Source organism: Sturnira hondurensis, unplaced genomic scaffold (genome assembly GCF_014824575.4).
Source record: "Sturnira hondurensis isolate 20B ecotype Veracruz unplaced genomic scaffold, ASM1482457v3 Scaffold0021143, whole genome shotgun sequence".
Lineage (NCBI taxonomy): Eukaryota > Metazoa > Chordata > Mammalia > Chiroptera > Phyllostomidae > Sturnira > Sturnira hondurensis.
Window position 1 is genome coordinate 1,379,750 of NW_028093774.1, and position 72,089 is coordinate 1,451,838.

General features: G+C 44.3%; 8 non-coding genes and 5 pseudogenes across 8 annotated transcripts; all 13 read right to left on the reverse strand.

The window, feature by feature from the left end:
• Positions 1-25,531: 25,531 nt before the first annotated feature.
• LOC118977051 (uncharacterized) lies at positions 25,532-25,601 on the reverse strand (annotated as a pseudogene).
• An 807-nt stretch (positions 25,602-26,408) lies between these two features.
• On the reverse strand, positions 26,409-26,480 carry LOC118977046 (small nucleolar RNA SNORD113/SNORD114 family). The gene has a single exon (XR_005064442.1). It is a non-coding gene; the product is annotated as a small nucleolar RNA SNORD113/SNORD114 family (small nucleolar RNA).
• Positions 26,481-27,413: 933 nt separating this feature from the next.
• Positions 27,414-27,488, reverse strand: LOC118976983 (small nucleolar RNA SNORD113/SNORD114 family). Its single transcript, XR_005064397.1, has one exon. It is a non-coding gene; the product is annotated as a small nucleolar RNA SNORD113/SNORD114 family (small nucleolar RNA).
• A 2,704-nt stretch (positions 27,489-30,192) lies between these two features.
• LOC118977047 (uncharacterized) lies at positions 30,193-30,262 on the reverse strand (annotated as a pseudogene).
• An 11,793-nt stretch (positions 30,263-42,055) lies between these two features.
• Positions 42,056-42,124, reverse strand: LOC118977054 (uncharacterized; annotated as a pseudogene).
• A 2,048-nt stretch (positions 42,125-44,172) lies between these two features.
• Positions 44,173-44,250, reverse strand: LOC118977050 (small nucleolar RNA SNORD113/SNORD114 family). Its single transcript, XR_005064445.1, has one exon. It is a non-coding gene; the product is annotated as a small nucleolar RNA SNORD113/SNORD114 family (small nucleolar RNA).
• Positions 44,251-45,102: 852 nt separating this feature from the next.
• Positions 45,103-45,177, reverse strand: LOC118977044 (small nucleolar RNA SNORD113/SNORD114 family). Its single transcript, XR_005064440.1, has one exon. It is a non-coding gene; the product is annotated as a small nucleolar RNA SNORD113/SNORD114 family (small nucleolar RNA).
• Positions 45,178-47,711: 2,534 nt separating this feature from the next.
• On the reverse strand, positions 47,712-47,786 carry LOC118977045 (small nucleolar RNA SNORD113/SNORD114 family). Its single transcript, XR_005064441.1, has one exon. It is a non-coding gene; the product is annotated as a small nucleolar RNA SNORD113/SNORD114 family (small nucleolar RNA).
• Positions 47,787-48,641: 855 nt separating this feature from the next.
• LOC118976984 (uncharacterized) lies at positions 48,642-48,711 on the reverse strand (annotated as a pseudogene).
• Positions 48,712-49,358: 647 nt separating this feature from the next.
• On the reverse strand, positions 49,359-49,427 carry LOC118977053 (uncharacterized; annotated as a pseudogene).
• Positions 49,428-52,114: 2,687 nt separating this feature from the next.
• LOC118977049 (small nucleolar RNA SNORD113/SNORD114 family) lies at positions 52,115-52,186 on the reverse strand. The gene has a single exon (XR_005064444.1). It is a non-coding gene; the product is annotated as a small nucleolar RNA SNORD113/SNORD114 family (small nucleolar RNA).
• Positions 52,187-53,243: 1,057 nt separating this feature from the next.
• LOC118977048 (small nucleolar RNA SNORD113/SNORD114 family) lies at positions 53,244-53,317 on the reverse strand. Its single transcript, XR_005064443.1, has one exon. It is a non-coding gene; the product is annotated as a small nucleolar RNA SNORD113/SNORD114 family (small nucleolar RNA).
• Positions 53,318-60,859: 7,542 nt separating this feature from the next.
• Positions 60,860-60,935, reverse strand: LOC118977052 (small nucleolar RNA SNORD113/SNORD114 family). The gene has a single exon (XR_005064446.1). It is a non-coding gene; the product is annotated as a small nucleolar RNA SNORD113/SNORD114 family (small nucleolar RNA).
• Positions 60,936-72,089: the final 11,154 nt, after the last annotated feature.

The following is a 72,089-nucleotide window of genomic DNA, read 5'->3' on the forward strand; positions in this document are numbered from 1 at the left end:
TTTGCAAAGAGGAAAATTAAAGAACATCCATGGAATGCTAGCAATTGTCTGGAAACGTGCAGAATATTGAGCTCTCGAGGAGCAGAATTCTTTGGAACATGCAAGTGTCTGTTTCGACTTTCAGAAAACACTTTGCCTTGAGAACAAACTTCCAGAAAGTGACACGGGAAAGTGAAGTTGCCTAATGCAGGAACACAAACAAGAATAAAGCAGAGGCGAGCCTGCGATTTCAAACACCCAAAAGCCAAATCATTAAGCAGGTTGATGAAAACCACCTCTCAGAAATGGAAGATACAACCACAATGATATAACAGTCACAGACATTTACATTAGGAATAAAATAGCATCCAAAAATGGGGTAAACAGATCCAAAGAGTTTCCAAAGCAATCTCAGTCCAAAGAACATCAAATGGGGAAAAAGTAAAGGACAAATATACCTCAAACCTAGAGGCAAGTCACATCATACTTAACAGAAAACAAGAAATATAGAAGGTGTTTACATCATCAATATTAGGTTACACTGTCCACAAAGCTCTAACCAATACAATAAAACAAAAGAGAGATACATTATAAACTAACAGAATGAGATTGAAATATGATTACTTATAGAGTTCTTAATTCTTTACTCAGAAAATCCAAAAAAATCAACTGAAACCCTAGTAAAACAAAATGTCTTCACATCAAAACCTATACCCTATAAACAACATGAACACCTTATTTTAAAGGCCCATGAAACATTTACAAAATTGATTGTGTAAGGCAAAAAAGACATCAATAAATTCCCCGGAGTAGAATTTTTATGTCCACATCCATAATCGACAATGAAATATAACAACAATTCAATGAAAAATATAGGCAACAACACACAACCCAAATATATTAGAAATTAATTTCAGAATAAATTCTACTTGTGCACATTTAATTCAAATAATCATTTCTTCTAAGAAAAAGAAGAAATGAAAAGCATAATTACAATACTTTAAAATATTGAAAAAACTACATATTAAAACTTAAGACATGCAGCCAAAATTGCAACCAGAGGCAAATTCATACCATGAAATGTTTTCATTGTTAAAGAAAAATAACATGAGAGATACATGGACAGATCCATAAAACAAGCTTCAGAACAGCAGAAAGAAGTAATCAATAAAGATAAAAGCAGATATTATCAAATTTGAACACATACACCAACAGTTGAATTGATAAATTGTTCCAAGAATGGATTCTTTAAAAAATTCTAAAATAGACATTCTTCTAGCTCATCTAATAAAAAAGAGATAAAGTACACATATGTAAGATTAAGAATGAAAATAGTATACAATCATATAGATAAAGTTTTATTGAAAAGTAATATTTATAACTCTATGCTAAGAATTTTTAAATCACAGAAAAATACATTATTTTCTAGGATTAATAATAGGTTATAGAAAGTCATTGAAGGCCCACTGTGCCAGACACAGTGCAAGTTACTTTATCTCCTTATTCCTCACAGTCGCCCTATTAGCTACAGACTCTCATTTCATCGTTTAACAAATCAGGAAACTGAGAATTAGGGAGAAGACACAGTTTTCCTGAGGTCACATGGAAAATGACAAAGAAAGAATTTAAACCTAAATTGTCTGATATCAATGCCTGAGCATTTAAACACCAAGCTAAGATGTAGAAAATATAAAGAATCCAACATATACAGAAGAAATAGGAAGAAATCTCTCAGGAAAGTTATATGGGTGAGTTCTTTCGAGGTTTCATGAAATAGAGCATTTAAATGATGTATATATGGTACAGAACACAGAAAAAGATGGAATATTTTCCAATTTGTTTTACAAAGCCAGCATATATTTGATACCAAAATCAACAAAAGATCATTGGAAAAGACCTACATGAAACACCAGCAGAGCAAATCAAGCAGTCTGTTGAAAGAACAGTACACCACAAATAGGTAGAATTTAATCCAAAAATGCTTCAAACTTATGAAACATTAGTATAACTCATTGCATCAGCAAGTCAACAGAGAAAAATAACAAATATCTCCACAGATATCAAAAAAAGCATTTCACAAAATTCTAAATTCATTTCTGATTTTAGTCATATATTAACTAGAAATAAATACTTCATTAGCATTATAAAAATATATAGCCTAAATTTATTCATTATCATATTTAACAGTGAACCAGAAATGAGACAAAGATTTCTATTATCAACCATGTAATGTTTTGGAAGATATAGTCAATGCTATAAGACAAGAAAGAGAAATAAAAGAGATAAAATATTGAAAAGGCAAAATTTGCATTATATAGGTATGAATGGTTCTCTTTACTTAGAAATTCCAAAACATTCAACTAAAAACTTGTAGAACAAAGGAAAGAATTCAATGAGACAACCAATAACAATGAATATATAATCTCTTGCCTACATAACAGCAATAACCAATTGGAAAATATAAGGAAAGGAAATAAATTCGCAATAGCAGCAATACTTAAGTCCTTGAAGTAAGTTAATGACAAATGATAGATTTGTCAAATTTGATAAACTGTGAATTATATACATTGAACTGCAAGATAGCATGCAAAGCCCAAGTATCAAAAATATCAATTTTCTTTAATTTATAACTTTATAAAATTCCATACAAAGTCTATGACAAATTGTTTTAACTTCACGGTGTAACTAAAATTCATCTGGAAGTATCAACAAGTGAGACTCATCAGGATAATCTTAAAAAATAAGAATGAAGGATGACTATTGCTACTGAATGACAACACACATTATAACAACACCATATATTAACACAAAGCAGTACTGGTGTAAGAATAGGCAGATTAGTGAAGTAACAGAAAGCCACAACAAGAAACAAAAACTGTGAAAATACCTAGCACGTGGTAAATGTGGAAACAGGATACACAACTTTGCTCACAATAATTTAATTAATGGATGAGAGATTCAAATATAAAAGATGAAACCATGAAAAAACTAGGAAAACAAAAGTGACTGAACTCAGGGTGGGAAAAGTCTTTCTAAATAAGAAGAAACTACAAGAAAAATTTTTGATAGATCGATAACTTCATGAATGAAATGGAACGGCAAATGAAAAGTAGGGGAAAAGATACTGGTAATATATGATTGAATAAGAGTTCCTATTCTAATGTTAAGAGTCTCACACACACACAAAAAAGATGAACACGCCAATTAGAAAAATGGGTAAATACCTTCAAGGTCATTATGGTGAACTGAATAAAAGTGCTCACCTGTCCCCGTGCCCCTTGAAACTGCCCATGTGAGCATGAAGACATTTTCGTTCTGAGCAAAGGACGCCGGGAAAAAGACAAGAAGGTCAAAGATGTACCCGATTCAGAGCTGGGAACCCTGCACTGGCCCCAAGGAAGGCAGAAAGCAGAAACAGAGCCCACTGTACTGACCGAGCCAGCTGCCCCAAGGGGGTGGGAAATCCGGGGCCTGAGTGAGATGAAGTGGCAGAAAGTCCATTTCAGAAGAAGGCCACTCCCCAAATCTTCACCCACCCTGAAGTTTTCCTTTGTCCTCAGAAAAGACTGGAACTGTGTCACGGGGAGAAAGGGGAGGGCTTTACAAGAGCGACGCATCGGTATCACCTATATTTACCCATCTAATGGTATCACCAGCGACCGAAACAACGCACCTAACATCAAAGTTGGAAATGCACGCACCTGCAAGAAAAGAAAAACTTAGAGACTCTGTAGGGAGAAGAAAATTTCAGAAAACCCACTAATATTATCAAGAACATCTAAGAAGCAACTGCATCCATTCAACAAAATGTTATAAAATCCAATTTAGCCGATAATAAGAAATCTTGAAAATCAGAGATTACAGAAATGAAAACAGGTCAAAGATGAAGACAGAAAATTTCTCAGGATGGGAACAGGTTGGGAATATAAAAATATGGGAATATTATAGTGCCAGTCAAAGAGACCCAGTATTAAAACAATATAAGTTCTAGAAAAAGAAAACGGGTGGAAGGTACTGACCTTCCAAGGAATTGTTCAAGAAAAGTTTCCGTAAGTTAAGGACACGGGTTTTCAGATCAAAAACAGCTTGGCAAAATGGGTGAGCACAGGTCCACTTCAAGACACGTACACATGAAATTTAAACCATAGGAGACGATGAGGAAATCCTATACGTATCAGAAAGGGAGGGCTGGGATCTCATGTAAGGGATGGGCGTCGTGAAGGCTTCAGACGTCTCCTCAACAACCCTGGAAGTCAGAAGACAATCATTTATGCTTTCTAAAATCCAAGAAAAAAAAAGATGACCAGCTAGAATTCAATACCCAGCCAAACTATCAATGTCCATGGAAACTAGACATTTTCCTTTTCAGATGTGAATGGTTTCCAAAAATTGACCTCCCAGGAACCCTTTCTTGCTTTACTAAAGGATGCATTCTCACAAAACAACGGAATAAACCAAAAGAGAGGGTAACTCAGGGTTACCCTCTGACATTAGGGATCCCACCACGGAGAAAGGGGCAAGAGAACCCCGGGAAAGAGAATGAAGGGGGACCCCAAGAGAAGGGTGTGGGCCAAAAGACCAACCAATCCAGACAGAGCAGGCAAGAGGCTCCCGGAAGAGGTTTCCTCAAAAGATAGAGCACCCACCAAAAAATCAAAACACCAACGTGTCTGAACGGAGTGAGAAGCTTAGACTAAATGCACAATAAGTTCATTAAACACCAAAGAAAACAGTGAGGAAAAGAAACAAACAAGCAACAACAACAACAAAAAACAAGACCATTATCAACTCCAGAGAAAACAAAAGGTCAGGAAGAAGAGGAATGCAGTCGTACATTGTGCTGTTGTGTTGTCAAGAGTGTGTACTCTGTTATAATAACGTAAACACCGAGTACTGGTCAAACCAAACCTAAGAAAACACCTTTAGAGGAAGGGGCTGCGGTGAAGCCAAGGGTGTTTGTGTGAGTTTATACCTTCTATGGGCATAAAGTCAAGATAATGCCCACGCCAAAAAAGAAAAAAATCAAGAAGAAAAATCAGAGAATACTGCTTAGAAATACAGATGGGAATGCCAAGAGAATCGGGTGAAGGAGCTCGGAGCGCTGGCTCCGGCGGAGGAGGCCCTGAAAGGCACTGGGAGGCAGAAGTACTCGGCTTTCCCCTGACGCGTGTGCATGGATGGCTCCAACTGAAATGAACTAAATGGCGATTCAGATGCAAAGAACCAATGAGATACAGGGGAAATGCTCTTATCAAAGTAATAAAAGAACAGAAAACGAAAAAGATGAAATATCCTGTTTTGGCAAACTAGCACATGTTAAAAACGTCAATAATTCCCAGAGAAACAAGGCACTTCTTCAACTCATTCTGAGAATGTAAGTTGCTACAAAGTTTAAGGAGGTCCATTTGGCCAGGAAATGCTCACGCCCCTTGACGTGGTCACTTTCCTTTCAAAGGGGCTGCAGGCAGCAGGGGCGTATGTGGGGACGAACGGAAAGACGCTCACCCTGCACACACTGAAACCAACTGGGACCTAGTCATTTGCTAGGATGCTATGTAACACTGAAAACACCACAGAACAGGAAGTCACTCAATGGCATGGGAAAGCATTGAGGATCTAGAGCGAGGTGAAAAAGTTAAGACAACAAAGATGAGCCCACTTAAAAATATGCACACACACATACGTATACAGACACACGCGTGTGCACACACACACGTTCTCTCTCTCAAGGGGTGGACAGGGGCAAATGAAGGATGAGAGGCCGGTCACCATGATGGCGGCAGTGGTCATCTTTGAGGGCAGGGACCAGACTATTCTTTCTGGCATTTTACAACAGAAATGTATTTCATTTTTTAAAATTTCTTTTTAATGAGAAAATATTATTTTTTTACATTTATGTTCAACGAATTTCAGTTATTAGCTTAGAGCCCTTGGTGGGGAACCCCACAGGACCCCGGCTTCCCGCATCTCCATGACAGTCACTAGCTCACCAAACACAGGGACCGGCCCCCCTGTGAGAAGACGTGTTTAGAGCAGGAGAATGGAGGAACCCCGAGCGCCAGCTGAAGCAGCCAGCAAGGACTCTGGTATCTGGTCAGCTGCCAAGGGCACATGGCCCCACCACTGGGGCCATGGCCAGAGACCAGGAAGGACAGCGGTCTGGGGTCCAGCCACTGCTGCCCACCCCTCCTGGCTCACGCTCTCCCTCAGCGGGACCCTAAGCAACCTCTGGCAGCCTCTCTGGCAGGCCCCGCTGCTCGCTCAGAGAAGCCGCGGCCAGAACCGGCCCTCCCCCCGGCCTGCTCCAGGTGGGCAGCGCACGCACCTGCGCCCCTCAGCGGCCTTCGCACAGGCCCTAGCCCATCTCCTCGCTTACAGTCCTTCCGCAACCCGGGCCAGCCCGGCCCTTTCTCACGGGCACAGGTGCCTCGTGGAGCCACCAGGAGACGCAGAACTCACCCAGGAGGCCAGTGCTCTGTGAAGGGCGTCCCAGGCGACCTCCGGGAAAACTCATGCTCAGGCAGCCACGCCTCCAGGTCTCCTTGCTCCATTCGGACAACCTTTCAAGGCAAGGGGTTTCGTCACCAAACCAAACCACACCAACCGTTTGAGTGCATGTGTAACCCACAGGGTACGGGGAACACGTACCCACCCCTGGACAGGGGACCCTTGGGTACAGTGAGGCCCAGTCCCAGGGAGAGGACACTGTGCCTTCGTGCAAAAGGGACGGCCGCAGGAGTTCTGCATGAGGCAGACCGGAGCGGCAGAGCTGCTGGAGGGTGTGAGATGGGGACTCCTGGGGGCGGGGGGGCGGTTGTGGGCGGAGCCCAGGGTTCCTGGAGATAAAGAACATGGGGGAGGGCATGGCCAAGGGGCGGGCAGGGCAGATCAGGGCTCCCCTGGGAGCTCCTCCCCTTGTTGCCATTACCATCACGGTCTGCAGCCACAGGGCACACGGAGCTCAGCTGCTTACAGCCATCTTTAGTTTTTGACCTCTACCCAACTTTTCAAAGACTGAGTGCCCACCCACAAACCCACCTCAGCTCGGACCCAGAGCTACAACCCCAAATGTAGCTTGCACCCCCTGTGCCAGGGGCCCCTCGTCCCCCTCCCTGCCAGCCCTGATGTGGAAGGACAAGGCCCGCCCTGGCCACAGCCCTGCCGCTGGATTAGGGAGCTGAGCTGTGGCTTTCTGCTCCCAGTTCCCATCAGAACAGTGTGAGCTACAACCGGGGGCTAAGCTCAGCCAGGCTGCAGAAAGGGGCCAGTCTGTAGAATGGACAGACAGCCGAGGGCCCACCTGAGGCTCTCCCCGAGGTCGTGGAGGCAGAGTTTGGGGGCAAGCTCGGGCAGGCCAGGGGTGGCCCTGCCCTCATGGGCCTGGTGGCCCAGCCAGGAGCATGCACTTTGAAATACGCTGGCTGGGGGACTGTGGGAAGCAGGAAGGGCGTGTCTGGAGGCTTTCCTACAGGGCTGTTATGCTGGGCTGGTCAAGTGCGGGCCATTCCTCCGTCCTGATGAGCAGACCATGAATATATGTCTCTAGGTGCTCCAGACCCCAACCCCTTGTGTGCCAGGATGCCTCTCCACTGTCACCAAGGAAGCCAAAGGCAGCCAGGGGTGGGGCGTATGGGCAGAGGGCACTGCAGGGACATGGGACACACCTGGGACTTGGGGCAGAGTGGCTCACTGTGCCCAACTGGGCCTCAGTTTTCTTGTCTGAAAGGGGCCAATGATGTGGCCCCTGCAACACTGGGGCTTTGGTGAGGGTCAAGTGCAAAGCACCCACCGGCTCTGACAGTTCTAGGGGGCAAAGAGGGGGACAGGCAGCTGCCTGGGGGCCATGCAGAGTGGGCTGGGAGCCCAAGGAGGGTCTCTCCTCCCTCACTTCTCCAGTATCTGCCCAGCACAGCACTTTCTGGCCCATAAAACCCTTTTCCTTTCTTCCACATGGCACCGCAGAGCAGGGTTCCATGGAGAGAGGTCTCCTCTGAGGAGGGACAGCCAGGGGGACCTCCCCAGGTGGCAAGTGTGGCTCCTCCAAGTCAGACCGGCAGTCCCCAGCTGCACGGGCAGATGAACAAGGGATGCGAGCTGTGGGGAGTGGGGGGAGGAGAGGGGACAATGTAGAGGGAACCCCGGAGGTTACGTGACGGAGAAGGGACAGGAACCTACCAGAGTTTCGAGGGCCCAGCAGGAGGACCCCAGGGGCAGAGGGAGTTGGACAAACAGCCCTTAAAGAGTCTGAATCCTGGACAGGGGGTCCCCAGAGATCCCACAGGAGGGCCTGGGCCCACACACTCCATGGGAGAGACCTGCGCGCTGGGGCTGTGTCCACCACAGAGTGAATGAATGAAAGTCACTTCCCTCTGACACAGAAGGGGCCTGGATCCGGGAAGTTTCTGGTGCCTTCTCCAAAGACACAAACTGCTCTCTTTCCTGGCAGAGAAAAGAAAAACAAGTCAGAAGAGGATGCAAGAGAGCAGGGCCTCCCTGGGGGGGCCAGTTCCGCCCCCAGGGCCATGGCTATGCTGCGAGCCATAGCACCAACCTCGGCACCAACCACAGCCCCGCCGGAGAGTTGGGGGCAGAGCAGTCTGGAAGGGCGCTAGGCACGAACCAGGACTGTCCAGGCTGGGCTGGGGCCCTGATGGGACCAGGGCACAGCGCTGCCTCCCCGCAGCCTCCATTTCCTGGTCTCCATGCCAAGGGACCGATGACCCCCACCTCCAAATGACACAGGAAAACTTAGTGATAGGAGGCATAATGTGACGTTATTACTCTTTCTCCTCAACGTTGGGACCCTCAACGTCTGGGACAAAGCCCCACTCCCACCTGGGGCTCCCACTGATTTCAGGACCAACTCCACCTCTACTCTGGCTTCAGGAGGGTCAAGGCCTGAAAGCTTGAAAGAGGCGCTCCTGAGGGTGACCGAGCTCACTCAGGTCTCCTCAGAGTGGCAAACAAAACCACGGAATTCTTCTGTAAACCCTCCACCTGCCCGGCGAGAGCCGTTTTCCATCTCACCTCCCTCTCAGAGGGGAGGCCCCCGAGACCCCACAAACCAGACGCCACTCTGGCCAGTGGCCCACGGCTTTCAAGCTTGGAAATGGGCCTCTTGCAGAACGTTCAATGTCAGGCCCTGGCCTGACTGCCCACATCCTGTCCACACTCCCTGGGGGGTGAGATGTATCTAAGACAGGAACGAAGCCCCAGTCCTGCATGGACTGAAAACACACCCCCTCCCAGGCAATTTCACGGAGTAAGGTTACACGACCCTCAATGAGATGCAGGTGGAGGCAAAGTGGAGCTGGCTGGATGGGGGTAGGGGAGCAGGTCTCAGTAGAGGGGGGTGCGAGGGACCCTGGTCTGTGTCAGGAACAGAACTTGTCCCCAGCATGGCCTTCTAATCACTTTTTGCGCCTTCATCCATTCTGTCATTCAACCAGGATCTTTCCAATCCAGGACCCACTCGGCACAGGTTCTGGATGGGACAGCGGATAGTCTGAGGCCCCCAACACTAAGCACCCAGTTGGGGAGCTCAAAGCTGTTTGGGAAGGCAGACACCTAAACAGGCCATGTGCAGGCCACAGGAGAAGTCCCTGAACAGAGGGCCCCTGGAGAGACGCTGAAGGGGTGGGCTGAGCTTGGAGGAAGAGTGAGGGCAGCACCAGGGCCCAGGTGTGCTGTGGACAGGACAGCCACGGCAGCCACAGGATGGCCCCTCACCTCTGAAGAGGCCCAGAATGCAGGTGGTGGGTGGAGAGGGGGGAGGAGGAATGGCCAACAGGTACCCATCCCACCCCAAGTGGGTGAGCGGGTGGCCATCTAAAAGCCATACTTGCAAGTGGGCATGCTCCACCAAGCACCAACAGAGCCCCCTTAACCAGCGTGGCGCCCAGGGGAGACTATACCGGAGCTGCACAGACCCTCCTGTCCGCTCACCTCTCTCTCCTCCAAGGATGTCTCCGCAGGCCTGACCCCAGGGCAAAATCACCCACCGGCTCTGACTGAGGTTGCCCCAGACCCAGGCGAAGACCAGCCCAAGCTCCCTGTGAGAGTCCCAACCCACCTGGCCGAGGGGTGACGCAGCCCTGGCCCTCAGGCTTCCCCGCACCGTGTCAAGCAGGCTCATGAAATTCCGCCAGAAGCATCGGTCGACCACCCGTCTCCCACCCCAGATTGGGAGTGCCGAAAGGGCAGCGCGGGACATGCCTCGTTTCTTGCCCATTTCACACCCCAGCCTCTGGCCCCGCAGAAAGGGCCCAAGGTTGTTGTTGTTGTTGTTTTTTAAATAAATGGAAGAACAAATGCTCCCATCAGCAAACACTCCTTGGTGCCGAGACCTTCCAGTGGGCCCCAATGACACAAAAAGGGGGATCTGTCTGCGAGAAGTCCAGAGAGTCCTTGGGTTGTAACCAATGATGGAACAGGGTCCGGCTGTGGGTGAGGCGGGAATGAACAGTGTGGACGAAGGGCTGTGGGAAGCCAAGGGAGGGGCAAAGGAGGGGAGCAGCCAGTGACATTCATGATGGCTTCACACAAAACTGAACAGCCAGTCAGCAGTACCGGGTGAAAGTGACCCCAAGGTGTTGTGTGTTGCATTCACCTCGGAATTCTGGGGGCATAACAACTTAGCTCCGGTCTCCCACGCCTGCACACCTGCCCGTCCAATCGTGGATTCCAGCCCAAAGGCTCCGGGGGGGACCAGCTGCCCGCCCGCCCTGAGATCAGAGGGCCCACTAGCCCCCACGGCCTGAACTCCTTGCAGGAGGGGCTGGGGCCTGCTCAGATGGAGGCAGCCGACCCAGAAGACTTAAAATGAGGGTCCCAGACACCCAGACTTTTACAAAGGGGGGTCTGCCTGACTCAGGCCAAAGCGAGAAGGCCAGGGATGGGTCTGCACCGCAATCAAGCCCTCGTGAAGGAGAGAGCTGTACTCCAAGGCAGATGGCCAAGTACCATCTCCAGGGCCAAAGGAAGGACGCAAGACTGGGAGTCGGGGTGGGCTCCAGGGTCGGGAGCCTGCAGGACGAGAGAGGAAGGGGAATGGTCAGCGGGAGGCACCGAGCAGGGGCTGCGGGGAGCGGGGAGCGGCTTGGCCAAGCACCGCCCAAAGGTGGGGCACGCTCACCTTTCTCGTTGTTTGTTGTGTTGTCTTCAGTGCGCCTGGTCTGGGGTGGCCTGTCCCACTCAAAGTGGCATCCTCGCAGAACTTAGCTGACCTCGCCATTCTTCTGGGACAGGGGCATTCAGCTATCACATCCATTTGCAGGCTTTTAAATAAATGCTGTTGAAATCATCAGTTATAGCTACTTCGGCCAAGTGTTGAAGGAGTGCTCCTTCAACACTTTCATTCAAGTGTTGAAGCGTCTGCCCCCCCCACCCACAAGATACCACAGTATGTACAGGACACAGACCCCGCAGGGGCCTCAGGGCGAGCTGTTGACAGACAAGTTCAGTCCACGCAGCGATCCAACAGGCAGGCATCACTGCCCCCACCTAACAAGTGAGCGGAGGCTGGGTCCCGGGGGGCACCATGTCCACCCCAAAGTCCCACAACTAGAAGGGGAGGCACGGAGTGGGCCTGTTCCCCGAAGGCATGAAATCAAGACCGGTCTATTTTCAAAGCTGTCCTGTGGGCAGAGGCCAGGACAGCTTTCAGGAAGCCCAGGGCTCCCATCCGCCACGCCAAGCCAATGCTGCCCAAGGATGGGCCGCTGCCCAGGGCTGGCAGGGCTGCCAGCATGCTGTCCCACTGTCTGGCACTGGACACTGAGAGCCNTGTCCAGGCTGGGCTGGGGTCCTGATGGGACCAGGGCACAGCGCTGCCTCCCCGCAGCCTCCATTTCCTGGTCTCCATGCCAAGGGACCGATGACCCCCACCTCGCAGAACTTAGCTGACCTCGCCATTCTTCTGGGACAGGGGCATTCAGCTATCACATCCATTTGCAGGCTTTTAAATAAATGCTGTTGAAATCATCAGTTATAGCTACTGCGGCCAAGTGTTGAAGCGTCTGCCCCACCCACCCACAAGATACCACAGTATGTACAGGACACAGACCCCGCAGGGGCCTCAGGGCGAGCTGTTGACAGACAAGTTCAGTCCACGCAGCGATCCAACAGGCAGGCATCACTGCCCCCACCTAACAAGTGAGCGAAGGCTGGGTCCCGGGGGGCACCATGTCCACCCCAAAGTCCCACAACTAGAAGGGGAGGCACGGAGTGGGCCTGTTCCCCGAAGGCATGAAATCAAGACCGGTCTATTTTCAAAGCTGTCCTGTGGGCAGAGGCCAGGACAGCTTTCAGGAAGCCCAGGGCTCCCATCCGCCACGCCAAGCCAATGCTGCCCAAGGATGGGCCGCTGCCCAGGGCTGGCAGGGCTGCCAGCATGCTGTCCCACTGTCTGGCACTGGACACTGAGAGCCGGACTACAGGGGGAATCCGGACGCGTGTGGGAGGCCGCCACCAACCGTCCCACATGCAGCACCCTTCCCCACAAACAGCTCCCCATCCCTTCTGAGCAGGGCCAGCCAATTCAACAAAAGCACTTGTATTCTTCATTATTCGTTCATTCATTCATTCATTCATTCATTCAGCACCTCCTAGGCTCATGGCTGAGCAGGCGCTGGGGATAGAGAGAAAAATCAGACCCAGTTCCTGGCTCTAGGAGCACATCGGATTACTGATGACACACAACAGGCACCCATGAAGGAGTCGGGTGTGAGGTCACTCACTCACCACCTTGCACACGGACCACAAACTCACCCCTTCCCTATCGACCCACTCATTCACTCATTCATTGATTTAATTTGCATATTCACTCACTCATTCGTTCATTCACAGAGCAGTTAATTTATTCTTGGATTACACACTCACTGACTCATTTACTCACCAATCCAATCTTTTGTTCTTTCACTCTAAAGTATTCATTCCTTCATCCATTTGCTGATTCATTCCCCATTGACTTGTTTCATTCATTGACTTACTCATTAGTTAAGTCATTCAATGTTTTCCTCTTTCATTGATTTACTCATTCATTCCCCTACTCATTCTTTGACTTATTAATCAATTAACTCATTTGGTTATTCAATGACTCATTGATTCGTTCACTCACTGACTCACTGGTTCATTTATTCCCTCATTAATTTTCACTTATCCATTAGTTCATAAACTCAGAGGTGCACTTATTTATTCACTTTTCCACTGCTGCACACACTGATTGAGCTACTTTCATTCATTCACACACTCATTCCCTTTTTGGAATCTGTACTTGCAGATGGACTCATCCATTCACTACTTCATCCTGCGTGCATGCATTCAATGATTGGGTTATTACCCAACTCACTGTCAATTCATTCCCTCACTGCTGTGCTCCTTCACGTGGTCATTCATTTTTTTCTTGCTCATTCCATCATGGACTCACTGCTTCATCCATTCTTTATTTCACTCATCAGTCATTCAACTACTCACTCAATGCATGTGTTACATGTGCTGTATGTGCCAGGCCCAGTGGAGGACAAGCACAGCTTCCACGTCACGGAGCTCAGAGCCCCCTGAGCTCCTCATTGAATCAAGGGTCACCTCTTCCACCAAGTGTCTGGTCCTTAAGATTAATCTGAGGGCCCACCTTCTGTGCTCTGGGCAACCCGTATGCCCACCCTACCCTATGGAACTGTGACATGTATCAGTAGCTCCCCACCTGATCCCAAAGGGCTTCCTGGTGGCTGGGACCAGGTGGGGCTCAGATCCGAAGGCCCTGCAGGACGCAGAGCCTTCCTCGTGGAACTGAAATTGCTGCCTTGGCCTCAGTTCTTGTCATTAACGCTTTCCCACAACAAAGCGCCATAATGATTTAAAATGGGGAGTGCAGGGCCTCCCGACTTTATCTCCAAATAAATCGGGTCTTGATCTATTAAGACCTTAATTGTGGCATAAGCACGCTGGGGCTTATGCCAGAGGCAGGAAAAAACAACCCACACATGAGGCATGCAAAAATATCCCAATTATTGCAGTCTAACACGCATGGTAGTGCCACACACTGCGCATGCTTAGAACAGAGATGTAAAAAGATAAATGTTTCCTATCAAACATGTCAGTGGTGCAGAACTGTAATAATCACAGCCCTTGTTTCAAAACAAATTTTTATCACTGGTCCATGATGTCGCCTTGTGTAATTTACTTTTTCATGGACTGATTTACTAAGTAACGACAGCCGCAGCCACGTCCGTGAGCCTGGAAACCCGCCAGAGCAGAAAGAGTGGATGTGTTAACATCCGGATCGATCCTTGTCGCTCACGGCGGTAACAGATCACCTCTCTCTGGTTAAATGGGTTTCGGAGAAGCAGAGTTGGGTTGGTCGGAACTCTTGTTTTGTGAAATTTTCTCATTGGAATATTCTTGGCCCTTTTAACTTTATTTGTGACTTTTTCCTTGTTTATTATGTTGGTCAGTACCTTGTTCTCTAAAGTTAAGTCAACAGCGAAGACTCTACACATCCAGACAAGTGGAAGCTATTTGACTGGTATTTAAATCTCTCCTCACACAGAATGGTAAAATAGTCAAGCCAAGTTAAACAAATCCTTGTTTCATAAATAATACAGCATTGACCATAGTGGACATTGTCATTTTACCAGGATATTTACTTTTTGTTCGTTTAGTAAAGGAAAGAAGAACATGAGTAACCCAAGAACAAGCTCTTTGACCAAGACTGGGAAGTGTCTCTGATCTTCGTAACTGAAGACAAAGCAATCTGAGCTGATTTTTCTGATGGGCCTTGGTTCCACACCAAATGAATTAACCACGACCCTTGTCCGCACAAATCCGTATTGGTCCACACAGGGTGTTCTCTGATTCGATTTTGTGATGGCACAAGGCCGGTTGTTCTTTTCAAATGATGTCAGCATAATCCATAAACAAAATGACCAAACCAAGAACACGAGCTGAATTGATTACTTACCTGATCTGCGCTCCCCTGGCCCCCAGGAGCTTCACGGTCAACGTGTTCATTGCCGAATAAGGACGGAGATAGCCGAGATGCAGCCGGCCTGGGACACAAAACAGATACAAAATGGGACATGAAGCACACTTGGCGGCGGTTCGTGCTTTGCGCTGATTCACCTAGTTAACCATTCACGTAATTTCACCATTACCCCGCCACCCCAAACACTAGGTAGTAACAACTTTAATTTTTGTTTCTCAACGGACTAAGGTATCTCAGAGCCAAATTCCCAATATCCTCAAAACTGATGTGTGCCCTGGGCTCTCTTCTTTACTTACAAATACGTTTTTGTTAGCCATTCATTTATTCACTGATGATATAAAACCAATAGCCATAAACCCTCTCCACTTAACTCAAACTTTTCTCAGGTTACCTCCCAAAGTTACACGCCACATCTCTTTCTGCAACGGACCTCAGTGGTTCGAACAAAGACTGATCATAATCTCCATTCAGATGCATTCCACCTACATCATCGGTCCCGGAGCGGTTCTTCTGCATTTAAGTTAAATACTTTGGGATGTCGCAGTAAACATCCACCAACCACTACCCTACTTGGCAACTGGAAAACCAGCTCCCAAAATGAGAAATGGCTTCGGTCTTTACCAAAAGGGGGATATTTACATACAAAAATTCATCGGCACAGGCGACAGGGCAGCGGCGAACAAAGGGGAGGAGGCGGGGAGGAAGTAGAAGAGGTAAAGGGGACAAACGTGTGCTGAGAAATGGAGGTTTAACTTTGGGTGGTCGATACACAACGCAGTGTACAGATGATGTATTGGAGAAGTGCACACCTCAAACCTACATAGTCTCATTAACCAATGTCCCTCCGATACACTTAATAAATTTTTTAAAAAATCAATGAGACAAAAACGTAAAATGAGACGTTTAAGTTTTGAAATGGGTGGGAAAAGGTAACTTTTTCTTGCACTTCATTTGTGCTGAACTGGATTAATGGTACACTTTGGTTCATAACATTCTCCTCATGAATCTGTATGTGGCATTTAAAGATTTAATCACATTTCTTCCTTTTTTTAAGGGTATAGTGGAAACCCATGGACTAAGCACTCAATGCAAGACCGTTACTACTCACAGAGCACGACACTCTTCTTCCCCAGAGGGTAGGGCAGAGACCCTCACGCCTGGAGAATCGCTTCACCAGCTGTGGCGCTCCCCATCCTGTGGGACGTAAGGAGATGCTGGCAAATGAAAAAGCCCAGACTAGGGTTTAATTCATTGAACACCAGGCAACCAGGGAATAGAATTCTAAACAATGGTTTATGTCACATCCTGGTTTCTACCTCTTGAATGGACCTCTATTTTATTAAAGTATTCACTTATCCACTTTAAAAACATAATAAACGGGCCCTTACTAGTGTAGTTCAGTGGATTGAGCACAGGCTATCAACCAGAGAGTTGCCAGTTCGATTCCCAGTCAGGGCACATGCCTAGGTTGTGGTCCGGGTCCCCAGTAGGGGGCGCTCAAGAGGCAACCGCACACTGATGTTTCTCTCCCTCTCTTTCTCCTTCCCTTCCCCTCTCTCTAACAAAAACATAATAAACGCCCTCCCGCAAGCCACCGGACATCAGAACCAATAGGGCTGCTGCGGCTGCTGCAGTGAATGGGCCTCGTCCACTGGCCCCGAGAACACAGTCTCACCGCCGGTCCATCGGTGGCTCCACCGAGTCTGTGCCCAGCCTCACGCCACACACTGAGTGCCCCGACAGCCCACCCGACACAGACAGAACTCGGACCCTGACTCACGTGGAACCTTCAGGGTCTTGGTCACTACAGAATGGTCGGGGGTCCAAGCGGTCTGTTCTGTGGGGCAGAAGACAGAGGGGAAAAAGGAAAACATGGAAACCATTTTTCATAACTTTAAATTTTTTAATAAAATACGTGAGACTATCTGTTGCCAAAAAGGGAAAAAGAGATAGAAGCGTTTCCGTTGCCTCCCGTTCCCCCTGGACCTACGTGCCATTCGGGTACTGACTGACTGGCTGCCGGAAAGAACCCTTCATCTCCGCGTCTCTTGGTAAAATCAGAGCCGATGAAAACATGACGGAGACATTATCTCCATTCGTCTACCATGTCTGTAATTATTGAGGTATTTATTAACTTACGGTCAAATGTGCATAAAAATCCAGTTCAAACTCGCAACTGACGCAGGATCATCATCACTGACGGCTCCCCACCACTGTCAGAGCCGACGAAATGCACAGGGTCCACTTATTCACCGGTTGACGTGTCCGTCCCACACGACAGTCACGACATTCTGCCTTGCGCACTTCTGACACCGTGTCAGGGGGGGCTCCAGCAGGGGCGGCGGGGAACTGACTCCCTTCCACGCTGACCTCAGCATCCCGGAAACGCGCTCGTCGCACGTGGTTCCTGTGCCCTCGGGGCTCATCCCCGACCCAATACTGTCCCCGTTTCTCTCACTCCCTTCCATGGGCTTATTGCTTATTTTGCTAATAATACTTTTTAAATGTGAGAGTTCACCAAGACCCAAGAAGAGTCTGTGTGTCCCTAATCTAGAGAGAGAATTCTTCTCACGGGGCCCCGCTCATTAGTCGCCCGGGGTTTTGTGCACACTGACGAACATTGTGTCGACCACACGCTGTGTCCATCGCAGAGTTACACTTGCATTCTGAAACCGAGTCCGCACTTTCCAGTGAATAATCTTAAAGAACAACACTGAGCCCAGGAGAATAACTGGAACTCTCACATTACTGTCTCCCTGCTCCGTAGGCAAACGCAGGGTCCGTGCAGCTGCGGCCTGCAGAGCAGGGCAGAGGGTACCACCAACCAGCCTGCAGCTGACCCTGGCTCTCCACCCTGCAGCTCCTCGTATTTCACAGTCACAACTGGTCCTGGTACAACAGTCTTGTCACCTGAGACTCGCACACGCGCCGGTCATCACCCTCATTCAGGCTTGACCCCCATCATCCTCATTTGTCATGAGGAAGTCACCAATTCACTAAGAATAAAATAAATGCCTAGGGGTCACAAAGGAAACAAGATTTTCTCAAATATCTCTAATGTGTCTACAAAATTACTTTCCGTAAACAACACATACCTTTTATCAATGACCTCAAAATTTCCTGCAAAGGTTAATTAACAGAATGCCTCATGTTAGCACCATTACTCTTTCTGCATGTTTGGTGGTTGTTGATAATATTTTAAACTTCTTTTTTAATTTTTTTATTTAATTTTCTTTTTATCCTCACCCGAGGACATTTTCATTTGCTGATTTAGAGGGAGAGGAGGGAGAGAGGAAGGGAGAGAGAGAAACATCGATGGGAGAGAAGTTACCTTGCTCGCCCCCAGACAGAGATTCGGTGCCGGACTGGGTGTCACCAGCACCCACCTGGACTGGGGTTGAACCTGAACCCAGGCACGTGCCCTGAATGGAAACCGAGGCCACGACCTTTTGATTACCTCACAGCGCTCCGACCACTGAGCTGCACCAGCCAGGGCCGCATTCCACACTTCCTAATAACACAGTGAAAACCGTTTTTAAAAGACAACAAAACCGAGAAAAGAGCTGTGCTGCTCATTCTGCTCTCTGGCTTTCAAAGCACGGAGGCAGCCACGCAGCTCCCCATGGCGGCCGTGCGCGCAGGTCCGCCCAGGGCAATGCCTGCAGGGAAGACGAGGCTGAGCTGCCAACGGAAAAGCTCAACACTCCCATTACTGATCTCAAAGCCGCCCCTTTCTTTCCGTCTCTTAGTCGGTGAGTGGTGAGTTGACGTCGTTTACAGTTTATTTTCTCTTAAGGAAAGGAACAATGCCACTGATAGAGAACACGAATACCGACTATTACTATACCCTATCAATGACTATACCATCCTTGGTCAAGAATAACACTTCTGTACATGTACCTCCTCACAGGTATTTGCTTTCAATATATAGTAATAGCTTCTTACCTAACCCCATATTTTTATAATTGGACAGAGTTTCACCACCTTCACGCCTATATCTATTTATATATCTGTACATTTATTTGAACAAATTACAATGTTGAAAATGCAGGAATACAAAGTCCGGAGAGAGACCCTTGTGTGTTCCTGCAACGTGTGCGTGCAACCCCCTGCACTGGGGCAAAGACCAGGGTCCACTTCCACTGGAGCCCGGGACCGCAGACATGTACACAACCACACACGACCCAGAGGCCACTGGTGGCCCCCACGGATCCGATCTGCCCCCATCTTTGTTCGCATCTACAGTGTCTATCAACAAAATCATTAACTCACTAGCAGTCATTTTAAAACCCACTTATTCGAGGACAGCCCTGAAATCCCTATTCTGTACACAGAATTATTTTTGCATCAATACATCGTTCTTTAATTTAAGTACCCCCTATTTTCATGTTTCATATAATTCAACACTTACCAGTGTGCTACAGCTGACCCCTTTATTACACATGACACTTTTCAGTAATACACTGAATACCCTACCCGCCCCCCCCCCCAAAGCACTGAAGCCCAGACAAGGATTTTGACCAACTGTTTCAAAACCTGGCCTCAAGGTTACATTTATACATTAATCAGTGTAATGTTTCATATCAGTCTAATATTTTATATTACTCTACGTGGCCTTCTTTAATTATATTTAATATTTTGAAAAATACAGTGAAGCCCCTCAAACAAGCCACTCAAGCCAAAATACTGGTGTGACCGCCATGTGTCTCCACGCTCCGACCACAAGGAGGCGGCCAGAGCGCTGGGACCATGGAGATGCTGACAGCAGATGCCAACGGCTCTCTCTGAGGGGCAGGGACCCCACCTCTCCTGTGTGGGGCCTTGGAGTTCCAAACACGGGCCCTTCGTCATTCGCACCTTCCTCCCCCGCGGGGGCCCTGCTGACCCGGACGACCACTGTGTCTCCATTCATTTCCACATTGCCCACTGATTAATTCACTGACTCCCTGATTGTAATTTCAGAACCCGGGTATTGAAAAACCCAACAAAGGCACGGTATTTTCGGGATAATTAGAATCATTCTTACAACAACCTATCTCCACCTTTGACTATTCTCAGTTTTCCTATATGTATTCATCAAAATAACAATTCCTATTCACGCCTACCTGTGACTAGGAAACCATTCACCTGCTTTGAGTCTATTTCACACTTTTTGTCAACTACAGTGAATATCCCTCAGTGACGCACACTGACCGTGTTGTCCTCAGCCACCCAGGGAGCAGCCATGTGCCACTCCCTTCTAATTAAACTTCCGGATTTTCATAATATCTCAACAGGATTTCTTGGATAATCACATATTTTTGTAATTGGACAATACCTCACTGCATTCATCTTTATTGATATATTCATTTACAGATTCTCGCCTCTACCCTGTTGTAATAATAGAGTGAAAATACAGGAACCCCGACACCTACAGAAGATGCGCAAGTGTCCCCAACACATGTCCACAGCAGCCCCTCACACGGTGGGCATGGACGTGGTGGCTCCCGTGTCGGGCCCAGAGTCCCAGCCAGGCGGTCATCGCCATGAGGCAGACGCCACGGGGACTCAACAGCGATCCAACTGCCCCTTGGTTTCTTCCTTTCTACTAATTTGTCGATTAGATCATTAATTCACTAATAATAACATGTAAACATCATGATTTACCAACCCAAGAAGAGTTATTACATCACTAATCTGTATATATTATTTTTACATCCGTGTATCCCTTTGATTGATTATCCTGCTTTTCATATGTGGATTAATCAATATAACGGTTCATATATCCCATATTTATCACTGGGATACATTCCTTATTTAATTATATTTTACAATTTTTAATAATGTGGTGAATTACCTTAAAAAAACCCTTAACCAAGAAAATAAAACTTCGACTATTACTCACATTAATCTCCACCCCCGCATCCCATAGTGGCAACCGGAGAGCTGGTGACCGTGGGCCATGCTGAAGCAGCTCTGGCATGTCTGAGGGGCGCAGAGCAGGTGGCCCACACAGCAAAGGGCTGATGGACACTGGCCCTTGCTGACCACATGTCACAGACTCGGGGTTTAGACATTTCTATCCTCGTGTGTATGCAGTCACCCCAACATGATGAAAAACTCAGTCTAGAGACTGACCCGGAACCATACAACCGATTCACACTAACCCACGGCAGTATGACTCTTGGCCAAGCGGGAAATCCATGCTATATTCCTTTCTCCATAAATGTCTTTTCAATTTTTTAATAATGCCACATACATTCATGGTATTGTGCTGCCTCGCCCTATTATGCAAATTTTCCAATGTTTAACACTTCGTCAGTTCCATCACTAGTCAGGTATCTACGAAATCAGTACAAAAACACGGCCTTGGTATTGATTTGTTTTCATCTCGACATCTGTCCACAGAAACAACTTGTCTATAAAATCAGTAAAATTTCTTGCCTAAATTATAATTGAAAATATTTCACTCCCTTCACATGGATTTCTCTGTGTATTTGTTTACTGATTATTTTATTGATCCAATTATAAAACAAAAAAATGCATGAACATGAAAACCAAAAACAAGACTTTATACAAATGCTCCCCGACACCTGACGACAGCATCACTTTTTTTGTTTTCATTTACTTTTTATCGTTTTCATAAAACACTGTGATCCCCATGTACCAAAATTAACAGTGATTGAATTAGGTCAGTTCCTCCTAAGACAGTAAGTACCACTTGCAATCCCTGCATCCCACAGGAATGAGGGACCACGCCCCCCGCCCAGCAGCAACAAGTCACGCAGTGTCCGCGGCACCATCGCCCGAACACTGTCCCTTCTTCACCTCTGTCTGCCTTGCTTATCGACCAATCACTACTCATGATTTTAAAACTGGATGATGCCCCAACCCCCAAGAAGACACTGATATCTCTGTTAGGTAACTAAAATCATTCTTACATCAATATACTTATTGCATTAATATCTGCAATTTTTGAGCAATAACCAACATACTGTTTCATATTAATTTAATATTAATGCATTGGATTCTATATGGCAGTTTTTAAAAATATGCTAAATACTCTGGAAAAAACTCACTAAACCAGAAAGGAACTGCGACTACTGCTCTCCTTGGTCTCCGTGCCACAGACGGGGAGATGGTGTCATGGAGGTGACGCCTTAGAGGGACACTTCCTGGGCTCCAGGAGTCCGTTCTGAGAAGCACAAAGAGAGTCAAATGTGAGCAAATACTAAGATCTCACCATACTCACCAGACCTCCACTTCCACATTTCACTGACTGAGTTACTCAGGTATTTAAAATTCGTGTGTAGAGTTTTCTATTGACCTCAAACTTGAGGCTGACCCAAAACAATCCATTTTCTCTTCATTATTTTTTAATTGAATGGGCTGACACTGGTTCATAAGATTATGCAGGTTTCAAGGGCACAGTTCTATGACATGTCGCGTCTATGACATTGTGTGCCCAAGACCCAAAGTCCGATCACCTTCCGTCACCATCTATTTGACCTCCTCCCCCTTACCGCCCACCCACCCGGCCCCCCTGCTAACCGCCGTGCCGTCGTCCATGTGTCTGAGTTTTGGTTTCCTTGCTTCTTCATTTGTCACTTTCAGTTTCATATCCCACACGATGCCTGACTCTTTCTGATGTAGTTTCCATAGCATGACGTTCACAAGGCAAGTCTGTGCCAGAGAACACCGCCAATGAGTGTATTTCTTAATGAACTCAGGGTTTTCAACTTTTTATATTATTTCCTTACTTCTCATGTATGATCAAGTTGTGCACAATGTTTTACCCTTTTTTCTTTATAATTCAGATTTCTTTCATGGTTTGAAACACCCATTAATAATAATAAATGTGGAATCTATGAAGCTAACACAAAAACGCAGTCACTGTATTTTGTTAACACCTGTCTACAGGGTCACAGGTATCACGCGGCATGCGAGAGCTCGACACCCGTTATTCACATGGCTGCACCGCCATCCCTGGTCCGGTAGAAGTCTGCCTTTTCTCCACTTGTTTCTGTGTTTGTATGGATTACACCTCATTAAGTCAGTGGTAACTATAAAATATCAACAGAATTCACATAAACTTCACACTTGCATATGCTGAAGTTCCCTCTGTGGAAACATTGCCAACATGGGTTATAAGTCTTTCACCAACTGGTCTCGACGTTACGCCAAATAAGGATGGCAGCGCTGTGTATTGTATTTATTATTGGCCCGAAAATGCCTTTTTGATAATATTTATTATTTTTAATAATGCCGTAAGTAGCCTTGAACAAGGACACAAACCAAAACTAGACCTTCGACTTTTACTCACGTCAGTCTCTGGTACGAAAGCCACGTGGCAGTTTTGCTCATGGAGGGGTCGAAATGACTTGACTAGCTCTTCCGAAAAGTGCCAGAGAAGCTGACAAAAATGTTGAGAGTCCCTCCATTTATTCATAGTTGTTACCATTCATCTGTATAGTCATTTAGGCATTAATTCGTGATTATTACTTTTAACTTCATAAAATAACCTTCAAATCCGAAACTGACTTAGGCAATGATTGATGATTCCATTTCATTGTTTTTACAATGAAAAGGGTCAAGTAGACCCTTGGTCAACTTAGTATTCTTTTAATGCATGTTAATATTTTTTTACCTTGCTATATATTATTAATCAAAGAACAATGCTCTCCCTCTCCATCTTTCTTCATTTATACATTTATTTTCTATACTTTGTAAGTTTGATTAAATCGTGAATCCAAGACCAACACAGATGTGTGCGCCCAACCCCCCGTCTGCAGGACCCCCGGACACACGGGGAATGAACTCTGGGCCCTCAGGGTGCACGACAGTGTTCCAGGCGCATCGTACCCACTGTCCTCTGGTCATTGTTACAGATCCCTGACCGCCCCTCCGTCTTTCCAGTTTCATGAACTTTTATTAACTAATAAAAAATAATAATCAGTAAAATCCTTTCCAAACAGAATATGCTGATTTCTGTATTCTATTTACAGATGAGCGGTAAAGTGGTTCTAATAAATTTGATATTTTACAATGGACTATTTCCACCTTCTCTGGTCACATTTAATTGCTTTTGGAAACACAGTGCACATCCGTAAACAAACCACTTAAGCTAAGACAATGACTTTGACCATTACTCACAGGGTGTCCACCCTCCTGCACCGCAGACGGAAACAGAGAGCCCAGGACCGAGGGGAAATGTCACGTTCAGCTGGCGAGCATCCGTTCCAAGGAGGACAGGGCAGAGCAGACGATGACAACAGAGACTTCCTTCCACTGACCCTCATTTTCCATCCTTCGCGGAGGATGCAGGCATCTGTCACTGAAGTCTATTTACCTCATTGTCTTTTGTGAAAACAAAGTACTTTGAACTTCCCTCTGCCCCAGAACATAAACACTGTCTATAACTGTCCCTGGCTACACAGCACCTTTCACCAGTCAGGTGCCGTTTACTTCCCTTTGGACTTCACATTTGCAAATTATCGTCATAGGATGTACTGCCACCCCACACACGCTTGGAGTTGCACAAGGCAATGACCATTCAGCTTTATTTTTTCAGATTTCTTCACGGATCGGTCGCCGACCCAACTCTCCACAGGCATGAAAACGCGATCACCACCACTGACCCTGACCGCTTCGCCTCACCCACTCCCACACGGCTTAGTAATCAGTTCATTAATTCACTAATGAAAAATCTAAAACTCTATGACCCCCCCCCAAAGCTCAACAAGACCTTAACACCCCTACCATGTATCAAGAAACACTCCTGCACCAATATCTCCATCCTTATACTGTTTTTAAATGTTTTAATCAATATAATGCTTCTTATTAATAAACACTCCCACATCAATATCTGCATCCTTGTACTCCATTTTTAAATGTTTTAATCAATATGCTTCTCATTAATCCCATAATTGTTACCAGGATATGGTTTACGTTCTTTGATTCTACTTCCCACTTTTTATTAATACGGTGAACCTCCCAAGACAGAACACCAGAACCAAGGCACGAACTTTCACTATGACTCACACTGGCCAACTCCAAGGCACCCTGGTCAGGGAGGAGTCCTTTGCTGAGGCCCGGTGTCTGTCCTGAGACGCGTAAGGCAAGTGATAAAAAATAGCTGAGACATCCTCACCGGTGCCCTTTGCTTTTCTCATTTTGTTTAGCCAGCAGTTTGAGCAATCGTTCACAGGGCGAGGTTTTTTTCCCTTAAGGAAAAGGGCAATGTCGATCTCACAAACTGGCCCAGAACCTGAACACTGTCTGTGACTTACCCTGTTTGTTATCCTTATACAGGGGACAGTCAGGGACCATTGATTTCTAATTGAACTTCAGGGTTTTCATAATCTATCAATAGTATTTTTCTTGCATAAATGCATCAGTTTATAATTGGACAATGCTTCACTGCACTCATCTTTATTCATTTGTAGATTTATAGATTCCCACATTTATCCAATTATAATAATAGAATGAAACTGCAATGAAGACCAAGACCAAAGCCAAGACCCTTGTGCACTCCTGACATCTGTCCATGGGATCCCTTTACCCAGTGGGCGTGAGCTCCATTCTCATGTGTGGAACCCCAGAGTTGGACATGTATTCAGCGTGTGTGTCTCATACACCACCGGTGGTCACCGTCGGTCCGGTATCGTCTCTTTTCCTTCAGCCACATCTATAGGTCTATTGATTAAATCATTAATCTACTAACAATGATTTCTAAATACTGATTTAAAAAATCCTAGAAGAGTCTTTATATCTCTATTCTGTACATAGAGTATTCTCACATCAGTGTATCTCTTTCATTAATTATCAGTTTTCCACTGGATTAAATCAATATAATATTTCATACATTCCATACTTATCATCAAAAGGTAGTTGCCATCTCTAATTATATTGCAGACTTTCTAATAATACAGTAAGTTATCTTTTTAAAAATCATGGAAATCAGGAAAATAATTTTTCCTGTTACTCACATTAACCTCTGTCTTCTCATACGGAGGCAGCCATCCAGCTCCTGACCATGGACGAGGCTGAAATCACCCAGATTCAGCCAATCTGAGGAGCACAGGACAAAACAGATAGTAACAAAGGTTTAGACGGTAGGCCACTGGTCCCTGCATTCCACCTGGCCTGCCATTTAGTCACTTATGTAATCGGTGTATTAAGATCCTGTGTATTTTCTCGTAAGTGAATGAACGGTGTTGACCTAACCACTGACAGACATGAACACTGGCTACTACTTATCAGTATCACCACCAGCTTCGGTCCGAGAGTCATGACCTGTGCTACATCCCCCTTTTCAATGTCAGGGTTTGACACACTGATACTAGTCCTTGCCTGGCCACCTATTTTTATAATCGGACAATATTTCACCACCTTTATCTTTATTTTATGTCTGTTCATTGCTTATTTCGTTGATCCAATTATAAAGATAGACTAGATTTCTTTTATATTGGACCTCAGAGTTCCAGACACGTAATCACAGTCTACGACTCATACGCCACCCTTGGTCATCATTGATCCAATACTGTCTTTTCCTTCAATCATTTCTACACTGTTTATTGGCTAATTCACTAACTTACTAATAGTAATTTTAAATGCTATTATTCACAAAACTCAAGATGGGTTATGATATTCTTCATCTGCATACAGATTCATTCTCACGTCAATAATTACTTTATTATATTAAATTTCATGTATGTGATAATTAATATAATGTCTCATTAATTCAATAGTAGTAACTGGGCTATCATTCACAAATCTGGACTCCATATGGCACTTCTTAAAAATATGCCCTGGCTGGTGTAGCTCAGTGGATTGAGCACAGGCCTGTGAAGCAAAGGGTCGCCAGTTCGATTCCCAGTCAGGGCATATGACTGGGTTGCAGGCTAGGTCCCCAGTAGGGGACACGTGAGAAGCAACCACACATTGATGTTTCTCTCCCACTCTTCTCCTTACTGTCCCCTCTAAAAATAAATAAGTAAAATATTTTAAATAAATAAGTATCCTTAGAAAACAAGGTTGAAACCAAGACAAGCGTTTGGATTCCTACTCACATGGGTTTGGGTGCCGGCAACACCGAGGGGCAGTCAGAGGGCGTGCCACTGGTGGGGGGGCGTCCCTGACTCCGCGGATGTCTGCTTTCCCCCTTCCGCTGACTCGTTCAGGTGCCAACGGGTCGTTCACGCCGCCGCTGCATTTCCTCTTCCTTCCGATTCCTTCACGGGCACCGACATTTTCAGTTATTACTACTCCCTGCCTCACCACGTACGTTCCCAGGTGGACAGTCCCTATTTTACCTCTACCTGTCGATTGATTTCCACCTGTCTTTCCTGATTCTACAACGGATTCATTATAACAAATCTAAGTCCACAAACTCAAAATAAGGACGCGATCATTGCATCTTTCTAACATCTGTCTGCGGATCGAACACAACAGAGGAAAGACCACCACCACAATGAGCCTCGGGCATCCAGACACGTGTCATTCACTGTCTGTGACGTACCCGCCACCAGCTGTCATCACTGGTGCACTGAAGGTCCAATTTTTCTTCACTGATTTCTCCAGTTCCTATCGATGAGATCATTAATTCACTAAGAGCAATAAAATAAACCTGTGACTCCCAAACACTAAGGAATAAGGTGATTGAACGTCCCTAACTTCTGCAGTAGCATCTTCGCTGGCCCATGTTAGATGTCGCTCATCAATCAACCTCCATGCTACGTATTAAGTTAATCAACAGAATGTTTTTATATCACATTTATCACTGAGCTATAGTTGACTTTTGTTCTATTATTTGTTACTTTTTTTTTAAGATTTTATTTATTTATCTTCAGAGAGGAAGGAAAGGATAGAGGGAGAGAAATATCAATGTATCATTGCCTCTCACGCATTCCCTCCTAGGGACCGGCCTGCAACCCAGACATGTGCCCTGACTGGGAATCGAACCGCGATTGTGTGGTTCGCAGGCCCGTGCTCAATCCACTGAGCTACACCAGCCAGGGCTTATTATTTGTTACTTTTTAATGACACCATGAATATGCTAAAACAAGGAGCCCAAACCAGAACAAAATCTTGCTCTGACTTGCCTCGGTTCCATCCCCGAAAGAAAGAGAACGTGACGCTCAGCCTTGACTGCCCTTGACTGCGACAGAGCGCTCAACCTTGACTGCGACAGAGCGCCGTGGGCCCAGTGCCTGCTCCGCAGAGACCCCAACCGAGGGGCGGGGCTTTCTCCGCCCACCCGCACACATTCCACCGTCGCTGCAGAGCCATTCAGGCACTTACGCACTTGTGAAAAGATTTATGCATTTTTATCTTAAAAATACACTTACACCTTGCATCTGAATCAGGCAAACACCGACGACAACATTGCATTATCTCTACCAACCTTCGCCAGAGATGGGGTCGCTCGGTCCTCTTATACCCACTCTGAAGGGTATGAATGCACCTTTACTTCAGCGAGTATTTACCGAAGAAAAATACCTCAACCTCTTCGTTGTTATTCATTTGTACACTTGTTTATTAACTCTACCACAAATACTTTCATCAATTAATTTTTAAGGTTCATGGACACAAAGACTAGGAACAAAACCCTTTTAATCTCCTGGCATCTGTAGATAGGGTCCCTCTAACGTGCAGAAGTGGACAAGATGACTTCCGCGGAGGCTTACTAACTGTAATTTTAAAAATACATGACTTGCAAAAGGCCAGGAAAGGCACGGATACCCTTAATATGTACATAGAATCATGAATTATCTTGCTTTTCATTAGTAATTTCATAGTGCTATTCTTTCCATTAAACCCATATTTGTCCCTAGGACCCAGTTCAGTTTCCGTGATGTCATTTCCTACTCTTAACCAGAACAGTGATTACCCACAGACACGCCAGCGGAACAAGGTAAGAACCTGATTGCTACTCACGCTACTCTCCCAGATCCCACAACTGAAATGTCACCCCAGGGCTCTTGGTCCAGAAAGCATCCTCAAAGCAGGTGGCATTTTTCCATTCTGGGGAAGATAAAGCAGAGAAGATGATAAAAATAGTTGAGACATTCCCACCATTGACCTTTGCTTTTTATCTCTCACTTATTCAGCCACCGGGCAATCATGAAATAATTTTCCCCTTAACAAAGAGTGCAATGGTGGTCGTGCAAACCGACCCAGAATCTGAACATTGTCTGTGACTCATGTCACCCTTGCAGAGGTCACAGTCATGTGCCACTGCCTTCTAATCGCACTCCAGGGTATTCATAATAAGTCCCCAGTATTTCTTGAAAATCACATAGTTTTATAATTGGACAATGCTACACTCGTTTATATATTTATTCAATCATTCATTCTCACATTCATCCAATTGCAGACACCACCGATATCTGACCCAATATCATTTCCTTCATCTATCTCTAATTGTTTATTTGCTGATTCATTAATTCAAAAATAATTTTCAATGCTGTCATTCACAAAAACTCAAGAAGCGCTTACACATCCCTGATGTGTGCAGAGGTCATCCTCACATCAGTGTGTCTCTTCCGTTAATTATCCGCAGGTTTCCACATGTGAATCAGTCACTGTGACTCGTCTACCCCATATTCATCACTGAGAGACGCTGTCTCCTTCAGCTGTATGTTGTGCTTTCTAATAACTCAGTGACTGACTTTAAAAAACACCTAGCCCCAGAAAGTAACGTTTCCTGTCACTCACATGAATCTCTGCCCTCCACATAGACAGGCAGCCACGGAGCTCGAGCCCACGGGGAACGCACTTCCAGCAGCTCACACGCAGCTGTCCTGAGTGGGGGAGCCACACAGGGGATGAAAAAAGAATGAGATTACGTTCATAATTCCGAGTTCCAACTCTCATTGAGCCAATCATTATCCAGCCGAGAACTGAAGTAATGTGTATTTTATTTTCTCTAAGTAAACGAACAATATCAAACCAGCCACTGCGAGAGCATAAACATTCACTCTTACCAATACCTATATCATCCTTCATCGAAAAGTGACACCCTTGCGCTTTAAATATGCGTTAATCCTACTCCTTGCCTAACCACATATTTTTATAATTGGACAATATTTCACCCCTTCATCTTTATTGATTGATTGATTTGATTGATCCAATTATAAAAATAGAAAGAAAGTGCATGAACATGAAGAAGAAAAACCAGACCTTTGTATATCCCTGCCATCTGGCTACAGAACCGCCTCGAACAGGACAGCGGCCACACCGCACATCTCTTGGACCTCAGAGTTGGACATTTAGTCATTGTGCATGACTCAGACGCCACCAGTGGTCATCATTGATCCAATGTTGCCCCTGTTTTTTCATTCATTTCTACATTGTTCATTGACTGACTCGTTCACTCACAAAAACACAGGAAGAGCCTCGATACCCCTACTCTGTAAATAGGATCATTCTCTCCTCAAGGTCACTTTTCTAAATGATGCTGCCATTCATTTATGCATTCATCAATATAATGCATCATAAACCTCCGTATTTGTCACTGAACTGCAGTTGGCCACCCATGGCCCTCTAGGAAACTTCTGAATGACAGACTGAACTCCGCCAAAGGAAGATCACTGAGACCAAGACAAGAACTTGGACCATTACTCACAGCGGTCCGTGCACCCCCACAGATGTGCCGCCGGAGCCTCCACTACGGGACGCGCATTATGTCTGCATTCTGAAAGTGCAAAGCACAGGCAGGCATAGAAAACCAGTAAATAAAATTCGTATTCCCGCGGAGTCTCCATTTCCACAATTTCTTTACTCAGTCATTTAGAATGTTTATAAATTTTTCATAGTGGAGATTATTTTTGCTTTTAACCAAAAGGACAACCCCAAACTTGAGACTGACCCAGAACAACAAAATTAACTCTTAATTATTCATGTCCTCTGACTCTTGTCCACAGAGGCGCTGTCCCTGGTCCATTTATTTCTTAATGGGTAACAGTGTTCACAATTTGTATTAATATTTCTTACCTCCTCACATGTGTTTACAGTTAGATAATGCACTCTTTCTTCTGCAACTATTATTTATATATTTTTACTAATGTTATTATTGACCCCTTAATAAAAATAAATCTAAATCTATTCACCCAAAATAAGAACATGATTTTTATGCATCCCTAACACGTGTAAATTGGATCAAATAAATGGAGAAAGTCGAGCCTGGTTGGTGTTGGGTCTCAGGACTCCAGACACACATTATTATTTCTCACCCGTGACTCAGAGGCCACCAGCCATTATCCTGGTTCCTTACAGGCTCACTTTTAGTTCATCCATTTGCATATTCCTATCAATGAAATCATTCCTTCAGCACACTTGTAAAATGATACATGATTAACAAACAGCAAAGAACACCACATCGGAGTACCTTTCACTACCTTCTATGGAATCGTGATGAAATAGACGATCTCTCTTAAATGTCTATCAGTTACCTATTTTTATTTGTTTGTTTTCAAATCACACAGTCTCCGCCTACTCTAAATAGTTTCGCCATCTCTGAAACACGATGATCGCTGGGTTTGCCAGTTTTAAGATTTTACACAAAATGGGGGCCTCCTGCTTCCTTCTCGGTTTGCTCAGCCCGGTGAACGAGACACATGGGTGTGTGTTTGTGGACTTACAGTTTACTCACTGGGTTTTTCACTTTGAGTTGTATTTTTGTATAGCTTTCAGGTATACAGCTGAGTGGCTGGACAATCACATACTTTACACAGCATTCCCCCACAACGTTCCTATGACCAGTGGCATCCGACTCAGTTGTCACAATGTGTTCGCTGTATTCCCTACACTGTAGTTGACACCCTGTGACTACGTTGTAACCGCTGATCTGCACTTCTCAGTCCCTTCACCTTTCGCCTGGTTCCCCAACCCCCCTCCTCTCTGGGTGTTTTTGTTTGGAGGGTTTGAGGTCTAGGTCTAATTCTTCCTGTGGTTGTACCAGGAGGCCAAGTGCACTTACCTCTGCCCCCGTCTTGACTGAAGCTCACTCATTTCATCTATTAAGTGAACAGTACTGGGACCTTGCCCCTGACATGGAATATGGACACCAAGTCTTACGTGATGCTGCCTAACGCCCTTAGCCACAGGGTTCCACCCTTACACTACTGCTTTCCTGATACATACTGGTCTTCCCAATATACATTAATCAATATTAATGTATTATACTAATCTATTATACTAATTTTGCCCGATCACAAAATCTTTATAATTGGACAAGGCTTCATGGTCTTCATTTTTACTCATTTACACACGTTTATGCTGATCATTTCACTGATCCAACTGTGAAAATAGGCAAACGAACACACAGGAGGACCTATACCCGCGTCTGTGGTTCCTCACCTCTGCCTACAGGGTCTCTCCTGGCAGAACCAACGAGCTCGATTCCACGTGTGCTGCACGTGAGGGTTCCAGATGCCTGGTCCCTGCATAGGCCACCAGGAGTCACCACGGCTCCGCACCGGCCCTCCCTCCTTCACGCAGTACAACTATTATTCATTTATTGACCAGTTACTTCAGTAATTACAACCATTTATTGATCGGTTAATTCAGTAATTACAACTATTTATTGATCAGTTAATTCAGTAATTATAATTTGTAAAAAATGATTTTGCACAGAAATCCATGAGGAATCTAGACTTCCCTCATATAGATTTAGAATCATTTTCATATCAATATCTCTCATTACTTATTCAATTTTTACTACATTCATTAGTCAGTATAGTGCTTCATATTAATCCCATATTTCTCAGTGGGCCATTTGGATTTCACTGATTACATATCACACTTTCAATAACACAGTGAAACCCTTCGAGGAGTAAAACTAAGACAAGAACTCTGACTTACGCACACAGTCCCCGCACTTCTGACCCTGCATGGAGCCAGGGAGCCCGTGACGACGGGAGGTGCCCGATTCAGCTCGAGAGCATCCTCACTACAGAGTACAGAGCAGAGCAGATGATGAGAAACGAGGAGCATGAACAGAGGACTCATGGTCATGGACAAGGGGGTGGCGGCTGACGGGGGGCGTGGGCAGGGCAGGGGAGAGCAGTGGGGAAAAGGTGGGACAGCTATAACTGAGAGATAATAATCAAAAAATTGCATATATCCTTTAAAAAATTAGAACTTTCTCTCCACTGATTCCTGTTTCTTGCATTTTATTTTTTTACTTAGACATTCATTAATTTTTTTTATAATGCAGTATATTTTCTCTTAACTAAAGAAAATCTTGAACCCAACACTGACCCAGAGCAATGATTCTGAGTCCCATTCATCAGTGTCCACGTGGTTCTCAGGCACAAGGGCAAATGTCTCCTCCATTATTGCTTCGTAAGTGAGATTTTAATTTTACTAAAAACATTCTTGCCTCACTACGTATGTTCCCAGCTAAACCATGTTTCCCTCTCTTCTCATCAGCTATTGATTACATTCTTAATAGTTTGACTACTCATTCATGGGTAACAATAAATCTACATCTATAAACTCAAAGTAAGAATATGATCTTTGTATACTCCTGATGTCGACCCACGGGGTCATTTACAACAGAAGGTACACTAGGTTCTGTCGCTTGCGGACCCAGGAGTGACGGACATCTGGAGTCCACTGAAGAACGACTCCTGCCTGACCCGTCATCGTCACTGGTCCATGTACAGGTCTCTTCATCTTCCTTCATTTCTGCATTTGCAATGATGAAACCACTAACTCGATAATAATAAAAATAAATACATGACTCGTGAAATCCCAAGAAAAAGACCCTTGAATAAGCCCTGCTCGTGTAGGCGCAGCTTGTACCTTTTCCACCGATTGGCCTCCATGGTGCACGTGATCGGCTTACTCAGTATCACAGACCGTATTTGTCACCGGCCCACAGTAACTTTTTATTACATTTGCTACTTTATAATAATGCCACGACTGCGTTTTTGAAAACTCACCCAGGCCAAGGTGAGCTCGTTGACGAGCATTCACGCTGGTCTCTTTTCTGACGGCCGGTGACATAGTGTCCACCCCCCAGAGGCAGAAGTCAGCTCAGTGCGCTCATTCTGAAAAGTGCAAGGAGATGATGCAAAAAAGGATGTTGATTACTTTTATAATTTAATGTGGATACACTCGTTAAAATTTTAAAATATCCCCTACAGGAATATAATTGGAATGAATATAGACCAAATTAGTAGAGAAAATAGTTCAACTAGTAAACAAACAAACACAACTCATTAGAAGTAAACTGGGAAGGGATGGAAACGGGCAAAAACAAAGAAGGACCAAAGTTAGAAATACGTAAATACGTTCAAGCACATTGGCCATCGTAAAAAGGCACAACAACAGATTATCCAGCTGTGACAAGTAATCAGACTGCATTAGTAAAATTCAACTACAGAGACATTTTCTCCATTATGCATACTTTCCACTCTTCATTTACAGATTCACCTGGGCATTTATTAACTTCTGGTAATATTTATTTATTGTTCTCTTAATAAACTGAACTTCAAACTAATTCCTGGGATAGCACAACCATCATTACCTGTCCGTGTGGGCTCAGCCTCATCACACATTTAATCCATGTGGCCGTTTCTTCACCCTTTTCCCCGTCTATTGATATTCATTTTTATTATTACATCTTTTATTGATGAACAAAGTGTCACTCTCATCATCTTTATTCGTTTGTACATTTGCCTATTTATTGGGCCATGAAATCTTTAATAATATTTTTAAAATTCATATACTCAAAGGCAAGAGCAAGAGCCTGCCGTGTCCCTGACATCTGCCCGCGGGCCCCTGTCCTAACTGGGCATGCGCACCACACGCTACCTGTGAGGGGTGTCGACGCTCGTGACACCTGCCCGGCCTGTAGGCCGCACATGGCCTGAGGGTTGTTGTTGGTCCAAGACTGGCCTTTGGTTTTTGTTATCATCTACATCTTTTTGCTGTCTAATTCATTAATAAAGAAACACACATAAATCACACAAAAAAACCGAGAATAAGACTCTTGGCGATCTCTGGCGTCCATCTGTCCGGCCACTTCCAGGAATACCCAGTCCCTTTCATGAACTGAGCTCATATGAGGCTCAGGATCGCCCATGGATCAACCAATACAATGTTTCGTGCTACTCTGGTATTTAACATGGACCTATCTCGTCTTCTTTGATTATATTAACACTTTAGAATAATACAGTGAAAACCCTTTCTGAAAAAAGGAAAACACTTAAACAGAGAGAAACATTGGTTACTACTCGGGGGTCTCCGAGCACACGAGCTGCCACAATCTCACAGCCCCGACCACGGACACCGCGTGGCAGTTGGGCGTGTCCAACCTACAGAGCACAGAGCACAGCAGAGCCACGGAAGAGATGGGGACATCATCTCCAGGGGCCCCGATGCCACCGGTACTGAGTCAGCCGTGCAGGCGGTTAGTAACCTGTGATCGTATCGTATCACTTCCCCTGAAGCGACGAACACCATGAACGCTGCCACTCACAGGACACGAACATGGCTCCTTGTGACTGCCCGCGTCTAATTCACCCCAAAGAGCAGCATCTTGTGCTGTTTTTTTTCATTCATCTTCGGGGTTTGCGGTATCATAATAGTGTTTCCTACCAGACCCCATAGTTTTCTCAATGGACAATGCTTTGCCCCATCCTCTCCACCTCTAACATGCTCATTGGTATATTCACTGGCTCAGTTATACGAACAGAATACAAATGAGTAAAAACAAAGGCAAACATAGGATCCTAAACATCCTGGCATCCACGGAGGCCCATCACGGCCAAGTTCTCCTTTATCTGTTTATTTATCTCTCTCCGATGATTCTATCATTGATTCGTCAATGATAATGCATGTAACTCTACCGACTCCAAATAACAACATGACCTTTCTACGTTTCTGATGTCTGTCTGCAGCGTCATTTCCAAAGGGGGACTGGACTCACCACGTGATGTGTTGCATTGGGTCGCAGTTTCGGTCACTTTCTCATTCCCCGAGACTCATCCCCCGCCGCCTTCCTCCCTGGCCCACAACTGGGTCTCTTTTCTGTTCCTTCAAGTCTGCATTTAGATCCACAAAATCATTAATTACTCGATGATAACAAAATCGGTACAGGATTCACAAAAAGTAAGACAAGGGGAAGGTCCTCTCCGGCACCCGTCTGTTCAACCACTTCCCACACAGACCAGCCTCCTCTGGGAGCCAAGCTCAGTGTGACGTTCCCGAATAACCGCCATGTAATCGCCATGTTTTGGATTGTATTTCTTACTGGACAATAATTAACTTCTGATTAATTTAATAACTTTAGAAATACTGTGCATACCCATCACCTAGCGACCTGAACGAAGCCAAGATCTTTGGGTATTTGTGACTCACGTCTCTTTCTCGACAGAGGCCACGTGACCGTCTTGATGACGGCGGAAGTGGACACCCGCTCAGCACCCGCCCTGAGAAGTAGAAGCAGAGAAGGTGATAAAACACTGAGACCGACTCTCCACTGGCCCCCTGTTGCCTCCATTCATGTACATAGTCCTCTGGGTATTTCGATGAGTACTCGCAATATGTATTTATTTTTCTCTTCAATCAAACGTCCAAATTGTAAGTATTACTTATCACTGTCTATGGTCTATATCTCGCTTAATCAAGACATAATACCCCTGCTGTATTTATTATTTATTCCAAACTCTTAATATTAATTTTATTTATTACATAGTTTAACAATAAATGATGCTTCACCCTTTTCATCTTTATTCATTTATTTGCTCATGTATTCTGCCACTGATTTTTTTGTAATAATATTTGGACCCCAAAGGTCCAGATACATATTGACCAAATGTGTCGCCGATCACAATCATTGGTTAAGATTTTGCCCTCTTATTCCTCATCTTTTTAGGTTAGTTCTTTAATTCACCAATAATCACAAAATAAATTCACTCATCACAAAAACCCAAGAAGTTTCTTGAACGGCCCGACGTCTGTCTACAGAATCATTCCCTGCAGAGGCCGCAGCTCCTCCTGTGCTCGGCCTCAGTGTTTAACTTACCCATTACCCAACCTCCCGCTTTCTGGCAACACCAGCTTCATCATGAGGCTACGGTTGGTTTTTGTGATTGTATTTCACAGGTCTTTAAACAGTTAATACCCTTGGGCAAGCCACCCAAAGCTCAACAAGAAATGGCACTCTGCCTCACAGTGGTCCCCGCACAGGGCCGCCATACTGCTCTCAGTCACGGGGACCACAGCAGAACCTTACAGAGCGACGAGCGTCCGTCCGCCCCGAGGAGCCCAAAGCAGAGGAGATGATGACAGGCACCTCCTCTCTGGAGACCGTCCTTCACTTTCCACCTCTCGTATCCTTAGGTCACAGAAACGTTTGCCAGCTGATGCTAAAAATTATGTCTCTTCTCCGAAAAAGAACAGGGTGGAACTCACCCCTGCTCCACAGCAATTCCACTGTCGCTGTCACTCTGTACATGACAATCGGCCAAAGAGGTCACACCCCCTCGATCTGTTTATTCCCTAAGGGACACGGGCACTTCCCAGTTATCACAATGGCATCGTGCCCTCTCACAGTTTCATCACTGGACAGTCCTCATCATTATCATCTATGTAATGGTATGGATTAGTTCTTGACTTTTTCACATTCATGCAACAGAAATTAACGAAGCCCAGAAGCCCAGAGAGAAGATCTTTGTGTTCCTGACCTGCCTGGAGGATCACTCCCCACAGAGGGACAGACTCGATCTCTTCCGCGTCGTCCCTCAGAGTCCCAGCACGTCGCTGCCCATGCCTCACGTGCCACCGGCTGCCCGACACGGTTGAGATTTGCCCTCTGTCCCCTCACTCATGTCTGTATCTTGAATAATAACGGAATAAATTTACATAAGCACAATAACCCCCAAAACAAGGCTCTCAAGTCCCCCCAACATGTGTGATCGCCCTTGTCGCTAACAATGGTCATTGGCGCGAACCCACCAAGGCCACACATTCCACGTGGAGCCCACCGTGGGCCACGGTTTAACAGGACGGGGCATTCTCTTAAACAGGTCACCCACACCGGGACTCGAGCTCGCCGACTCCTCTTGGTCCCCACGCGCCTCACACAGGGTCCTTGGCCATGGTAGAAGTCGTGACTCAGCCCGGGGCGGCCACTCTGAGTGCGAGCGACAGAGGTAAAACCATGAGGCATCCTCGCCATGAAAGCGTGAATTTCTCACTGCATTTTCCTAGCCATTTAGGCATTAACTTTGGAGGATGATCATTTCTTCCTCTGAACGAGCCACTCACACTTACAGCTGACTCCAAGCAAGAATGCAGAACACTATATATCCTCAGCATTATCATTTTTACCCCCAAAACACAACCCCTTGGCCCATGTATGCTAAATGAACTCCGGGGGTTCCAAGCTGTATTAGGAATAATTCTCACCTAGCCACACATTTTCATGGCTTCGCTGTCTCACCCTCTTCATCTGTCTACACCGATTTGTTGAGTCTTTCACTTCCTCATTTAGGATAGTAAAATTGAAAGCGCCAGCGAAGCACCAATGGCTGAGACATTACCCTTAAGAAGTACCAGAATCCACCCATCAGTGTCATTCCCACTGACTTAGACGCTTAAGTCCCGTTTTCTAATGGACCTCAGAAGGTCATAGATGTTTTGATCACGAAGTCTAGTTCAGAATGCATTCCACTCACATCATCGGTCCACGGTTGGCCTTGTCCGTACAATGTGTACATCCTTACTCTACACAGAACGGACCCGCATCAGCACTAGAACACGGACCAGTACTTACAGCAGCTGCGTGCTCTTCCCTCATGAGGAAAATAGGGCACATCTTTATCAATTACGGAATTTGGGGTACAACCTAAAACAGAAATTCAAGGAGCTATTAAAACGAGTGGCATGGTCCCGATCTACTACTGAAACCATCCTAAACAATACTAAACCCTATCAACCCTAAACTGTGTCAGTACAAGACTGCCTCCTCCTTTCGCGGCATTCACGTCTGTGGCTATTGACTCCTCTGCGGTCTCGCCCCCTGGGGCAGAGGCCGCCTGGCGGCCCGGGCCCTTCAGAACACTACTCGGTCGGCTCCAGGGCCCGATGGGGATGTGCAAGGCGGAGGTGGAAGCAATGAGATGTTTTCTCCACGGAACTAGGCTGTACGCCTTCCATTTGCTTGGAGTTTTCGATATGGATTAACTGCCTTGCTTCTCTTGATAACATGAACAAAGTGGGAGCCTCCTCTGGTGCAGAGCACGGCATTACTCATCATCACCCCTCTCCGACTACCCAAACGCTGCTCCCCACAAGGCAGCACCAGCAGCGCCTGAGGAGACGGCAGGAAACACAGATTTCGGGATCCCGCCGATCCCACCGAATCAGGAGTGTTGAGGGCAGGCCCACAGGCCGCATTTCAACCCGCCCTCCAGGGGGCTCTCAGAGTCCGGCATGAGGACCACTGTGCTTCTGTGGGGCCCTGGTCCAAGGACGCAACACCCTTGCTCTGGGCTTTCTTAACACACTGCCCCGTTTCAGAATCATATGAAAACTCATTTCCACCTCACAATGTTTTTTTCTTAATTGAGCTATCTCCACCTTTTGTATTTATTTACCTATCAATTCCCTATCTAGCTAATGCAGACACCGATTCTCCCACTTTACTCCCTTAGAATAATGCAATCCATTCCCAGGGCCCACTCGAACCCCATAATCAGATTCTCAGAATGACGAAAATCGAGCTCCGAGCTTATTCCCACAGTGCAACGGGCCAGCTCAAAGAGGAGAAGTGAATCCATCACTGTGTTCGGAATGCATTGCTTTCTCATCAGGGCTCTGCGTGTGGCGCTTTTCACTGAACCAGTAAGGTCTTCGGTGACACGAGAGAGAACAACTGTGACCTCACCGTCCACGCGGCATCCAAACACCTTCGATATCGGCGTTGTCTCCTTAGTCGCTTCACCGAATTAATTACCAGCTCAGATCTCTCCCTCCGATGAATGTTTGTAAACTGTGGTACAAACCGAACAGGGAATAGTAAGTCATTTTCAAAGTGAATGTAAAATCCTCAAACTTTTGACAAATTGTACTAAAACTGACACCTAGCATATCTTCATCAAAGATTCATGTTATATATGTACATAGCTATATATTAATACCTTTAATTTCCCTCATTCATTCTTTAATTCACGAGAAATGGGACAAACTATCGATTTTGTTTTAACAAAAGGAAAGCTGTTTAACTTCCCAGAAGCCCAGGAGAGAAACATCTGTGGGTGCCTCTGGCTAATTTCCCTAACTCACGTGGATATGAGCACATACGTTTTTCTCGAGGGGGGCACACCAGGTGCACACCCAACACATGGCACTTCAACACACACGCGCTTCACTGCCCAAGGGCCCTGTCCCCTGTGAACTGATTAAATTATTAGTCCATTAGTAATTTATGATGAAGAGCATATCTGAACAATCTGAAGACAGTGGCACTGTCTAGTACTAACTGGGCCCAGTTGCTCACTGTCACAGGTGTCAGGGACTGTACACGCTGCACCAACGGTACTGAAGAAGGACTGACAAGTACACCTGTAAGTCTTTAATTTTGTCACTGGTTCGCACTCAGCCCTCTTTAACGTAGTTAGGTGGTGAAATTATATGATTTTTTACTGCTTATTAATCAAGAAGAACACACCTGCTACCCAGACACGACCCAAAAAAGGAACATCAACAATGACATTGCCCCCTCGGTCCCCTAAGCCGAGATAGAAACACTTCTCCTTATTGTTGACGGACTTCAGCTCTTTGGAAGCGGATTGGTACTGTTTGTTTCATTTTACACGCCATTGTCCTTCCACATCTGGCCGTAGTTTTCCTTCATTTACTCATACATTTGTGTAGCTATTATCCTATTAACTTGTAATAGGCAATAAAATCTGTTCTGCCTGGGACCTCAGGGTTCTTAGATGGGCACAGTCACCTGTGAGTCATCTGTCCCGGTCCTCTGGTTCCTGGGTCATTCTAATTCCATTAAGACTCTAATCATAAATCCATACCCATGACTTTTTAAAAAACTTTAATATCCCTAAACATCTGATATAAAATGACTTTCAAAGAGCAAACTGTCTAGACCCGTTTTGCTGAGCATTCGCAGTGTTGCATATGTGGAACAGTGAAAAAACTTGCTTCATTTGAGGCTCTTTCTCATTAATCCGTGACTGGCACGGGCTAATCTCTTCCATCTGTCTATGGAATTATCTCCCTCAGCAACACATCCCCTCCATTAAACGACTTCAATGTTTCAAATAAGAATTAATCAACATAATGCTTCACATTAATTGCATTTTGGGGCCCTGGTTGACATTTACTGATTACATTTCACACTTTTTAGTAATACAGTGATTACCCTTAAATAAACCCCGAGGATGGAGCTGGAACGCTGACGTGACTCACGTGGCCGCCACGCTCTGCCACCAGACACAGCAACAGAGCCCAAGATCATGGAAGGGCCCCACACTCAGCCCGAGTGCGTCCGTTCTCTGGAGACAGAGCACAGGAGACGGTTTAAAATGGTTGAAAACGGTCGAGACCCTACTCTCCACTGATCTTGCAGTTGCCTTTTAATTAGTCACGTAGGGAACTAGCAATTTGGGGAAATGTTTAAATTCTCCAAAGAGCCCTGGCTGGTGTGGCTCAGTGGATTGAGCGTGGGCCTGCGAACCTAAGTGTCTCTGGTTCGATTCCCAGTCAGGGCACAGGCCTGGGCTGTGGGCCAGGTCCCCAGCGGGGGGCACGCAAGAGACAATCACACATTGATGTTTCTCTCCCTTTCTTTCTCCTTCCCTCCCCCTCTATCTAAAAATAAATAAATAAAATCTCTAAAAATAAAAAAATAAAATAAATCCTCCAAAGCAAACCAACGTCGCTCTAGGTATTTTTATATGTGGGCAATACTTCACGATCTTTCCTCATTCATAACTTGGTAGTGAGTGTTTCATTGATCCAACAGCAAATAGAAGGAAAACGCATGAACGCAAATCACAAATAGGACCAGTGCCCACTCCTGACACCTGTCCAAAGGGCCCCTCCAACAGGAAAATGGACCGGAGACCTCCTTTGTGCTGGGACTCACGGGCAGACACATGTTCATTGTAGGTGACTCAGGCGCCACCAGGAGTCATCGTTGATCCATATTTGTCCCTCCTGCTTTTCATGCTTTCCTACATTGCCTACTGAGCAATTTATTCATTCATTAATAGAATTTTAAGATTCTATTATTCAAAAACTCAAAAAAACCTTCATATCCCTAATCCATGTCTAGAATCATTCTCACATAAGTCTCTCTCTCATCTTATTTTTTCTTATATCCATTAATCAATCTAATCAATTTTTATCAATGCAAAAAATAAAGCCCTGAGCTAGAGTTTGCCCTACTAGATAATCTTTCCCACTCTTTAATGATACAATGGGTACCCTTTAAAACCAAAAACACTGGAACTAAGACAAGAACCTCAATGATCACTGCCACGCTCTCCACGCGCCTGCAAACCAGAGGCAACCAGAGAGCTCGGGGCGGGGAAGGCACTGGGATCGGCTTCCGTCTGAGAGGATGGAGCGCAGCAAATGACAGTAAAATCGAGAACTAATCTCCAATGACCTTTGACCTCTACTTTTTATTTATTTAGGCCTTTAGGTATTTGTTGAGTACTGGTAATATTTGTTTTCCTCTTAATAAGTTACACATCAGAGTTTTAACTACTTAGAGTAGTAACTACTACTTTTCATTTTAAATATCACTCTTTGTCCAAGGTGTAATACACTTGATGCATTAATATTGATTTCAATATACACTAGTATTGTTTTTCTTTATATTTCAACAATAAACAATACTTCACCCTCTTCATCTGTATTTATTTTCTCATTTATTTTTTTAAAATATTTTATTTATTTATTTATAGAGAGAGGGGAAGGGAAGGGAAGGAGAAAGAGTGGGAGAGAAACATCAATGTGTGGTTGCCTCTCATGTGCCCCGCACTGGGGACCTGGCCTGCGACCCAGGCATGTGCCCTGAACTGGGAATCGAACCAATGACCCTTTGCTTCACAGGCCCGTGCTCAATCCACTGAGCTACAGGAGCCAGGGCTTTCATTTATTTTTATAATATTTTGTAAAATTTATGAACACAAAACCCAGAACAAGAGCTTTCTATATTCCTGAGTGTTCCTGATATCTAATCTATCTACACAACCTCTTTTTACAGAGAGAAGCAACGAGATTTCTTTGCATTGGACCTCAGAGGACCTGGCACAGCTGTATTCAACCCACGCGATGCACACCTGCCCTGTCACCATTGGTACAGGCCGGGCCTTCGTTTCTTCATCTATTCCATTTACTGAGCAATTCGCCAATTCACTAATAATAGTAGTAATGAAATAAAGGCCTGGGAATCACAAATACTCAGGGACAAGATCCTTAATACCTCTAACATCTCGCAGTAGAAGCATTTTCCTCACTGAATAAGCCTCTGTTCTTCATCAGCTTCACTGACTGCAAATACCTGTCAGCTGACATAAGGCTTCATGGCAATTCCGTATTTACGCTGGGGGTATGACTAGCTCTCTTTGACTGTATTTAATACTATTTTAACATTCTAGTAAACACTCTAAACAAACAACCCGAACTGAGAGGGGAATTTGACTGTTACTCACGTGTACCTGTCCACAGGGCCGACCCGCGGAGACCCTGCTGGAGGCCAAAGGCTGAATCAGCGCCAGTGCGTCCGCCCTGAGGAGTGCAAAGCAGAGCAGACAACAGTGCGACTGAGAGACGGTACACAGACGCGCCCATGTCACCTCATTCACTCAGCCCCTCAGCAACACAGTATGCATTTACTGGTTTTCTCTTAGCAAAATGCATAATAGCGAACTTGATCCCAAGCAAGAGTCAGAACTCTGATGATTACTGACTAGACGTCTGCATCATCCTTAGCCCAAGAGGTCGGACACTTCAACCACTGATATTTTTTAATGAACTGCAGTTATTTTCAATACATCCTAATAATTTTTATTGTCCATCCTCTTCATCTTACATAATTTGTATCTATACACAGATTCCTTTTTGAGCCAATTATTATGATAGAATCAGAATTCCTGAAAAGGAACCAAGAAAATGGTCTTTCGCCTGCCCTAACCTCTGTCTGAAGGGTCACTTCCAATGGAGGCAACGACTGCATTTCTGTGCTGGACCTCAGGGCTTCAGACACGGCGTGTCATCGTCTCTCTGAGACTCATACTCCACCAACTGTCATCATCGGTCCGTGTCGCGCCTCTTTCCCTCACTGTCACATACATCACCTCAGTCCTTCACCCCTTCATTCATTAATTTTTAAAACCCAATCATCCACAAAAACTAAGGAATAAGCGCAATGCATATTCCACATCTGTTACAGGAAGATTCGCCACATTATCTCCCCCTCATTAATAATCATCAATATTTCATATGTGCATTGGTAAATACAATGCTTCATAATGGCCCATATTTGTCATTTTCCATGGTTGGTGTTTTAGATTATATTTTATACTTTCAGCAAGACAGTCAATACCCTTTTAGAAAATTTCTCAAACAAATACAGGAACTTAACCTTTACTCACATGCGTCCCAGCTTCTGCAGAGCACACGGCAAATCTTGTTACCATGGAAAACCCTTAAATTGGCTCAGGTGTGTTGGCTCTGAGGAGTACAAGACGGAGCAGATGATCAACGACTGAAACCCCCCCTCCACTAGTCATTTGCTCTCTCATTTTTTCACTTATTTACGTGTGTCATTTTCATAATATATATGTTTACAAATTAACATCCTCAGCTCAATACTGACACAAGTTTATAAAGCTGAAGGTGACTTATTAGAAAAAGGGATGATGCCCTTGGTCCATTTATTTCTCAACATCAGCTTCTTCAGTTTATACTAATAGTATTTCTTGCCTCACCACATATATGCATAGTTGATAAGGCTTTATCCTTTTATTTAGTTATGCATTTGTTTATTCCTTCTATCATTGAATCATCTCTATTAAATCCACAAACCGAAAATTACAAGAACAATCTCCCTGCGTACTCCTCACGCTGATCCATAAGATCGTTTGCAAGAGGAAACAGACTAAATGCTTTGCATGGACCTCAGACTTCCAGACACAGAGCAGTCATCGTATAGGACTCATACGCCACCAGTCGTCATCACCGGTCCAGGTTCGGGCCTCTCCTTCCTCATCCTCACCCACGTTTGCTTACACACTAATTCACCAAACTACTGCCGATAATTAACACGTATCTGTGAAAGGAGAAGAACCTTCAGGGTCTCGGTCATTCTCCTTTAGGACCAATGCCTCATTGATTACACCTTTTTCGTTAATCACCCTCATTATGCTAAGGATGGACAGTCAACACAATGTTTCAGACATTTCCAACTTAATCCCTGGACCACGGTTGTCTCTGCCTTCTATCTAATGCTCTGTGTGTTCCTACGGCGACCCTCTACGCAGACCACCCTCCCAAGACGAGAACGTGGGTGACCACTCACACTGGCACTGTGGGCTCCTGGGTGGAGCTGCTCAGCCCAGCAGATGCTTCCGCCCCTTCCGGCACTTGGATCTGAGAAGCACAAAGCAAAAGAGATGATAACGTTACTGAGATGCCGCCTGCACCCCGCATTTAGTTATCACTTGGAGTGCAAGGAGGGCGGGTAACGCCTACCATCCAACCTGCCCGCGACCCAGAGTGACGGCCTCTCTCAGAGCCAAGGCTGTAAGTTTTCTCTGATGGAATTCAGTACTTTCGATACCACTGAGCTGCGTTCACGGTCGCAGCACGGACGAAGGGTGTACGCTCTTCGTCTCCATGTCTATAGCTGTACACTGAGTCTGAAATCAACCCATTGGTAACAAAAGGACCGCAATCCATGAAAACTGAGATGTCAGACCCTTTACAGTCCCAAACATCAGTCTATAGATGCACTTCAAGCAAAGGCACCAGACTGTGCTTCTTTCGCATTGGGCAGGAGAGTCACATGAATGTGGTCTCTGTGTCTCTCTACATGTCATTCTGGGCCACCCTCACTCTCCCTGGGGTGCTGTGGGGGGACATGTGCCTATGAGGCAAGATGCATGGGAGGGAATGGCACGGAAACTGTGACAGTGCTGGCTACTACCGACTGCTGACGAGCAGGCAGAAAGAGCACCGTCTACCCAATCCCAGTCCGAGGGCTCTGGGTCATCGTGCTGTGATGACGTCCGAGTTTGGGTGTCAGGAACGGACGATGGTGATGACTGGGGAACTTTAATATTTGTGGACTGTAGTTAACGGTGGGTACCAAAACCCCAAAAAGAAAACCCATGGATAAGGGGAGAGGTCTACTGTATTTTCTTTAAATGATCCATCATTGATCCACTGATAATAAATATAAGTTGATAAATTCAGGGTAAGAAAGTGACCTTTGTGTATTTCCAACATCTGTCCATAGGGCGACCTACGCAAGGGGGACCTGACTACCCCATTCTGGGTAGGATCTTAGAGTTCCAGACACATCCGTGACCCGTACGCCATCGGTCGCTGCCACGGATTCAGGTTTGGGTCTCCTTTCCATCATTCATGCCTACATTTGTATCAGATAACTCACTAATCCATAAATAACAACTAACCGAACACACAATTCACAAAAAGAAGGACGAGATCCTTGACTACGCTCACACTGGCCTTTAGCATCATCCCACGCAGACTAGCTCTCTCACATTCCGGACCCGTCAGCACGGCGTTTCACATCACGTCTGCCACTGGGTCACAGCCACCTTTTTTATGTGTAATACTTTTACTAGTTCAATGAGTACCTTAACACAAATGACCCAATCTAAAACAACAACTTAATAAACTTCAGGATTTTTCAATACATGTTCATCTTTGCCATTATTCACATCTGCCTAAGTTCAATAATTCATTCATTGGTTCACCAGTATTAATTTTTAAAACTGTATGACTCATAAAAAATAAGAATAAGAGCAATAAATATTCTACACCTGTATATAAAATCATCGGCCACATTGATATACCTTTTATTAATTATCACCAATGTTTTATATACAAATTCATACAGGTAATGGTTTAGACCAATCCCATACTTATCATTCATGATAGTTAACAACTTGGGTTATATATTATTTCACACTCCTAATGATACAGTGAATACTTGAGAAAAAAAGACATGCACTTTTTCCAACGTTTTACTCACATCGGTCTCTATGCTCAGCACCCGAAGAGGCAACCACAGACGGCGCGCCAGCGGCCGTCCATCCTGGCACGTGCGGTCTGGGGAGGCGGAACAGACCAGGAGATAACAAGATCGAGACCTCCTCTAAACCAGTCCTTCCCCGCCCCTTACTCACTTACTCAGTCATAAAGGCACTTACTATATTTCATAACCTACACACACACATAAGTATAAATAAATATAAATACAATACGATTCCTCAGAAAGGAGGTGGTGCCCTGGTCCATCTATTTCTTCACACCAGTTCCTCCAGTTCATACTAACAGTATTTCATGCCTCACCACATATATGTTCAAAGTTGGTAAGGCTGTACCCTGGTTTATTTCCTTATATGTTTGTTTATGGTTCTATTATTGACTCGTGTATATAAATAATATAAAAATGCATAAATCCAAAATTACAATGACCCCGCCCAGTTGTGGGGTCATTTGCACGAGAGACAACAGAGTAGATTCATTCTGCATGGACCTCAGACTTCCAGACACAGAGCAGTCATCGTACTCGACTCATACGCCACCAGTCGTCATCACGGGTCCAGGCTCGGGCCTCTCCTTCCCCATCTCCTGCTGCATAGGGCGCACGTCTCTCCACTCATCTGTGAGCCGCAGCAGCTCACGGACCAGGGCCTGAGCATCTTTACCACTGTTCTTTATCACGCTTGGCTAATTACAATTTATTCACCATCCTCCTTGTTCCCCAGATTTATAGATTAGTCAACATCGTATTTCGTGCATTTCAAACTTAATCACTGGGACATGGCTGTTGTTTTTTTCTTAGGTTGAATATTTTTTTTAAATATACATAAACTCCCCCAAACAAACCGCGACAAGTGATAACTCTGACAGTGACTCACGTTGGACTCCAAGCTCCTCCAGGTCGACACAGAGACCGCCAACCAGGGCTCGAAGCTGGGCTCGGTGTGCGCATGTCCGCTCCAGAAAGTGGAAAGCAGAGCAGACTATACATGACTGAGACATTTTCTGTTTTGGCCCCTGCATCTGCATTTCACTACTTGGTGATTTAAGTTATATGTTAATTTGGGGTACTACAGATTTCATTTATTCTTAACAAACATTAAACTTTCCACTAATACCAAACAAAAATATAGGTCATTGTTTATATTATTGATAACATCCTTAGTGAAAGGTAATGCCTTTGATCCATGTATTTCTCTAGTGACTCAGTCTTTCAATATTTATTAATATTATCTCGCCCCTTACTACATTTGTATCATAAATGGATGATGCTTCACCTTCATCTTTATTAATAAATTGATTCTTTTATTCATTTATTATAATAGAATCAAAATCCATAAACTAGGTCCTTATGAAATTCAAAACCTGTCTATAAAATTATTGCTAACCTGGGTAATAAATTAGAATCCTTTATAGGTCGGACCTCAGAATACCGGAGTCTTCTCCACCAACTACTCAAGACACCACTAGTCATCATCTTTGGTCCATGTTGGCGTTTATTTTATTCACTCCCACTTGTGTTTGTTTATTGACTCATCAATTTATCTGATTATAATAAATTTAACTACAAAGCTCAACAAACCTAGACCATGAGCCTTAAATAGTTCTACATCAGCCGACAGAGTCACCTACTTCACCAAAATATGTCATTCATTAATCACGAATCACTCTCAGAGCTTCATATAGGGGTTAATAAATAGAACGCCCCATTTCAGGTTCACATTTGCCAGTGCAATGCAAACATGGAGTGTACACCCGCAAACCTCACCTCTGTTTCCATGCGCCAAACACAGAGACAGACAGACACCCGGCGACCCCAGAGGAAGCCTCTTCTCAGCTCCAGTGCCCTCTCTCTGGGAAGTTCCAAACACAGAGGAGAAAAAAGGTGAGACTCTACCCTCGCTTCACTTCTGGCATTCGATTTCCTCACTTAACTATGTACGCATTTACCTAACTTACAATGGTTCACACTTACACATTACTTATGTGTGTTGATAATTCCCTCACGGATCTCTCTATACTAATGGAATCCTTATCCGGGATCACATCAACCAAGGACACAGCCTTTGCATGTTACTAGCATCCGTCACGACGGTCATTTCCAATACAAGGTACGGACTAGATTTCTCTAGTGTTGGACCCCAGAGTTCCTGACACAGGGTATTCACCACCTGCGACTCGACCAGTCGCCATCATCTGTCCAGGATTGGCTCTCTTATTCCCCATTAATTTATTGATCAATTCATGATTTCACTAATAACTAAATAAATAACTGAATCGCAAAAACTTAAGAGCAATCTGGCTGGTGTAGCTCAGTGGATTGAGCACGGGCCTGCAAACCAAAGGATCGCAGTTTGATTCCCAGTCAGGGCACATGCCTGGGTTGCAGGCCAGTCCCCAGCAGGGGATGCACGAGAGGCAACCATACATTGATATTTCTCTCCCTCTCTCCTTCCCTTCCTCTCTAAAGATAAATAAATAAAATCTTATAAAAAACACTTAAGAGCAAAATCTTTAAGTATCTTCAATAACTACCTATGTGATCATTTGTTGCCTTGATTATATCTTTTATTAATCATTCCTATTTTTGCCAATATGAACTAATCAACACAACGTTCATGTCATATGTTAGTATGACATAAGGACAAAGTCATATTTATCACTAAACCACAGGTGGCCTTCTTGGATTCTTTTAACAATACAGTAAATATCCTCTATAAACTACCCAAGCGAAGACAAAGACTGACCACGCTCAACTGGTCTCTGCCCCTCACAGAGCCACAGGTTAGCCACAGAGCTCGCGGCCACCGAGGACGCTGCAGTCAGCCAGGAGCGCTCCTTCCAAGAGTGCACAACAGAGCAAATGACAAATGAAAAGACTGACATATTCTCTCTATTTATCCTGAATTCCTCCTATCATTTTATTGGCCATTTAAGTCTGCACTAAATTGTTCTGTTTTTCTTGAGAAAACAATGTTGAGGTTGACACAGACCAAACAAGAACATGGACTGTTATCTGTAGTGTGTGTATCATTCCTCAGTTAAAGAGGGGATATCTTCTTTAAGACATTTATTTTGTAATGGCCTTCAATGTTTTTAATATATGTTAATAGTATTTCAGGCCTCATCATATATTTTTGTAATTAGATGATCCTTCACCCCCTTTATTTATTCATATATTTGTATTAATTCTTCCCATTTATAATAATAGAACCATTTGCATTTTATATTAATTAATGGAAGAATGAACTGTATAAACGAATGAATGGTCTTGCTTTTTTCTCCTTAGCTGACCGCAGTGTGCTGAGCTGGCCCACACATGACCTCCCCTGGTTTCGTTAGTATAGGGAGCTATTCCTATCCTTTCAGGGAGGGGCCACGTCTGTGAAGCAATTCCTTTGACTGTTACTTACCTAAGTTCCTTTCATGGAATCCTTCTGTCCAGTCTATAAAGTACAAAGCAAATATAAAATATATTAGATAGAGAGATCAGTCTAAATTCAGATTTTTTAAATTGACCTAAGTCAGCAATAATTGATTAGGAATAACCCTTAGAGCTTGTTTTATAGGAAAATTCTGAGTGACTTATTGACTGACTCAACTATCTCAACTCAACTATGAAATTTCACTGATGTAATGAACACCTTTGAAAATAACCTCACACAAAATAAGAACTGTGAGTATTACCCGTGTCTCTCTCTCTGTCCTCGACCCAGGCAGGGGCTCAGCGTTACTTTCTTTCAAAATGATCTTGCTTAGAAAGAACGAGGTTAATCTGAATTCCAGACCTGAGCACCTTCTCTGCCATGGTCTACGCGAGTCCGACCTTTGTGGACGTGAGTGTGTGTGTGTGTGCGCGCCTTTATCTTCCATTTTTAAAGAAATCCCCCCAACAAGCCGAAACAGGAGACTCTGCCTAACCCTGTCCACCGCTGCAAAGGCGTGCGTGCTCGGGCCCGTCCCATCCATCCGGAGAGCAGCTGTGAGCGGCCGCATTAGTCACTCTCCCGTCTCACAGCCCATGCTCCTCGGTGGCCCATGCTCTGTGTTCTTTCAAATAACTGATTAAAATATTAACTTACTCTTTTATACATTAATAGTATTAACATTTATGACTCTACAGAAACAGGTCAATATTCGTGCCCATCCACATGTTCATTAGCACAGAAAAAAGATCAGATAATCTTTTCCTGTATCTAAATTGAAAAAGTGAAGATCATTCAATGAATCATAATTGATCATGTGACCCATTCAACATAGGTCCATGCGTAAGTCCTGTCTCAGTTGTGCATTTATTTAATCCATAATTAATTTAGGCCCTGATTGATGTGGCCCAGTGGACTGAGTGCCAGCCTGCAAAATCAAAGGTCACCAGTCTGATTCCCAGCCAGGGCCCAGGCCTGGGTTGTGGGCCGAGTCCCTAGTTTGAGGCGAGCAAGAGGCAACCACACATGGATGTTTCTCTCCCTCTCTTTCTCCATCCCTCCCCCTTCCTTTCTCTAAACATAAAGAAATAAAATCTTTAAAAAAAATAATAATTAAGTTGATTTTTGCCCCTCTCTTAAAAAAACAAAAAAACCAACAACCCCATCCAGAAAAATAACATGGCCTCTTACATGCATTTATCTAAATGCTCTTTACCCAAAGAGTCAGTTTTGATCAATTCATTTCTTTAACTGGAACTCAGTGTCTCAGAACTGCACCAACAGCGTTGTTTACATTACATACACCCACATGGGAACCAGGAATAGCCCATTTGGTCTTTACTCCTTTGTACGTTTCTCTATTTACTCACTGATGTAGCAAAGACACAAACCAAGCTGCTGCACATTCGTAATCCCTAGTAGGGCACACGTGCCACGAGGCTCACAGAGCGGGGTCTTTCTGTCAGTGGACCTCAGAGTTAAGGGTTTAATCAAGATCCTCGATTTCAGACACCCCAGGGTACTCATCATTGATCCAGGCTACGCGATCTTTTTCTTCATTTATACCCTGGTTTATTGATCTAGTCATTGATCCACTAAGTAATAAAATCAATATTCGTAATTTTTGTTATGAAAGCCAGAAACACGATCCTTGAATATGATGGTCCGTTTATAGGCTCTTTCCCCATAAACTTGATCTTTTCTCAATAAACGAGGCTCTTTCTGCAGCATCAGTGAGGCCACGATGGGTCAGTTACATCCGAGCTGCACACGTGTCCTTCTCCCGCTGCCTTGCATTCCTGCTGGACCCCTCCCTCCGCGGGCAGCAGGCCAGTAGGACTCGGTGTCCTAATATGAATGTGCCGTGCCCGGGCTCCCCAGTACAGCCACCGATAACCACACATCCTATAGGTTAGGACTTCGAAACGTGGCTAGTGCACCTGAGAAGCCCAATTTAGCATCCACTGGACTTGATTTATTTTAAATTTAAACGCCCCGTGTGTCTAGGCGCAACCACGATGGACAGTGCAACCCCAGACGTTACTACTGGATGAACTGTTGAAATCTCCTGCAGTGCCTAAATAAAACAATTCATTAATCAGCTTTGAAAATGAGCAAAATGTCCTGGTCCTTTTTTTAACCACAACCATATAAATTGGACCAACCACCATGTTTGTTGCACAACACATTCATATTACTGGTCTGTGTGTGGGTTGATTTAAATAACTCAATGAACACTAAAAAAAGACACCCCGACTGACAAGATCTTTTGACTATCATCTACTCTAGTCTTTAGCTTTCTTACCCTGACAGCCAAGGTCTCCGCCAGCAGACTGGTCACACCAACCACGGCCTTCCATCTATGGAGTCAGACAAACACCAGTGTTCAAAGTAACGAACGTTCCAAATTCGCACTGACGCAACGACATTAGCTGTACAGTCCTACGTTGGTCATGAAGTGGATTCGAGCCTCACATGTATCTCGGAAAAATTCAACCGCTGTCCATAAAGTGAAGGCGCCCACACGTGGATACTCTCGACTTCTGCTACAAGCTCATATCCGTGAAGGAAAACAGGAGGCTACTTCATAATTAACGGACCTCAGACTTCCAGATGACTTTAATCAATACTTTTGATTCAGACACCCTCCAATCTCATCATTGGTCCGGGTTTGGCCCCCTTTTTCTCATCCGTTCACACCTTCTCCCCCCGTGACCCGCCAAGTCCCCAGGACAAGGTCCCCGCTGATGAGCAGCTTTCTCCGAGACCAGGTCTGAGCACGAAGTTGCTGCATGCGCTGCCACCACTGAAAATGGCCCACGCCTTGGGCTGTGGCCATGTGATTTGGCCAATTTGAAACGTGGTGTCACAGGCCAGCCCATACCACAGTGGTATCACACAGGGAGGACCCAGACGTGCTCCCCTTTCTGGGGGCTCCTCTGAACTGTTAATAGCCTGGATTTCTACCAGTGCGGACGTGCTCACACCGGGCCAGAGCAATAGGGAGCAGCGAACGGTTGTGAACCTGAAGTGAGTGCCCTCCACCGTTTGAGGAGAAGGGGTTTCAGTTGTGCTGAAATGCAGTTCTCCTTCTAGGCCCAGACCACATTTCCATCTTTGTTCCGTACTTGGTATTCTCGGCCTTTATTTGTTTCTATAGCCTTTGCAGCATGGCCAGGGACCACCCGTGACCAAACCATAGCGGGGACAGAAACTTTGTCACTTACATGGCTCCTCGCCCGAGACCCCATCACTGGGCAAGGACTGACTCCAGTGCGGCGTGGTCATTCGTGGCGTGTCCGAAGGTGGATTTGGAAAAGAATGGAGAGCATGAATTTAGATTTTTAAATAGCAGTCAGTTGTCCATTCCGAGATGAACCACAAACATCGGCTTGTGCCCCATGTTCTTCGTCGATCCAACAGCTGTAACCTCTCCCCGGACTTACCGTCTGGTGTGAGACAACCTGATGAAGGCCTTTCGCTCCGCCGCCTGGGAGGAGACCTAAACTGCCACTGATTGCTGCCTACACCCCGCACCGAGCAGCAAAAACACGTCGCTTTCTAATGGGGAAAAGTTCCCAAAATGAGATCCCGTCAACCGACAACCTGACCAAGGGGCCACGCTGGGTTTAATCTCACCTATTTCCTGGTTAACTTATTTATTCACTTCTTTCATCATTTTCCCCTAAAGAATACGCAGAAACAGTAGAACCATTTGCTACCCCAAACAAAATGGCGTTACATTAAACTTTCTGCCTCAGCACTGTCTGTGCCGATGGAACTTTGGGCACTGATGAGAATGTTCCTTGTGCACAGTGCCCAACACGGTGGCCACTCACCCCACACAGCCAAAGTGTGGCTCGTGTTCACGAGACATTGAATTTTCATTTTCAATTCACTTGAATTTCAATGTTAATGGCAAGATGCATTTAGAGAGTGCGGCCTGGATCTTTCCCACGGAAGTGGCTTTGAGAGGTGAGAACAGGGTTACCCACGCTCCCGCATACATCACGCATGCTTCTCACTGCCCCGTGGTTTACGCTTTTTGAAATAATGGATTCAGATGTGAAATTATTTTTTTACTCACTTTTAATAATAGCACCAACATTTGTGAACCCTAAGGACAATGGGCAAGAACACTGAGTAGAGTTAAGTCTACCCATCTGCTTATCACTCACAGAACTTAATAAAATGCATTTACTTTTCTCTTTTTACATAAAAACCAGTGAACACAAAGAGCATTGGTAATCACTATATTCACATTTTCAGTGTTTGGGACTAGACCTTTTCTATGTCTCAGTATCTAGCTAATCATTTGTAATTCAGTTTTATTATTGATTATATTAAATGACTGTATACTAAAATAGTTTTATACCAATGTGTTCATCATGATTTGTTATATTGTTACGGAGTTTATTATACTGTATTATATTATATATTGTTGATTATTATGCAGTTATGTGAACTTTTGGTCCCGTGTATAGGTAAGGCGTGCGACAGGAACTCGCACACACAGACAAGCCACACTGGTGGTCCAACCCATCCGTGTGCCCCCCCCCGGGGGGGGGCAGCCTGCAGGCCACTCTGAACTCAAAACTTCAGAAATGCATTAACACTAACCCTTAGTTCATCGGCTCCTAGATGAAGGGCCACCCTTCCTTTATTTACACTTTATTCACACACTGATGACCTTATAATAATAGAACCCATGTTCACGAACAACAGAAGATCGAGAACACACCCTTGAATTTTCCTCACCCACTGTCAGCACCCTTCCCGCCGACGCAGTGGACCCCAGGGCCACAGACTGGGTTTGACCCAAGGACTGGGTCCGGGTGCCCCCACACCCTCCCCACTGATCCTGCCTTGGGATTCTGTGCCTTCCTTGCATGTACTGCTCTTGACCTATTCATTGGGTCATTAATAATAAGAATATACTCATTGTCCATGAATTAGGAAAATAAAACCAAGACCCAAGAAGGCATGAGCACGTCTACAAAACCTAACTCCCCCCAGACCGAACGCTGGTCCTCCACACCCTGCGGCACGGCCCGGATATGTCCACCCACGTCCCGGCACCCCACCCATCCCGTGCCGGTCACTGGTCTGGGCTCGGGCCTCTTTCAGAAATACCCATGTTTTCAAGATGGTACCACGAACTAGCATTTTACACAAACTACGAAAAAATTGTCCATTTTCTCATGGCCGCCCGCCCCCCCCCCCGCAACAGGTTTATTATCTACCACAGGGTTACAGAGAAGAGCTTCAGTCCACTGTGGGGTGCAAATACAGGGGAACGTAACGTCGAGATGCTCTGAAAATGCCCGAAACGCCTTTTACCTCTGTATCCCAATGAATTCAGCGATCCTGAAACAGACTCATCATAATTCTGAGTTCATAGCACATTCCAGTCAGCGGTCAGGGCGAGACCACCTCTGACCCGTCTGTGCCTGTAGCCGTTCACTCCTCCAGAACACGCAGCCAGTGGCCGTGCCCCCAAGGAGGACCACGCACTGATCATTACGTTAACTTTTTTCTCTCTCTACCCAAAGAAATACAAAGCGAGAGCATCATCCCAACATAATGATCAAATCCAATAGTGTGTTCACTCTGAGGAGTAAAAACCAAATTGGTCCTCATGTGGCTACTTCACATAATCCATCATCAACCAACCATAAGCTTTCCATCCAATTCTCAGCGTCTGGAACGACAGGGCACTCCCTCCTACTTGTCGACACGTGTGATTTTGTATTTCAAACAACAATGAGCACCGCTGAATCGAGAAGTGAACGAAAATAACTGTGATTACCAGGCCTGCGCGCCTGCGTAGGTCTCACACAGGCGAGGCCGGATCCTGTCTGCCGCTGCACGCTGTGCAGAACGGGAAACACGGGAGTTTCGGTTCACCGCACACGCTCACGGATGGCCCGACCTAACTGTGCTTAGTACGCTTCTTCATTCACCTGCTTGGCTTAATCACCGTGGGGCAAAAAGACCATCCTTCATTTTTCTAGAATTCCAAAAACTACAAACGATCATCAAAGCAAAACTGAAACACTATTATTGGCCGATGTCTATCCACACCATCGGAGAGGCCTAAACGCTATCTCCCTGCGGACATGAGCTTTGTAGGATGCGATGAATCGTGATGTTTATGCCCGAGTGCATGCTCCCATTGAGGTATTGTGAGCTGCCTGAAATATAAATGTATATATTGGTTCACGCAGAATTATACCTCAACGTATGCGAGCCCACCCACACAGGCTAAGTACCTTGAATAATATTTACATAGGTCCTGATGTCATCAGCCCGAAGAATAGCAAACTGGTTCCTTTAACGTATGTTTGCTTACACAAAACTGCATTAAAAGACGGCATTAATCACGACTGTGTTTGTATAAAACAGCCTCATCGCTGCTCCATGTTCTCCCACTCAGTCACACAGTTTATGCAGTCAACTAGTTATGTAAATGTATTTCCCCTTCCTTCATAAAATGACCCTCTTGGCGATCTGCCCCCATGCAGAACCGAAACGCTGGCTCGAACCCATGACCTCACGTGCCTCGCTCAGGTGAAAAGAGCCTTGACCGTGATTTACTGGGTCTGAGAATCTCAACATTGTCTTAATGGTGTTCCGTGTTTCCTTAAATGCCTTAGAAGTACACATGGCTCTCTTCCTTTTCATTTGTTCACCAATTTCTTTATTTGTGGCCTAATTTCATTATAATGATGCAGTGCATACCCCAAGCCACAGAGCCCAGGAATAAGGTCCCGTGGGCTCGTTAGGGGACCATGAGGTGCTTCTCGGTGATGGGCCCCAGAGTGTCCAGGGCATCAATCAAAAGTCTTGCTTCAGCAACCCCATGACATTTGTCCCTGGTCCATGCTGGGAATTTTTTAAACCGACTGACTAATTTTCTGGTTCACAGATAATAATACAATGGCAAAATTTCCAAACAGGATCCCTGAATTTTAGGCTCCTGCCCCACAAGCTAATAAACCACGCGACGGCGCCCACGCCACACGTGTGCATGCAGCCACCCCCCGCGCTGTGTGATCTTCCTGTGTGGCCTTCTCTTATTTAGTGTGTCCATATGTCAAAACCATCTCAATGCAAAGTAATAAAACCAGCCTCTGCAGTCCCCCCACCGAAGAGGTCCCCGCCAGCTCTCGGCAGCAGAGGACGCCTCAGCCAACTGCGGCGGCGAGTAAACTGCCCTGACAATGAATTAAGGGACTTCTTTTAAAATCGAGTCGGTTGTACTGATTTAGATTAAACATAATTTTGGTTTACGACACATTCCCGTCATTGGCCCACACTTGGAGTGTTTAATGTATGGAGCACAGAATGATTACTTTAAAATTCTGAGGATAACATCCACGAACAAACATCCCAAACAAAGAATGTAAACTAAGGGACTTACACTAGTCTTTACGTCCCCCTCTCACAATGACAATTCCGCTGTCCTCGCTTCCCTCCAAGGTGGGGGAAGCAGGTTCAGACTGGATTTACACTTTTTTAATGGCTGTTAGGCAGATCTGGATAATAATAAACTGGCGCAAAAATACCATTTTTAAAATTTATCCAGTATTGGTTTTTAGCTTTAAAAATGTAAAAAAAGTCCACCACCTAGCCCAAGGTAAAGATCTATAATGATTACAAATCTCCACCTATATGAACGTCTATTAAAGAGTTGGTTATTTAATGGATTACTGACACAAACACTTTCTCTTTTCTTAACATAAAAAAACTATCCAGCAAACTCCAAAAACTCAAAACACGGCCTCTTAATAGATTCTCTGTGAAAGAGGATTACAGACTAAACCTGTTCATTTCACTTCAGAATTATATTCACATTCACAGTTATTTGACTGGACTCTCCTGGTTGTTGCACGAACAAGCCTTGTAGCTTTCACATATACACTTCTTTACTTACTCATGCATCGATCCACCTGAAATACTACAGTCTATACCCATGAGCCGCGAAAGCCCAGAAACAAGCTTATTGGATTTTCCGAACTCCTCCTCTTTGCTCATTTCTGCGGGGCATATTGACTGGCTCTCCCTCCGTGACGGACCTCAGACCCACATGGGGGGCTGAATCAGAGGCGTGTGCGGGTTCAGACCCCGCCACCAACACTCCTCATTGATCCAGGCATGGCTTTCTATGGCTTCCCTCATTTATGCCTTTTGGAAGGGATCAATTCATTCACAGATTCACGAATAATAATTATGTCGTCAATAAAACTTTAATGACACACCAGAAAACCTGAGAACAAGAGCCCTGAACGCACCCTGGACCCGTTCCTGGCCCTTGTTCACCGAGTCTCAACTACTATCCACAACGAGCCCACTCTACGTGCGGGGTTCATCGGCGCCGTCCCTCCTGCCGTCCCTTGCCTAGGACAGTGCCCGCCTCTCCTCTCCCAGCATCTGTCTGCACATGCAACTCTCTGTGCTCGTGGCCCACAGGTGGCGAAACTGGCATCTGCCATCTTCGAAGGGACTCTAGCCTCCAAGTTGACAACTGAGGTCTCTGTCAGCGAGGGAACACACTGCGCAAAGGCGGCCGGACACTGAATGGGAAGTCACGCTGCTTGGGAAGGACATGACACCCCTGCAGCACTTTCCCGAGGCTCCTTAGTGGCATTGAATGGAACTAATTGGGAATTTTAGTCACAACACATTGAATCATGAGCTCATGATTGCCATTCCTTAACCCCATACATTATTGAACTGTTTGTTTTATCGAAATAATGTCGTGGGCACCGATGCCTAACCCCATCTAAACTTGGAAGCGACATTCGCTCGCATCAGCCACTGTGCCCCTGTCCCCTCCCAGCAGTGACAGGCAGGGTTCTCACCACACAGGAACAATTAAATTGGGGGGTGCCCAGTCTACAGAGGAAAAAGTAGCCTATATTTTAAAAATGATGACGGAAACTTTTTAAACTGAAATTTGTCAGGAAGACTAGACTCATCATAAACCCATTTAACACTCTCATCCTGTTCCCAGGAACAGCCGTAAAAACCCCTTTCTAGCCCTGGCTGCAGTAGCTCAGTGGATTGAGCACGGGCCTGCGAAGCAAAGGGTCGCCAGTTCGATTCCCAGTCAGGGCACATGCCTGGGTTGCAGGGCAGTTCCCAGCAGGGGGCACACGAGAGGCCCCATACATTGATATTTCTCTCCCTCTCTCCTTCCCCTCTAAAGATAAATAAATAAAATCTAAAAAAAAAAACCCTTTCTTTACTTCCACTTAAATTTTACTATGAAATACTGTGAATGCCATTGCTCAATATGAAATACGTACATAGAGAGCAAGATCACATTTTGGTTGGATTTATTTAAACAGAATTGAACATGTTTAATTTGTTTCACATACAGTCTCTGTATTTATCAGTTCATTCATTAGTCTATTTTCTTAGGGAATAAAAATACCATGAACCTCATTTTCCTAACGAAGACCCAAAATGGTGAAACAGCAACCCAGAATCAAATCACGACGACTTGGAGAGGTCTAGGTGCACCTTCCAAAGCAGAGGAGCCCAAAATGTTTCCTAGAATGTGTGTTACTGGGAAGAAGATGAATCAGTGTCCCCCCATCGACATACCTGTTCCTAACCAGTCGGCGGGTTGTGGGACATTTAACAACAGATTGCGATGTAAATGATGCCTCCTCTCTCTTCAACAGAGACATCAGGACCTGTGACCTGTTACCAGACAAAACCACGGAACGTGGCTATCCAGAGTCAGGGACCTGCTTCTGGCTCAGTGTTTTCATGAAAATCAGCAGAAAGGGCAAACATGAGGGCTGCCGTGTGAACAGCTCTCTCTCATCCCTGGTCTCTGCTGGGCCTGCGCCAGAGGGGAGAACTCCCCGACCTGCAGGCGAGCGCACCTGTTCCCTTTGCCCGATTCCCCCAGGCGGCCGCCACCAGCACAGAGCAGGCCCCGGGCTGCCCTCTACCCAGCAGGAAGAGCCCACACTGCTGAATTGGGAGGAAGTCGGGCCTCAGCCAACTTTGAGTGATAATCCGTGTTTAATTAAATGCCTTTTTAACTGGTGATGAACTGTCCTTTTTTTTCTTTATTAAGACATTTTACTTAATTTGAGGTCAGTATTATAGTAAAACTTAAATCCATTCCAAAGAATCACAAAAGGCCAGCCCAGCGCAAGGTGGGCTTGTCTCCCACATGGGGAATGATGGTGTAGACCTCAGAGTTGCGTGTGGTATTAAATCAGAACTCCTGTTTCAGACACCCCATGGTGCTCATCACCGGTCCAGGCATGTCTTTATTTCTTTGTGCTTTCACTTATTTATTTATTTACCCATTGATCCATGAATCACAATGAAATCACAAAATGCCAGGAACAAGATGTTCTCATTACTGACTCCTTCCCCATAAAGCAAAAAGACTAGACCTCATTGTCCAGCGGACCTCAGAGAACATGTGTGATCAATCAAACCTACGCTTCAGACCGAACCCGCCTTCACCATCGGTGCTTCTGCGGTGTTCTCTTGTTTAATTAGCCCATGTTGTAAAGACGGTTCAGTGAAAAGTGGTGCAGCCGCCGTCTTTGATCCCTTCTCAGACACAAGGCCCTCCCCTGGCTCTGGGCTGCCACACACGTGGGCAACAGCCAAGACCACGCAAACATGCTAGTTGTTGAGTTGTTCGTGGAGGACAATAAAATGTAGTATGAAATCGTTCTGAAAACACAAATGAAATGGTCACTATTTTTTAAATTTTTTATATATTTTTCAATTTTTTAATTCTACATTGGCCTTTTTGTTGTTGTTGTTCAAGTACAGTTCTCTGCCTTCTCCTGCTACCCCACTATTTTTTTAAATTCCCTCAGTTGTCCCAAATTAGATTAAATCTAGTTTCTGATTCAGAACATATTCCCGTCACTGCTCCATAAGTGGGGATTTTTTATTTCTTTTATACACATTGATTCTTTTGAAAATCCACAAAACGCTTGTGAACAAAACATTCTAACCAAGGATGGGAACTTCAAGTCTTACTCACTATGGTTTTTATCCACAGACCTAACTGCCAAGATTGTGTTTCTTAGAAAAAGAATGAGTCTGCTGTCCAAATGCGTTAAGCATGCAGTCACTCTGTCGACAGCAAAGCAGAATTAACCTGTATTTTATTGTATAATTAATTACATAGAACTAAGTAATAATAAACTTTAGTTCTTTCTACTTAGTCAAGTAAGTACTTTACTTTTTACTTTCAAGGAATATAACAGCCACTGTTGAACCTACATTAGAATTAGAACAATAGCTTTTAAAAAAATCTTTATAGTTTAACAATTTTAACATAGTAAAAGATCATTTTAATGAATCTTATTTTTGCAGAATTGGTTATATTTAAATCCTTATTTCACATTTTCAATAACTCTTGCTTGATTCTATTTTATATTTTTATTTATTTGTTCACTTATTCATTTAGTTAATTACTTATGAAATGATTTAGCCAGATGCTCATTATATAAAGAAAGTCAAATTGGTGAACCAGCCAGTAATCTAGGACAGAAAAACTATGAAATGCAATGATCTACATGCCCCTTTATCAAAAATGGCAGCAGGCCAGGAATTTTTGTTTCTAGAAACATCAATAGTGAAAATTCAAGTTAATAACGATCATTGGTCCATACAAGTGTGGTACTCATGAACCCGTGCTTTCTCTCATTTTCAAGAATTGATAGGACTTCATCCACTAATTATAAAAATACTTTAATATCTGTGAATATGAGTGCAGTAGAAATAAATCCTGAACAATGGTAACATCTGTCTATGTACTTGTTCATCACAGAAATAACTCAGTCAGTCTTGGGAGTGGTGATAAGATGTAGTGAACACAGTCTGGCCAATCCCAGCGTTTCCCATATGTCACATTGTCAACACGCGTCCATCACTGCTTCTCATCTGATGAGATATTTACTCAATCACATACCCATTCATGTAAATAGTTCCTGTTTCTTTTATTTACAAAGTGGATGCAGCACAAGCAGTGCTTGGAGGGAAAGTTATATCACTAAATGCATATATTAGAAAAGAAGAACTAAGTGTCAGTTGATGGATGAATGGATAAAGAAATTGTGCCACCCACACAGTGGAATATTATTCAGCCATTAAAAAGAGATTCTGCCATTTGAAACAACATGGAGGAACCTGGAGGACATTATGCCAGCCGAGAAAAGCCAGACTCAGAAAGCAAAATGCTGTATGATCTCGCTTATCCGTGGGATGGAAAACAGGTGGGCTTCGCTGCAGCAGACACTGGAACGGTTATCACGAGTGAGCAGATGGAGGAAACGGGATGTGTGTCAGGGCACAATGTTGCTGCTACACAGAACGAGTAAGTTCTAGAGATCTGGTCATGTGCAGCACGATGACTACAGTTAATAATATCACACTGTAAATGGGGAGTTGGCTAAGAGAGGGGTTGCTGGTGCTCCTGTCACAAACACGAGAATGAAGAAAAGGAAACCACATGAGGAGACAGAAACATTAATTAGCTTGATTACAGTAATTATGCACTATGGATATGTGTGTCAAAATACCGTATGTGTACCTTAAATATACACAATAACTTCTTTAAAAATTCAAAACTAGTAATCTAAGACTCTATTTTATTGAACTGGGAAAAGAACAAATTATATCTGAATCAGGCATAATAAAAGAAATGATAAAAACTAAAGCAGAACCTTCTCTAACCATAATTACATGAACCTAAAAATCAATCGAGAGGAAAAAAACTGAAAAACAAACACATGGAGGCTAAATAATCTGTTACTGAACAATGAATGGGTTAACAATGAAACCCAGGAAGAAATCAAATGATACCTTGAATCAAATGAGAAAGAGAATACAACACCCCAAAATCTATGGGGCAAAGCAAAAGCAGTCCTAAGAGGGAAATTCATAGCATTACAGGCCTACCTCAAGAAGCAGGAAAAATTGCAAATAAACAATCTACATTTAAGCCCAAAGTAAGTAAAGAATGGAAATAATAAAGATCATAACAAGTAAAAAAACAGAGTCTAAAAAGATACAAAAGATCAGGCAAACCAAGAGTGAGTTCTTTGAAAAGATAAACGAGACTGATAGACCTTTAACCACTCATCAAGAAAAAAAAAGAGAGGATCCAAATAAATAGAAATAAAAGAGGAGAGGTAACTACTGACACCATAGAAATACCAAGGACTGTAAGAAAACATTAACTACATGCCAAAAAACTAGACAATTTGGAAGAAATAGAAAAGTTATTTGAAACATATGATTTCCCAAGAGAATTAAGAAGAAACAAAATCTGAACAACTGATTACAACGAATAAAACTGAAGCAGTCAAAAAACTTTCTTTTTTAAAATTTTTTAAATATATTTTATTGATTATACTATTACAGTTGTTCTAATTCCCCCCTTCATTCCCCTCCACCCTGCACACCCTCTCCCCCACCATTCCCCCCTTTAGTTTATGATGTGTCTCAAGTTCTTTAGATTCTATATTTCCCCCACTGTTCTTGCCCTCCCCCTATCTATTTTCTACCTACTGTCTATGCTATTTTCTGCACCTTCTCCCCCCTTCTCCTCCTCCAACTCCCCTGTTGCTAACCCTCCATGTGTTCTTCTTTTCTATGGTTCTGCTCCTGATCTAGCTGTCCTCTTAGTTTTCTTTTGTTTTAGGTGTGGTTGTTGATAACTGTGAGTTTGCTGTCAGAAGTCAAAAAACTTTCAACATCAAAAGTCCTGGACTGAATGGCTTCTTGGGTGATTTTACCAAACATTCAAAGGAGAACTAAGACCTGTCCTTCTCAAACTATTCCAAAAAATTAAAGAGGATTGAGGACTCCCAAGCTTATTTTATGAGGCCAGCATTATCTTAATTCCAAAATCACATAAAGACACTACAATGCAGGAAAATTATAAGCTAGTATCTGTGATGAACATAGATCCAAAAATCATCAACAAAATATTAGCAAACTGAATACAACAATATCTCAAAAAAGACCATTCTTATCAAGTGGAATCTGTCCCTGGAATGCAAGGGTGGTACAATATACACAAATCAATTACTTTGATACACGACATAGACAAAATGAAAGCTAAAGATCATATGGTCACATGCCTAGATGCAGAAAAAGCTTCTGAAACAGTCCAGCACCCATTTAACATTAGAACTCTCAGCAAAGAGGGAACATATCTCAAAATAAGAACTACCATATATGACGAACTCACAGCTAACATGGAGAAAACTGAAGCATTTCCCTTAAGATAAGAACAAGACTTTATCATTCTTACTCCACATGGTATGGAAGTCCTTGCCACAGCAATCAGACAAGAAGAAATAAAAGGCATCCAAATTAGAAAGGAATAAATGAAGCTAACATTATTTCCAGATGACATGATACTGAATATAGAGAACCCCACAGATTTCGCAAAGAAACTACTAGAATTAATAAATAAATTCAGCAAAGTACCAGGATACAAAATAAATATCCAGAATACACCAATAATGAATTATCAGAAAGGGAAATTAAGAAAACAATCCCTTTTTCAATTGCATCAAAAAATACCTTTAAATAAATTTAGAGGTGGACAGATTCCACTTGATCAGAATCAAGGAGGTGTTAAAAGACCTATATTTGAAAAAGCACAAGACACTGAAGAAGAAACTGAAGAACATACAAATAAATAAAAGCATATACCATGCTCATGGATAAAAAAATTTTTTACATTGTTAAAATGTTCATATTAACCAAAGCAATCTATAGATTCAACATAATTCTTATCAAAAACACCAATGATGTATTTCACAGACCTAGAACAAATAATCCAAAAATTTGTATGAAACCAAAAAGACCCCAAATAACCACCACAAACTTAACAGGAACGAAGTTACAGAAATCACGCTGCCTGATATCAAACAATACTACAAGACCATAGTAATCAAAACAGCATGGTACTGGCATGAAAACAGACACCTAAATCAATGAAACTGAATAGAGAACCCAGAAACAAACCCACATCTTTATAGTCAATTAATATTTCACACAGGAGTCAAGAACATACAATGGGGTAAAGACAGTCTATTCAAGAAATGACATTGGGAAAACTGGAAAGATGCATGCAAAAGAAATGAAACTAACTAGATCACCTTCTTACACCATACACAAGGCATTTAAGACTCAAAACTATAAAACTCCTAGGAGAAAATATAGGCAAGAAAATCTCAAACATTTTTCTTGGTAATATTTTCTCTGATATATCTTCTTGGGCAAGGGAAGCAAAAACAAATGGGACTACATCAAACTAAAAAGATTTGCAAAGCCAAAGAAACCATTCACAAAATCAAAAGACAGCTCACTGAATGAGAGAACATATTTCCCAATGATATATCCAATTAGGGGTTACAATCCAAAATTTATGAAGAACTCATATAACTCAATACCAAAAAAAACCAAACAATCCAGTTAAAAAATGGGCGAAGGACCTGAACAGACCTGAATAGACACCTCTCTAAATGGGACATACAGATAGCCAATAGATGTATGAAAAGATGCTCAAAGTCACCAATCATCAGAGAGATACAAATTAAAACCATAATGACGGATCACCTCACACCTGTCAGAATGACTCGTTTGAGTAAATCAACAAACGAGTGCTGGTGAGGAAGGGGAGAGAAGGGAATCCCAGCTCACTGTTGGTGGGAATGCAGGCTGGTACATCCATGTTGTAAAACAGTATGGAAGTTTCTCAAAACATTAAAAATGGAACTGCCTTAGGACCCAGTGATTCTACTTCCAGGTATATACCTGAGGAAAACCAAAACACTAATTCGAAAGGACATGTGCACCCCTATGTTCACTGTGGTGTCATTTACAATGACCAAGCTATGAACGAAACCCAAGTGCCCATCCACAGACAAGTGGCTAAAGAAGAGGTAGAACACTGACACAGTGAAATATTACTCAGCCATTAAAGAGAACGAAATCTAACCTTTTGCAAAAGCATGGATGAATTTGGAGTACATTATGCTAAGTGAAATAACTCAGTCAGAGAAAGACAAATATCACGTGATTCCACTTACGTGTGGAATCTAAAGGACAATGTAAAGAAACAAACAAAAGAGAAACAGACTCATGCACGCAGAGAAAAGACAGATGCTTGCCGTGGGGGGAGGGGCCAGGGTGAAGAAAGGTGAAGGGGTGACAAATACAGGCTGTAGTTACAGAACAGTCAAGGGGGAGGTAAAGTACAGCATAGAGGGTGTAACCAATAATATTGTAATAACTCTGTATGGTGTCAGGTGGATTCTAGAAATACCAAGGGCAACATTTGGTGAAGAATGTGATTATCTAACCACTAGACTGCACACCTGAAACTAATACACAATAACACTGAGTGTAAACTGCAACTGAAAACTATTTTAATAATAATAAAATCTTAAAAAGTTAAAGCAGAAATCAATAAAAATTAAAAGAGAAAATCAAGGAGACCAAAATCTGGTTCTTTGAAAAGATCAATAAAATCAGGAAGCCTCTAGCCAGGCTAACAAACAAAAAAAGAGAGGACACAAATTACCAATATCAGAAGTGAAACAGAAAATTACTGCAGTTGCTATGTACATTAATATAGCAGGCAAAGAATACTATGCGAAATTCTACGGCCACAAATTGACAACTTAGATGAAATGGACCTACTCTTCAAAGGACAAAATTTGCCAAAATTCATCCAAGAAATAGACAATATGAATAGGCCTATATCTATTCATGAAATTGAATCAATAATTAATAACATCCTAAAATAGAAAGCATCAGGCCTAGGTGGGTTTACTGGTGAATCTTACCAAACATTTATGGGAAAATACTGCACCTGTTTTCCACACTCTCTTACAGAAGTCAGAAGGAGTGGCAACACTTTCTAACTCATTCTCTGAGGCCAGTGTTTCCCTACCACTGAAATTAGACAAAAACATTACAAGAAAACTATACATCAACATTTCCCATGAAAAAGATGCAAAAAATTGTCAACAACTACTAGCAAATCGAATCCCAGGGATTCATGAAAAGAAATACACAAAGACCATTGCTGGTTCTACATTCAAAAGTCAGCTAATGTAATCTGTCGCATCAACAGGTTAGGAAACATCCCATCATCATACTGATAATGAGCATTTGACAAAATGCAGCGCCCACTCCTGATAAAGCCTCTGGAAGCATGATCAGAGAAGAGCCCCCTCCAGCTGACTAAGTACCTATAGCCAACACCGTATTCAACGAGGAGAACGAGACGCTTTTCCACTGAGACCAGGCACAGGGAAGGGTGGTCCCACCAACCCCTCCTTTCCGACTCTGTCCTGGAAGGTGTGGCTCATGCAGTTGGGCAAGAAAAGGTGAGACATGCATGATTAGTGAAGGAAGACACAAAATTGTCTCTGTTAACAGGTGGCAGGGTCAGCTCTGTAGAAAATGTGTGTGTGTGTGTGTGTGTGTGTGTCAATCACTCTCCTATACAGTAACGATGAAAAAAGTGGAATTTATCATTAAAAACACAATACTATTCACTTTAGTGACCCAAAATGAAACCCCTAGGTATAAATCTAACGAAATATGTACAAGGTCAATATGAGGAAAAGTAAAAAAGTCTGATGCAAGTAATCAAGAAAGAAGGCAATAAAGGGGAACATAGTCCATGTTCATGGACAGGAAGATTCAAGATTGTCAAGACGTCAGTTTTTTCCAGCTAGATGTTAAGATTGAATGCGATTCCAGCCAAAACCCCAGCAAGCTCTCTTGGGGATGTAGACAAATTGACCCTGTCAAAATTTTATACAAACAGGCAACAGGGAACAGCAACCGAATGAAAGTGAGGGAAATGCCCGCAGGTCATTGTCCTTAGCAGGCTTGCTCCTGTTGAGTTGGAACCATCTTAGTTTTCCCTTTCTACCCAGTCCTCTAACCAGTTAGTGAAAGCTGCTTTCTATTTTCTCTAAGTATGCACCCAATTATTTCTCTATTAATGCATTAAAACCCACAAACACTCCCCTAACTCAAGAACGTGAACTTTGAACTTTCACTATTCCTTAAATCTGTTTCAACAGTTTTTAACACACAGAAATGGCAGCCAAGATTTTCACCGATGGAGAACAACTAGGTGTGATGTATCCACTGTGTGGCACAGACGCAGATTTAAAAAGAAAGAAGAGTCTACACTTGAGATTTTCCGAAGAAGATCAGGGAGGCTGTGGGAGATTGACCCCATACCTTGACTCATACCACATTTCACCGTTGGCCCAAGAATGGCTGGGCATACTGTTTACCGACTCATCTGACACCCAACACAAGAAGGCGACGTGACTATTGCCAAGTGTCCTCAGTACTCTCTCCCTACCCAGTGTGAATACAGAACATCTTCCCTGATCATGGAAGTCACTCATGCAGGACTGGATAGATTTGAATCCTCTTTTCATGGCACAATTTCTCACCAACAGTCACTGCTAGATCCTACTGCATTTATGCATTCATTGTTTTCTTTATCCATTTATTGTTGTACTCATGAATAATTGAAACATCGGTTTACTTTCTCCGAGAAAGCAGGTGAACAATTCACCAACAACCCAAACGGGAAGCCATAGCCATCTTGACAAAGAAGAACCAAGCAGGGGGTAGCACACTACCTGGTACCAAACTATACTGCAAAGCTACAGTAATCAAAACAGCATGGCACTGGCATAGAAACAGATATATAGATCAATGGGACAGAATAGACAGCCCAGAAATAAATTGACACCGCTATGGTCAATTAAGATTTGCCAAAGGAGGCAAGAACATACAATGGAGTAAGGATAGTCTTCTCAATATAGTGGTGTTGGGACAGATACATGCAAAAACGTGAAACTAGACCACCTTCTTACACCACGTAAAAAAATAAACTCAAAATTGATTCAAGACCTAAATGTAAGGCTCAAAACATTGAAACTCCAAGAAGGAAACACAGGCAGTAAACTCTCTGACACGTCTCTTGGTAATATTTTTTCTGATACATCGCCTCACATAGAAAAACAAACAAAACAATGGGACTGCACCAAACTAAAAAGGGTTTGCACAGCAAAGGAAACCAGCAACACAATGAAATGACAACCTAGTGAATGGAGGAAATAGTCACCAATGATACATCCAGGCATCATTCATACCTTTGTTTACTGATTCCCTCATTAAGTCACTAGTACTAACAATGTCAATATACACGAATCAAAAAATCTGAAAGCAAAACCCGGGAATATTACCAAGCTGCACCTATAGGCTTATTTTCCTTAAGACTAGGAGACTGCATCTTTTCTACAATGGATCTCAGCATCACACACATCAATCACCACCTTCCTTGTCTCACATCGAGCCTGTGTTCACATTCTGGCCGAGCTATCCCTTCCCTTATTCAATGTTCCATGTCTGAATGATGGTTCATGGGGTAGCCAGACCCCAACCGTCTCCCACTGACCCATGACTGCTGGCATTCACAGCCCGGCGGGCCTCCTACACTAAATCCCGATCGGCCTCATGGCCAATGGAAGGAATACTGTGGCAGCGACGGCGGATGGCCTCCGGGTCTGGGTGGTGCATACCCCAGCCTGTCACGCTCCTCTCTTGCAGGGGCTGCTCTAGGGGAGGCCCGCTGTCCTGCCATGGATAGCTGGTGGCTTCACTCAGGCACTGGCCCTGAGAGGAGGCCGTGAAGGCGCTGTTCCTCCCACCCACCAGTCTGGCAGCGGACCCTCCACCCTGCTCAAGCTTTCAGATGACCTCCTGCCTGGGAGCACACGACAGACCCTCGTTGGCACTGCCCACCAGCACTGAATGGGTAGATCAGCTACAGTGTGCTCATTCTGTAAAGTCAAACAGACACTTTACAAAGAATGAAACAGCCCAGACTTAACTTTCCCCCTGTGAACCGGAGTCATGAGGTTCTAGGTGAATCGTAGCTCCCACCACGTTCTCTCGATCAACTCGGAAGGACTCTGCTTTCTACCTACGGACGTAATTCCGTTTGATTTTTCATTCATGTAGGAAACACTGTCGGATGTACCACCTCACACAGCAGTAACAAACATGACCAGTGCCAGCACACTCCGTGTACTTACTCCGAAACCACAGACTTCTTCCGGAACTTCTCCTTCGCCTTTTCGGAAGGACTGCGCCCGCTGACTGTGCCCTGAAGGACTAGGCCAGGATTTGCCCTGATTAACACCTGGACCGACTCCCTCACGTTTCTCTCATTTAATTACTCAAAGAATAATTTGATCATTGGTTTATTTTTGAAAGATAAAGAGTAAAACCCACCAATAATCCACAATTAAAATATCATTTCGAGCAACTGCTGCCAAGCACTTTGTCCAAAGGGAGCTATGTCTAGCTTTCTTTTTCTTCATCTAAGATGATTTAATGATACCTAGTCCTCACTGACCTATGCTCGGCCATTTTCTCTTTTTTTAATTGAACGTATGGGAGTGACACTGGTTAGTAAGACCACAGAGGTTTTGAGTGCACCGTGCTGTGGTTCGTCACCTGTACACTGCACTGCGCGCCCGCCACCCGCAGCCACATCTTCCGCCACTGTGTACTTGGCCCCTTTTCCCTCTGCTAACCTTCCCGGTCCCCTTCCCTCTGGGACCCAGCACATTGCCATCTGTGTCTATGAGTTTTTTAGAGGAAGGGTGGGGGAGAGAGAGAGATGGATCTGTTGTTCCATTTATGGATGCATTCATTGGTTCATTCTTGCATGTGCCCTGACTGGGGATTGAACTCACAACCTTGGAGAATTGGGATAACATTCTAACCATTTGAGCTATCCCAGCCGGGGCCTGTATCACATCTTCTTTATCCAATCATCGATCAAAAGAGACTTCTTTAAATAAGAGACCAAAATACGAACTCATTCATTCATTCACTTTTAACAATACATTCAGAACAAACGCACTGGAACACTGGACAGCAACATCGACTAATTCTGATGCATGATATGCTCACTGTCCACAAACCCCACCTGACGCATCTTTTTTGTTTTTTAACTGTAGCCAGGAAACAGACTGCATGTGATCATACCTCCTATCACATTCTCAACATCAGTCTACGCTTGGTCTTCCTTCAAGTAGGCACTTATTTAAACAGTTACTTTCATGGAAATGATTTGTTCCTTTTTTAAAATAAAACCAACAGCCAGCATCCCACCACCAATCCCAAGCAACACGGACCCTCATGGAACAGCATAGATCCTTCACGGGAAACAGTAAGAGGGACTCGGTCTGTTTAGGTTATAAAACTCGGTGCTTCCAGAAATAACAGAATTCATGATCCTTATTTCACCGCAGTCTCGCACACTGGTCTTCAGGCATTGGCACGTCTCACTCTTGCACCACTTCGCTTAAGAT